This window comes from Zingiber officinale, chromosome 2B (assembly GCF_018446385.1).
Source record: "Zingiber officinale cultivar Zhangliang chromosome 2B, Zo_v1.1, whole genome shotgun sequence".
Classification (NCBI taxonomy): Eukaryota; Viridiplantae; Streptophyta; class Magnoliopsida; order Zingiberales; family Zingiberaceae; genus Zingiber; species Zingiber officinale.
This window is the reverse complement of record NC_055989.1, coordinates 135,745,169-135,817,257: the sequence shown is the minus strand read 5'-3', so window position 1 is coordinate 135,817,257 and position 72,089 is coordinate 135,745,169. Positions and strand designations below refer to the sequence as shown.

The 72,089-nt window shown below is 37.7% G+C and overlaps 1 protein-coding gene and 2 pseudogenes across 1 annotated transcript; 2 read left to right on the top strand and 1 right to left on the bottom strand.

The window, feature by feature from the left end:
- The first annotated feature begins 32,903 nt into the window (after positions 1 to 32,903).
- Positions 32,904 to 33,920, top strand: LOC122048751. Its single transcript, XM_042610278.1, has 3 exons — positions 32,904 to 33,442; positions 33,554 to 33,664; positions 33,887 to 33,920. Exons 1-3 carry the CDS (start codon positions 33,087 to 33,089, stop codon positions 33,918 to 33,920), a joined length of 501 nt encoding a protein of 166 aa, XP_042466212.1. The 5' UTR covers positions 32,904 to 33,086.
- Positions 33,921 to 36,446: 2,526 nt separating this feature from the next.
- Positions 36,447 to 65,252, bottom strand: LOC122047393 (annotated as a pseudogene).
- On the top strand, positions 52,973 to 53,118 carry LOC122049734 (annotated as a pseudogene).
- Positions 65,253 to 72,089: the final 6,837 nt, after the last annotated feature.

Sequence of the window (72,089 nt, the reverse complement as noted above, 5' to 3'; positions counted from 1 at the left end):
TTTGCTGAACCAGCTTGTTTCTTCTTCTTCTTTCCTCTCGGTTTAGAAGTAGAACCATTTTCAGCATAGTGAATTTGAGCATTGTGACGAAATAATCCTTCTGCTGCTTGAAGTTCTGTCAGTAGTTCTGCTATGAATAAATCCTCTTATTCATATTATAGTTCAGCCGGAACTGCTCAAAACTTCTAGGTAGCGTTTGGAGGATCATATCGATCTAGGTTTCCCCATCAATTTCTCCTCCAAGGATCTGTATCTCGTTCAGATAAGCCATCATCTTTAGGATATTATCCCTCACAGGAGTACCCTCTTGCATGGTGGCTGTCATTATCTTTCTCATGGCTTCTTACCTAGAAGCCCTATCCCGATGACCAAAGAGTTCCTTGAGATTGTTCATAATATCATAGGCTGTTGGTAAATCTTGATGCTGATGTTGCAATACATTTGACATTGAAGCCAAAATGTAACACCGCGCCATCTCATCTGCTTTTACCCATTTCCTATGATATTCAATCTCCTCTTGGGTAGATTCACCAGTAGGTGCTTCAGGGCACTGCTCAGTCAATACAAATTTATAGCTTTCAGCAGTAAGGACAATGTCCAGGTTCCTTTTCCAATCTATGTAATTAGGTCCAGTAAGTCTATTCTGTTGAAGTATGATGGATAGTGGGTTGAAAGTCATCCTAAGAATCACAAATAACTTTTGGTCAGAACTCTAAATTTAGAATAATATTGATTCCTTAAACAATACTATTTTAAATTAACCAACACCTCAAAACACCGTGAATTTTGTATGTCACGTTAGTGTGGACGTATACTAATTCAACATTTGTAAAAGGAGGGTTTTATCCCATTAATTTTATTATCTTGTCAACCTAACTTTTTGACAAATAAAATTAATAGTTGGTGTCTTTTGGTCACACAAATAATAGCAGTGACTCCGATGGGGAGGATACTATTAGATGTGTCTAAGTGTATACCATTACTTGACACTAAGTCTATTAATAAGATTATGCCCCTTCCGTTGGGGAAGATCACACGCTCTTAATTAACTTCCTATAGTCATCCAAAAATGGAAGTCTGTTCTAGTGATCCACAAACAAGCTCATCCGTTATGGAGGAAGGCACTCAGAGCCAACGCGCAACCTTGTTTGCATCACTTACAAACCAGTAATGGAGACCATGGGATTTATTTAAAAATCCCTCTCCCACTTAGTTATTTATAAATGAGGAATTTTAACTATGCTAGCCTACTAAACATGTAAACTAACATATACACACAGCACAATATAAAAGCAATAAATAGAAAATCTAATTTTCAACTATTATGGCTTTTACCTCTAGTTGTCCTCCGTGTGTTGTCATCCCAAGCTGCTGCCATATTTGGCCACCGCCACCGGGTCTAGCTGTCGCATCTATCTTGCTCCTAGTTCCGCTGCGCCTCTGGTCCTTAGAAGGTTCCACGCGTTGCAAGATTCGATCCGCGACATAAATAGAATTTTACATTTTGATCCTATATTCCATAAAAGGAATGTACATGTATCTAGATCAAAAATAAAATCCTAATAAAACTAAATACAGCTCCTGCTGTATTTTAATACAATCATGCACACACATATAAATGCCCTTGACATGTCCAAGGGTCCAATCACACACATAATAACTAAAAGCCATAATAGTTGGATCCTGCATCCACAAAGTTAGCACATCCTACTATTAACCTGCCTAAATTATGTATGACATGTGCATAATTAACCAAATACCAAATACACAGAGGCAAAATCCTAGCTCTGATACCAATTGTTGGTTGCTACTCGGAAAACCTAGAGGTTCCACTGTACAAAAATTTTGTACAAAGGTTTGAACCTTTTCCTAGCTACCATGTGTTCTTTTAAATTAAATTTTGGATCGCCTGCAGAACTTAACACTTTTGATCCAAAACTTAATCTATTTGTTCTTTTAGGTTTAGACTTGGATCTCCTGCGGAACTTAACACGTTCGACCCAAATCACCTTAAGTTATTAATTCCATTAAATATTAATTTCCATAATTAGTTCCCAGTACTGACGTGGCGAGGCACATGGCCTTCTTGGATATGGGAGCAACCACCACCGACTAGACAAAACCTTTTATGGAAAGCTAATATTTAATTTCCTAAAATAACTTTAGGTTAACCAAAAAGAACAATCAAATCACAAGGAAAAGAAAAACAAAAGAACACTATATCGAAAACAAATTTGAAACACTAGAATCATAAGTCTCTTGTATTTGGTATTATTTCCATAAATAACTAGTATGATGCGGAAAGAAAAATTACTAGTTATACCTTGTAGAAAAACCTCTTGATCTTCTACCGTATTCCTCTTCTAACCTCGGACGTTGTGTGGGCAACGATCTTCCGAGACGAGAAACCACCAATCACCTTCTTCTCCTCCTAGCTAGGTTCGGCCAACAAAGAGGAAGCTTCACCAAGGAAGAAAATCAAAACACTAACCAAGCTCCAAGAGATGCTAGCTTTCTCTCCTTCTTCTTCTTCTTCTCCGAGTAGTATCCGGCCACCACAAGAGCTCCAATGGAAGAGGGAGATTCGGCCACCACAAGAGGAAGAGAGGGAGAGGATGGCCGGCCACACCAAGGAACAAAAGAGGGAGAGAAATAATAGATGTTGTATCTCATGAAGGCACCCTCACCCCTTCTTTTATATTCCTTGGCCTAGGCAAATTAGGAAATTTAATTACAATAAAATTTCCTCAATTTCCTTGACATGATTTAATTGAGAAAAATAAAATAAAATTTCCAATTAAATCTACATTGGCCGGCCACATCATTGGAGAACAAATTGGACAAGTTTCAATCAACAATTAAAACTTCCTAATTTGTTTCCGGAAATTTTAAAATTAAAATTTCTCTTTAAAAATCTCTCCATGGTTAATAAAAGAAATTTCTATAATTTTAATTTTATCAACATGTGAATAATTTTTAAAGAGAAAATAAAATATCTCACCAATCTACAAATAAGGAAAGAGATCTAATCTCTTCCTTTAATCTTTTGTAAATTTTACAAGAGAGATAATTTAATTTTAATTCTCTTTAATAAATTATTTCTTCCACATAATAAAAATTAAAATTAAAATTCTTTTTAATTTATTTTGGCCGGCCCCACTAGCTTGGGTTCAAGCTAGGGCCGGCCACCCAATCTTATACCTAGGCCGGCCCTAGCTTGTTTCCCAAGCTAGCTTGGTCGGCCCCTATTGGGTGGGTATAGAAGGTGGGTATAGGTGGGTATAGAACTCTACAAATAAGAGGCTACGATAGGGACCGAGAGGAGGAATTGGTTTTGGTCTCCCGATAAAATTAAGCATCCCGTGTTCGCCCCGAACACACAACTTAATTTTATCAATGATAATTCATTCCACTAGAGAACTATCATTGAACTACCGCACCAATCCCAAATTACATTTTTGGGCTCCTTCTTATTATGAGCGTGTTAGTCTCCCTGTGTTTAAGATATCGAATGTCCACTAATTAAGTGAGTTACTGACAACTCATTTAATTAATATCTAAGTCCAAGAGTAGTACCACTCAACCTTATCGTCATGTCGGACTAAGTCCACCTGCAGGGTTTAACATGACAATCCTTATGAGCTCCTCTTGGGGACATTATCAACCTAGTATCTCTAGGACACAGTTTCCTTCTATAATCAACAACACACACTATAAGTGATATCATTTCCCAACTTATCAGGCTTATTGATTCATCGAACTAAATCTCACCCTTTGATAAATTAAATAAATAAATATCAAATATTTATGCTTGTTATTATATTAGGATTAAGAGCACACACTTCCATAATAACTGAGGTCTTTGTTCCTTTATAAAGTCAGTATAAAAGAAACGACCTCAAATGGTCATACTCAGTACACTCTAAGTGTACTAGTGTAATTATACAGTCAAGATAAACTGATACCTAATTACACTATGACCTTCTAATGATTTGTTCCTTTCCATTTTGGTCGTGAGCTACTGTTTATAATTTATAAGGTACTGATAACATTATCTTCTGCATGTGACACCATATGTTATGTTATCTTCAATATAAATTAATTGAACAACTACAAACAAATGTAGATAATTTGACCAAATGTGATTCTTTATTCAAAACAAATGTTTACAAAAGCTTAGGCTTTCAGTATACACTCCAACAAAAATAAAATACTGAACCATAGCTAATTAATTTATCTTGCTTTTACTAGATTATCTGAACCTAGAGGCGACTGTGGGTGCTCACCCATTGGACCGTAGCCCCATATAAGCTGTAGCAAGACTAACTAAACTATTTAAATGCTTCTATTGCATTTACTGAGCTATTAAAAATGTCTACTGTAGCATTTTACTGAGCTAGCATTTTATCGAACACTTAGTGTGCTCCAACTCTCCTCTCTATTAGGGAGACCACCCTTAGGCACCTGACGACGTCTAGAATCTCCAACTGAAAGGAGGAAACGTGTCTGACCCATCTAGAGGTGCTCAACTAGATCCCTAAATCTGCGAGGCGAGTTAAATACACCCTATGCGTCGAAAAATCTACATATGGCTAAGTTAAAAGCATTCTATCGTACGAAAAGCTACTTATACTGCAGGTGAGGGGTTTCTTACCTCGAGTTCGGATTTTCTTACGATTCTAATCACTAGATTTCCGGAGGAGAAGATCCTTTCGACGATCTTCTCGCGTCTATGCGTTCTTCTCGCGGAGGGGAACGTCCACGTGTCGAAGTCGTCGCCGGAAAGTGCCCTTGGAGTCCTAGGAGAGGAACCCTAGGCCCTCTTGTGGTTGGCGCCGAGAGAAGGAGAAAAGGGAGAGGTGCGGCGTGAGGTTAGGGTGAGGAAAGAGTTTTCTCGTTTAAGAAAATATAATAATTCCTCACATAAATCCCCATTTATATTAAGGAATTAATTCTCCCAACTCTAACTTAAATAAAATTGTTTCCCTTTCCTTTCAGCACGACCCTGCTGGGTTCACTTGGTTACCATGGTTCACCATAAGGCATAGGACCCAATAGGTCTCGGGTTCAATTCCCGCGTAGGCTATTTTCATTTTCTATTTATTTTTGCTACTTCCGCTACTCTAAAAATTCTGTAAAAATATCCTAAAATTCCAGAAAAATACTAGGATATTTCTAATAATTATTTTGAGAATTTTCGGGCGTTACAGAGAGACTGGACTAGCCGGGAAGCGGAAGTCCAGCAGAAAGTCCGGAAGCTTCGAACGCTGAGCAAAAGTCCATTCGATCTGGAGGATCGCACTGGCATCAGGTAAATCTCCTGAGTGGAGTAGGTGAGGACGCGTTCCCCATAGAGGGAACAGAAGGCGTCGGGTCGACCTAGGGTTTCCGGTTGGAAATCTGAAGTCAGCCCCGGATAGTCCGATGACTGTCAAGTATATCCATCATATTGTTTCTGTGCTAACTTTGTTTTGCAGGGTTTGTGTTTGGGACTAACACAATTTGCAGGAACAAAGGAGCAACTTAGACCTCGAATGAACAGTGTCCGAGGCACCTCCATGGGGCTTGGAGGCGCCTCGGTGCTAGCCGAAGCCAGCTGTCTAGAGAAGCTGGAGGTGCCTCGGAGGACACTGGAGGCGCCTTGGACCAAGCGTTGAAGGTGCCTTGGAGTAGCTTGGAGGCGCCTTCAGTGGGATAAGGTGCGACCAGATCAGAGTTGATCCACACGTGCGACTCAGCGGCCTGGAGGCGCCTCGGATAGGCTTGGAGGCGTCTCCAGCACTGTTTAAAAGGGGGTTTGAGGCAGAGGATCTAAACATCATCTTCCAAGAGATCAAGCTACAATGCGCTGCCTCAAAAACACCCTGAAGTGCTGCTACAAGTTTCTGACGACCCGGAGCTCCGCGATTTTAAGATTCTGTCGTCGGTATAAGTTTATTTTAATTATTGCACTTATTGTAATTCTCAGTTGTACAAACTTTTGCGCGATATAGTTGTTGCCCACAGTAAGCGATCAATGATCGCAGGCCTTGGAGTAGGAGTCGCCCTAGGCTCCGAACCAAGTAAATCTTGGAGTCTTCTGTGTGTTGGTTGTTTTATTTATTTCCGCTGCGTTACTCGTAAGATTTCCGAAACGAAAAGTGAAAGCCACGAGTGTTATTCACCCCCCCTCTAGCGCTTTCGATCCAACAATTGGTATTAGAGCAGGGTCGCGTTGATATGGTGCAACCACCAATCACGCATTTTTTTTCTTTCATGGTATTTTTAGTTTTTCAGAGTCAATTAGAATTAGCTTAATAACTATATTCTAATTATTTTTCTCGAATCAATTTTTGCTCAAGGCTGGTGCAACATCACTCGAGTTCGCTATTTCTTAACTTATTTTCCCGCACTGCTAATCCAAGACCTAGTCTTGGGACATTTCTATTTTATCGTTGTTTTTGCATATCGCTAATGGCCCAACAAGAAGGTTTCAGCACCGTTCGCCCCCCCCCCCCCCCCCACTTTTCTCCGGAGAAGACTTCGGATATTCGAATGGGTGATGGAAACCTTTCTCAAGACACAGTTCGACACGTGGATGATTATCAAGACTGGAATACAACTGCCAACCGACGAAGACGATAAGCCGACACCCTGCGAAAAATGGGAACCTACCCTAATCAAGAAGGTGGAAGCTGATGCCAGAGCGACCTGCACCCTCCAGTACGTACTGACCAAGGAGGAACTCAACAGAGTTGGACCATTCTCCAGCGCAAAAGAGCTTTGGGAGAAGCTAATCGAACTCCACGAGGGCACCTCCGACACCAAGGTAAGCAAGAGAGATCTCTTGTTCAATAAATTATATAATTTGAAAATGCAGGAAGAAGAGACAGCAAGTCAACTCCATGCACGGATTCAAGACATCCTCAACTCACTCCACGCTATCGGGCAAAAGGTCGAGAACAGGGACATTATAAGGTACGCACTTAATGCTTTTCCAAGGAGCACATTGTGGGCATCGATGGTAGATGCCTACAAAGTCTCCAAGGATTTAACTTCCATTAGAATAGATGAATTGTTCTCAGAATTCGAATTGCATGAACAAACTAATACACAGCCAATCGAGAAAGGTATTGCTATGGTTGCAGGTACCAGTCGAACACGCGAACCAAGATCACGACGAAGAACTGAACCTGAATCGAAAGTCGAACCCAACTCAGACGATGAAGATGACGAATTGACCTCCGAACTCGTGAATCTTGTGAAGAAGCTCTACAAGAAGAAGAAGGGATTCAATAAGAGAGACCTAAAGAAAGTCGTACAATCAAAGGAGGTTCAACCCAGCTCAAAGGTCAAGTTTGAGGTGATCAGTTATGGGTGCAACCAGAAGGGGCACATCAAGGCCAACTGCCCCAATCAGAAGGATGCAAAGAAGCAGAGGAAAAAGAAGGTACTAAAAGAAACCTTTGAAGAATCTTCAGAAGAGGATACCGACGACAAGCTCGAACAGACGAGCCTTCTTGCCCTGATGGCCCGAGACCAGATCGATGTGTCCGAGAGCGAGAGCAAGTCGGAAGCAGAATAGGAAAGAAGCCACGGATCCGTATCCGTTTCCGTAGGGCCCAATCCCTCTATAAGTATCCCTCGACTAAACAATCTAGTAAATTACTTGTTACAAAAATTAGCTAAGTCTAATCTTAGAATTAAGTCACTTCTAAAGGAAGTAGCTGTCCTTAAAGAAGTGACTAACTCCGAATCTTTGACTGAACTAGTTCAGAATGGAAACTCGACTCAAGTCCAAAAACTTCAGGAAGAGAATTCCAGCCTGAAAACTCAGGTCAAGGATCTGGAGAAAATATTAGAACGATTCTCTTTGGGTTCCAAGAACCTTGACCTAATTCTTGGAACACAAAGGGCAATCTACAATAGAACTGGACTAGGATTCAAATCAAAAAAGAAATATAAGTCTTATTTATCACTTATACAAAGAACAAATAGAAAAATGGTCCAAGCATGGGTCCCCAAGTCCAACCTGATCAATCAAGTTGGACTTGGACAATATTGGGTTCCCAAGGATCAAATACATTACCTCGATAAACCATATCGAGGCTATGATCCAGGGGGAGTAAACACAAAAACCATTAAAATTAAAAGATAAATTCAAATGTAAAATTAAAATCAAAATCAAATCAAAAGTAAACAAAAATTCAAAATAGAAGGAGGCTCTAGAATAGCTGGCACCTCCGAACTTAATCCACCCGATAAGGGTAACCAAGAGTAGACTACCCGGCAGGGTAATTAAGGTTAGATAAAAATGGGCTAGGTTTGACTTGACCCATGGTAATGGTGAAATATTGGATGATAGTACATTGGGGAAGCTTAGTCATCGCATGTCTAGGAAGATATGGCTTCGACCTGGTGCATTTGGCTAAGTGGAACTGACCGAAGCTACCCTTTATGGATCCTAACCAGTTAGACCAAGGTTTTGTACTAAGTTCAATGGGTAGGACTATTTGGAAAACCTCGAAGGCATGGTTACTTTAATGAGGTCCTTGTGACTCACCATAGCCCAGAAGTTTATCTAAAGAACGCCTACTTGTTGAACCCAAAGCTAAACCTGAATCTAACACAAAGTTAAACCAAACCCTAAAATTGAATCTAATTCATCTCACAAAACTTATAGAAATAACTATTGAAAACCTAGTACGGGTGAGATGAAAAAAAATAGAGAGCTTAATTCAATCAAACTATCTTTTAATCCATTAAAAGAATCCAAATCAACTACTTTGTGTGTAGGAATTGGATCAATAGATGATAGATAGTGGATACTCCAGACATATGACTAGAGATAGGTTGAAGTTTACTAAGCTCAAACTGAAGAACCTAGGGTCAGTTGTGTTCGGTAATGATGGTAAACTTAAGGTAATCGGAAGAGGTAATATCGAACTTAACTCTAATTTTGTCATTCAAAAAGTTCTATTAGTTGAAAATTTAAATTTTAATCTATTGAGTATTAGCCAATTATGTGTTAGTGGATACTTAGTTACCTTTGATAATTCTGGGTGCTTAATTGAAAACGTCGACAACCCCAAAATCAGACTTAAAGGACTTAGAAAAAATAACATCTATACAATTGACCTACCCTCAATAAAGTGTCTCTTGACATAACAAGAGGAAACCAACTTGTGGCACAGAAGACTGGGTCACACTCATATTAGACTCATTTCGAAAATGAGTCAAACGGCTTAGTTAGAGGATTTCCCAAATTAAGAAACCTAGAAAACACAATTTGTCATCCCTGTCAACAAGGAAAACAAACCAAGTCAACCAGTCTAGATAGAACTAACTCTTTACTTGAGCTCCTTCATCTAGACCTATTTGATTCACATGGAGCCAAGTCACTAAGCAAGAACCAGTATTGCTTAGTTATAATTGATGACTACTCCAGGTTTACCTGGGTAAAATTTCTAAAAACAAAAGATGAAACCTTTGAAGTCTTTAGTAATTTTTTTAAATTAACAGAAAATGAAAAGATACTAAAATTAAAAAGATTAGAAGTGATCATGGGGGGGGGGGGGGGGGGGTTTTGAAAGTCATATATTTATCCAATTTTGTAAAATCAACGGATACAAACATGAATTTTCATGCCCTAGAACCCCCCAACAAAACGGGCTAGTAGAACGGAAAAATAGAACCTTATAAGAAGCCGCTAGAACCATGCTAAATGAATATAATCTAAATCATCAATTTTGGGCTGAAGCAATAAATACGGCAAACTATATTCAAAATCAAATTCTAATTAACAAACTTTATAATAAAACCCCTTATAAAATATATTATAATAAAATTCTCAACTTAAACTACTTAAAAGTATTTGGATGTAAAGTTCATATTTTAAACACTAAAGACTACTTAGGAAAATTTACAGCCAAATCAAACCAAGGAATCTTTTTAAGATACTCTACAACCAGTAAGGCCTATAGAGTCTATAACCAAAATACACTAAAAGTTGAAGAAACAACTAATGTAATATTTGATGAAGAAAATAATCTACCAAATATAGATAAAAATGCAGACATTAACCCAAGAATTATAGAAGACGATGAAATTCAACTTAATACTAGTAAACCAGAGGAACTAATTCCTAACACAAATATAAGACCAACGAGAATAGGTATTTCTCACCCACCTGACCAGATTTTGGGTGACCCAAACCTAGGAGTTAGAACTAGATCCTCTTATAGAAACCTAAGTCAGATTGCCCTTATTTCTAAGATTGAGCCTAAGACGATAGAAGAAGCCCTACCTGACCCAGACTGGATCATTGCTATGCAGGAAGAGATAGCACAATTTGATAGAAACCAAGTCTGGGAACTTGTACCTAAACCCATAGATAAGTCCATAATTGACACAAAATGGGTATTCAGGAACAAATTGGATGATCAGGGTGAAATAGTTAGAAACAAGGCCAGACTAGTAGTCAAAGGTTTCAGTCAGGTTGAAGGTTTAGATTATGATGAAACCTATGCACCAGTAGCTAGACTCGAATCCATTAGGATGCTGCTGGCTTATGCAGCACATAAGGGATTTAGATTATACCAAATGGATGTCAAGTCAGCCTTTCTGAATGGATTTATTAAGGAAGAGGTATATGTAAGTCAACCCCCAGGTTTTGAGGACTTAGATCATCCAAACCATATATTTAGACTAAAAAAGGCCTTATATGGACTAAAATAAGCACCTAGGGCATGGTATGAATGGTTATCTAATTACCTAATATCCAAGGGCTTTAACCAAGGTCAAATAGACCAGACTCTATTTGTCAAAACCATAGAAAAAGACATTTTTGTTGCCCAAATATATGTTAACGACATAATTTTTGGCTCAACCAACACTAAACTTTTAAAAGAATTTATTAATTTAATGGAAAACGAATTTGAGATGAGTTTGGTGGGGGAACTCAATTTTTTCTTAGGTTTACAAATTAAACAAACCAAATATGGAATCTACATTTACCAAACCAAATATGCTAAAGAACTAATTAAAAAATTTGGCATGGAAAACTCAAAAATTATAAATACTCCAATGGCAACAAATAGCAACATTGATTCTGACCCAGATGGAAAATAGTAGACCCAAAGTACTATAGAAGTATAATAGGTAGCCTACTCTACCTAACTACAAGTCAACCCGATATTTTATTTGCAGTAGGTATATGCGTAAGATATCAATCCTATGCAAAAGAGTCACACCTAACATATGTTAAAAGGATACTTAGGTACATTAAGGGCACCCTAAATGTAGGACTTTGGTACCCTAGAACTTGCACCCTTGACCTTTTTGGCTATTCTGATTCAGGCTATGCCGAGTGCAAATTAGATAGAAAAAGCACAAGTGGTAGCTGCCAAATTCTAGATCAGTGCCTAGTAAGTTGGTTAAGCAGAAAGCAACACTGTGTTGCGCTATCCACTACTAAAGTTGAATACATAGCACTAGGAGAATGTGCTTCCCAACTTTTATGGATGATGCATACACTAAAAGATTATCAACTAGAATACAAAAATATAAAAATTTTAATTGACAATGTGAGTTCAATTAACTTAACCAAAAATCCAATTCACCACTCTAGGACCAAACATATAGAGGTAAAACACCATTTTGTAAGAGATCATGTCGCTAAGGGTAAAATTGTACTCAGCTATATTGAGTCCAAGTTAAACCTAGCTGACATTTTCACAAAACCTTACCTAAACTTGAGTTCAGTGCACTTAAAAGGCAAATAGAAATGTGTTGGGTAGAATAGTTTTTAATTTTCAAATCAGTTTCCTACAGTTTTTAAAATCATCTTATGTTTTAAAATTCTAGGGAAATATTGTTTTTAAATTCTAATTTTACTAGATTTTCAAAACATGGAATTAGCTTAGGCTCTACCCTAGAAATCATGCTCCCCTAGAATTCAGCCAGAGCATCTCACAAACACCTAGGTTTACCTTGCTTGTGTTTGAAAAACATAGAACGGCGTGAGATGCATAGGATATAGCCTGGACTCAAGAATGCTTATATATGTGCATCAATATGAGTCTAGGCGTTAAACACCTAGTTAACAGTAATCAAGTCAGGTCTTCCAGCACTAGTCAAATCTAACTGGATCTATTGACTTAATTTGACTAACCAAGTGAAAGTTATTGCCCTCTAGGTAATCAGCTAGTAGCTAAATGGTTAGACATGTGGCCGCGAACCTACGTGCTTGATTTTTAAACCTTTTGAGATTGCTCAAGCATGAACATTAAGGCTCTGATACCTTACTTAAAGAGAAATTAGCTAATTTACAATCAATCTAACTTAACTCATGCTTGGACATTAAGGATTGAAGCTCCTCCCTTGCCCTCAAAAGCTTTAAATTAATTATTTGTATAAAAGAAAAATTCTTTCAAATTTAGCTAAGTTTTCAAAACTTTAAACTTTCAAAAGTCATTTTTGCTGTAGTTTTTAGACTAAGCTTTCAAAATTCTGGCCATTTTAAAAGCTAAGTATTTTGAAAATTTAATTAAGTATTTTTCAAAGTCAACTTTTTTAGCTTTTTGAAAGAAAAATTGCTCTTTAGACCTTGGTTTCACTTAGCTAAGAATATTAATTATAAAAAGCTAAGTGTTACCAAAATATTTTTTCCTCTTTAAAAGCCTAAGGTTTCAAAATTTTGACTAAGTTGTTTAAAACTAAAGTTTCTTTTGCTATGCTACAAAAGGAAAATATTTCTCTAGCAAAATTAATTGATAAAGTTTTAGAAAACTAACTTCGAGCTCAAACTATTTTACTTAGCGATTTGATTTACAAGAAATATCACTTTTTTAAACAAAGTGTCTTAAAGATTCTTTACTTAGTCTTTTTCCTCTTACCTTTGTCCTAAAATCTTTATGAAAAGTTAAGATTTTTTCAAACGTGTTCATTCTTTTTGATAAATGGCAAAGGGGGAGAGTAGAGAAATTCAAAATTCAAAAGCAAAAATTCAAAATGCCTTTATTAAGGGGGAGCCTGACAAAGTTTAAGTTTTAGCTTAACCATGCGTGCATTCAAAATTTATTAAGCTTGTTTACTTAAACTTTATGCATCTGTTTTACTTAGCTTTGAATTTCAATTGTCATAATCAAAAAGGGGGAGATTGTTGGTGCGGGAAGCATCCAACGATCATCCGACGATCGACCGTTGTTTTGATAATGGCAAAGGAATTCAAAGTTAAGTTGTTTTGTGATCTAACGTACTTAATTGAGTGTTTCAGGAAAGTCTTAGCTGCGGTTAGGCAGGTAGAAAACCCTAGGGGGTGGTAACCCTAGGTCATAGAGGGTGGTAACCCTATGCGGAAAGTCTTGGCGGGTCGAGAGCTTCAGGCAAAAGTCCTAGGGGGGTAACCCTAGGTGGAAAGTCCTGGTGTCGCGAACCAGGTGAGAGACTGGACCAACCGGGAAGCGGAAGTCCAGTAGAAAGTCCGGAAGCTTCGAACGTTGAGCAAAAGTCCAGTCGATCTGGAGGATCGCACTGGCATCAGGTAAATCTCCTGAGTGGAGTAGGTGAGGACGCGTTCCCCGTAGAGGGAACAGTAGGCGTCGGGTCGACCTAGGGTTTTCGCTTGGAAATCCGAAGTTGGACCCGGACAGTCCGACGACTGTCAAGTATATCTATCATATTGTTTCTGTGCTAACTTTATTTTGCAGGGTTTGTGTTTGGGACTAACACAATTTGCAGGAACAAAGGAGCAACTTAGACCTCGGATGAACAGTGTCTAAGGCGCCTCCATGAGGCTTGGAGGTGCCTCCATGGAGCTTGGAGGCGCCTCGGGTGCTAGCCAAAGCCAGTTGTCCAAAGACGCTAGAGGCGCCTCAGAGGACACTGGAGGCGCCTTGGACCAGGCGTTGAAGGTGCCTTGGAGCATCTTGTAGGCGCCTTCAGTGGGATAAGGTGCGACCAGATCAGAGCTGATCCACGCGTGTGACTCGGTGGCCTGGAGGCGCCTCGGACAGGCTTGGAGGCACCTCCAGCACTATTTAAAAGGGGGTTCGAGGCATAGGCTCTAAACATCATCTCCCAAGTGATCAAGCTACAACGCGCTGCCTCAAAAATACCCTAAAGTGCTGCTACAAGTTTCTGACGACCCGGAGCTCCGCGATTTTAAGATTCTGTCGTCGGTATAAGTTTACTTTAATTATTGCACTTATTGTAATTCTCAGTTGTACAAACTTTTACGCGATATAGTTGTTGCCCACAGTAAGCGATCAACGATCGCGGGCCTTGGAGTAGGAGTCGCCCTAGGCTCCGAACCAAGTAAATCTTGGAGTCTTCTGTGTGTTGGTTGTTTTATTTATTTTCGTTGCGTTACTCGTAAGATTTCCGAAATGAAAAGTGAAAGCTACGAGCGCTATTCACCCCCCCCCCCTCTAGCGCTTTCGATCCAACAGATAGGTCTACGGGACCTGAGTCTTTTTATTTTCATATTTTTTCTGCTGCGTACTTATTTCAAAACTGAAAAAGTAAATTTTTTTAAACCATGTGATTCACACCCCCCCCCCCTCACGTGCGTCTCGATCCAATAGTATATGTTTGATGAAATATATGAATGGTATAAACATGTAGATGTGTGTAGGATTGATGCATGATAGAAGGAAATGGGGTGAATAGTACTCATGGCTTTCATGTTCATTTTTTACAAATCATAGAGTAAGATGAAGTGGAAAGTAAAGAACACAAAATAAGGACACCAAGGATTTTACTTGGTTCGGAACCTATGACGACTCCTACTCCAAGGCCCATGATCGTTAATCACTTTCGTTGGGCAATCACTATAAGCTCAAGAAATCTTTACAGAGATAATAATTACAAAAATTAAAATTAACAACAAAGTTTACCAATAACAAAGGAATAGCAGTTGTTCGTCGATTGCAGAGCAGCGTTTGGAGGTTGTTGAATCATCTCGGAGCAACGTACAAGAGAGTAGAAGTTGTTCAGTTTCAGTGTCTGAATGTCTGTTCTCAAAGCTGTTGGTTGAACCCCATTTTATAGCCGAGCTAGAGCTGATCCAGATCCACTGATCTCAGGATCGGTCTTTGACTCGACCCTAATTGGTCGACCGATCTGGGTGTTTGATCGACCGAACTTTTTAAACTTTCCCAGCTTCCCATCCAGATTCTGCCGCTTTGGATAGAGCCTTCGTTCGATCGACCGATCCCGCTTTCCTCGTTGGCTTATCTTGTTTGATCAACCTGGTCTGATTGAGTTATCGCCTATCCACTGTTCGGTCGACTGAACCTAAGGTTTAATCGATCGATCCCTTGGTCGAACCTTAGCACCAAGCTGATCTGATCTCCGGGGTTCGGTCGACTAATCAAGGATGCAAACTTCAACCTGTAAAATGTTACTTTCCTATAAAACAGAGGTAGAGAAATAGGAAAATAGTATAAAATATAACTTTGACAATCTCTGGACTATCCGATTCTGACTTTCAGATTTCACAAAAACCCTAGGTTGAACTGACGCATACTGTTCTCTCATTGAGGAACGCATCCTCACCAACTCCTCTTAGGAGAAATTACCTTTGACATACTGGTCCTCTAAACCGTCTGGACTTTTCTCAACATCCAAGACTTCAGGATTTAATGTTGAACATCCACTCCATGACCCGTTCATACTTTCACTTGGTTTGCAACCCCCGGGATTTTCACCTAGAGTCCTTGACTCTAGGATTTCGTCTAAAGTCTTCGACCTACCAAGACTTCGCCCAACCCCCCAGACCAGGAATTCATTGCCTAACGGCAGTTAGGACTATCCATAACCTAGGGTTACCACCCCCTAGGACCTAGGGTTACCTCACCTACCTAGAATCCACTAGGATTTTTGCCTAAGAATACTTAGGACTTTCCTGCAAGCTCATTCACACTTATTAAACAATAAGTAACCTTAACTTTGAACTCTTTGCCATTATCAAAACACAGGTTCGATCATTTGGTGCTCCCTGCACGAATAATCTCTCCCTTTTTTATTATGGCAACATAGTTCAAAGTTAAGTAAAAACAAAAAAAACATTCAAAAAGATAAAATAGAATAAATACTAAGTAAATTTCAAGTAGTATTTTTCAAGGCAAAAAATAAAATGGTGCTCACTCCCTATTAAGTATTACTTTTTCTCAAAACAAGGCTTTTTGCTTTACTTTTAACATATTTTCCCCCTTTGACATATATCAAAAACTAGTAAGTAGAGAGACAAGTTGAAAAAAATTTAAATTTGAAAAGTTAACTTTTTAATCTTTTCCTTTAAGCTCCCCTTAAAAGTGGCACTTTACTTTTCTTTTAAAAAAAATATATTTAGCTTTCAAAGAGATTCTTTGAAAAACTTACTAGATATTTAGCTTTGAAAAAAAATGTCTTTAAAAAATACCTAGCTAAATACTTAGCTTTGAAAAGTTTTTTTTAAAAAAAAATATCTAAATACTTAGCTTTGAAAAGATTTTCTTAGAAAAAACTTACTAAATACTTAGTTTTGAAAAGGATTTTCATATAAACTGTAAAGGCCGAAAAATTTCCCGAATTTATTTTAGAATTATTCTATGATTTTTCTGGAATTTTTAGATATTTTTCCGGAATTTTCCGAGTATCGGAAGTAGCAAAAATAATTAGAACCGTAAAATAGCTTAGGCGGGAATCGAACCCGAGACCTATGGTTTACGGATAAGATTAGTAACCGGTGAACCCAGCAGGGCTGTGCTGAAAGAAAGGAGAACCAAATATATTTATATTAGAGTTGGGTTCATTAAACCACTTAATATAAATAATAAACTTAAGTTGGAGTTGGGTTATTTTTATTTTGGTTCGGCAAATCCCTCTTCACCGAGACCATTCACGCCGCCCCCTCCTTTTCTTCCTCCTTCTCTCGGCGCCACATCAAGGAAAGGCTAGGGCTTTCTCCCTAGGGTCCCAAGGTTACCGTCCGGCAACGATTTCAACACAAGGAAGTTCCCTCCGCGAGTAGAGCACGTGGACGCGAACGAATCGTCGAGAAATCATCTTCACCGGAATTTCTAGCGAAAGGAATTGTAAGAAATTGCATATACGAGGTAAGAAACCCCTCACCTGCAGTATAATTGCTCTCGCTTGTTAGTTTTGGCGTTAGTTTAGTAGTTTTACAGTTTTCAGTTATAGGGTGTGCTCTCAGTGCACACCAAGCATTCGGTAGAATGCCTAGTTCAGAAGGATGCACCAGTAGGCGTCCTAATAGCATGTAAAACGTATTAGAAACATTTTACTCAGTTTATTATCAATTATTACAGCTATATGGATCAGATATCCATTGGGTGGGCTCCCACAGTAGCCTCTAGGTTCAGATAACCTAGCTCTAGGTGCAGATAACCTAGAACAGCAAAGTAAAATAAAACAGTATTCAGTATTTTAATTTTATTCAGTTGGCACTGTATTTGGATCAGATATCCATGGGCTGGACTCCCACAGTCGTCCCTAGGTTCAGATAACCTAGTAACCCTGCTGGATTCGGAACTTGCAATCCCGGGTCTCGTAGGGATGCGCGCACAGTAAGTACAGTTGCCAGGGCCCCAGCAGCATGTTTAGTATTTTCATCTATTATTATATATAGTTTTCCAAATATGTAATCAGTGATGGAAACACTAACTTAGTTTCAGTTTCAGTTAATTATCTCATTTAAGTTTCATGATTTGAGTTCATGACCAGTTAGATGTATATGCATTACCAGTTCAGTATTCATGCTTAGTTTCAGATACAGTATGCTATGCTCAGCTTGTTTGTATGCCATGAACAGTTCAGTACATGTTTGTATGCCATGCCATGTTGCCATGCTCAGTTCAGTTTTCAAACAGCATGTTTTAAAAACATAATCGCATCGTTGCATGTTTTTGTGAGGTAGATGGTTTCTTACTAAGCTTATTAGCTTACAGGTACTACTTTTCTTATATTGCAGATACAGGTAAAAGAAAAGTGGACTAATGGAGGCTGGAGGACAATGCTATGGAGGTGTGTGTGTGTAAGGGGTTTGGAATAAAGATCCTAGGGGTCGAAACAGCTTAATTCCAGTATTTACGTTGTTAGTTTGTTTGTGGTTTAAATCCTTAGCTGGTTAAATGTTTTAATCCAGTAAAACTATGCACTATTCAGTTTGTTCAGTTTAGGACGCATGTAGGTTAATGTTAGATTGTTTTTCATGTATCTAGAAACTATGTCTGTGAGTTGTGGTACGTTCCAGTGCCTGAAAGTTCTGAAATCAGAAACTCTGATTTCGTATCAGAGTTGGATCAGTCTGCCGACCGATCCGTTGCAGTATCAGGATCCTGGATCGGTCAGTCGACCAATCCAGCACCGAACAGAGAGCATCCAGCGTTTCCAGGTGCCTGGATCGGTCTGCAGACCGATCCAGACACACTTGGATCGGTCTGCCGACCGATCCAGCAGGGCACAGAATCGTAGCAAGTTTGATCGATCCGTGGATCGATCAGCAGCTAGCTGGGAAGTTAATTCTGAGTTCCTAGCTCAGATGGGAGGTCAAGTATCCTCCTTAACACATGTACACCAACCGGAAAGGGTCTTGAATCCTTCCTTATAACAGCATGGGTGTATCAGTTGTCAGATTAACCGAGTCAGTTAGTGAAATTTTATTTTACCCAGTTTTCCGCACAGTAGCTTCAGTAGTTAATGTAGCGATCCGGCTCACAGATTAGTACCCAGGAGTTGGGTCGTTACATAAACTTTTGAAGAAGTATTTGATTTTAACTTATAAACTTTCTTTTGAAATAGCACCCCACAAAAAAACTTTAAAAAAAATATAACTCCCTATTTCTCTCTCTTAAAAAGTTTAAGTAATCTGTAGGGGATAGTGACCTTAAATAATTTAACTAATATCTTGATTAATAACTATGGCCCCAGAGTCTAAACATGAAAATCATAACTTTAATAATATAAAAATAATTATTTATTTTCCTAATTTTTCATCTCATCCATTCTATATTATCAAACATATTCAGGTTATGAGTTTGTGTAAAATGGAGTTAAGTTAATTTTAAAGTTGATTTTATCTCTAACTTTGAAAAATATTTATAATATTAAAGAATATTTAAGTTTGAACTTCAAAAATAATTTAAGTTAGAATTTAAATTTGGATTTCAAAAATATTAAATTTTAAAATATTCAAGTTTGAATTTAAATTTGGATTTCAAAAATATTGAATTTTAAATTTTAAAATATTTAAGTTTAAATTTCAATTTCAATTTCAATTTCAAAATATTTTTTAATTTTAAAATATTTAAGTTTGAATTTAAATTTAGATTTTAAAATATTGAATTTTAAATTTTAAAATATTTAAGTTTGAATTTAAATTTGGATTATATTTGCTTTGATTTAAAGATTAAGTTAGGTTTAAGCTTGATTAACTAATTTTAAACCTAAATCCATCTCACCATTTTTCTAGATTGTCAATCAGGGAACTTTATCTATTTTGTTAGATGGTTAATTTTATCTTCAATTTTAATTAATATCTAAGGATTGATTTGCATTAGAGTTAGACTAAGATTTGACAATTAGTCAATTAAATATTCATTTCAATAATTAGCTTCCAGGCTGTGGCGAGGCACTAGGCTTTCTTGGGTATTGGATCACCAACCACTTCTAGACAAAGCTTTTTAAAGAAATTGACTATGTAATTTTCTTCCTGAAAATCCTAGGTCTAACTAGTCAAGTGTAGATCAAGTCTAAGTTCTTATCTATCCTAATCTAAGCATGTATAAAGAAAAAGCAGTAAATCAAGCATTAATCATGTTTATCTAATGAAAATAGTCTTTCTCCCCCTAGATTATAGACTCGATAAGGTCTATTAAGGTAGTGGATTTTATCCTTGGGGATCCAATATTAATCAAGTCCAACTTGATTAATCAGATTAGACTTGGGGACCCATGCTTGGACTAACTTTCTATTGATCGATTTACAAGAAACAAGTAAGATCTAAATTTATGTTTAGCCTTATACCTAAGTCCAGATCAACTGTACACGACTCTTTATTTTCCAAGAACCAGATCAAGATTATTAGAACCCAAGGTGAACCATTCCAATGTATCCTTCAGTTCTTTGACTTAACTTTTCAGGCTAAAATTTTCTTCCTCAAGTTGTTAGACTTCAGTTGAAGTTCCAGTCTAAACAGATTCAATCAAGGAGCTTGAGTTAGTCACTTCCTTAAGGGTTGTTACCTCCTTTTGAAGTGACTTGACGCAAATATTAGATTTAGCCAACTTCCTTAATAGATATGAAATTAAATTTTATAAATCATCAACTTGAGTATCAGTAATCAGAGAACTTACAATATTATTTGGCCCTTCAAAAATGGATATGGATTCATGGCTTCTTTCAGACTTTGTTTCTAATTCGACTCCGGTTTCATATTCGGACTCTGTTTTGGCAACGTATGCTTATACTGGTAGAGCAAGAAAGCTTGTTTGCTCATGTTCTTCATTAAAATCTTCCGAGGATTCAGACCACGTTACTTTCAAGGCCTTCCTTCTTCTTTGCTTCTAGTTTAGACACTCTGGCTTGTAGTGTCCCTTCTGGTTGTAGCCGTAGCAGATAACTCCAGACTTGACCTTCATGATCGATTGAGTCACCTTCTTCTTCTTAAGTGCTTTCTGAACTAGTTTGACTAGTTCGGTAGTGATTTTGTCTTCTTCTTAGTCTGATTCAACTTCGGACTCGGGTTCGGTCCGACGCTTGGCTTTTGGTTTCCTCATTCTGTTTATACCTGAGACCAAAGAAATACCTTTCTCGACTAGTAGTGCATTAGTCTGTTCATAAAGTTCAAATTCATAAAATAATTTATCTAATATAATTAAGTAAAGATCCTTAGATACCTTGTAAGCATCTACCATTGATACCCATAAGGTGTTCTAGGAAAGGCATTTAGCGCATACCTGATGGCGTCGTGATTTTTCACCTTTTGATCAATTGTGTAGAGACCATTGAGAAGGTCTTGGATGCGTACGTATAGTTGGCTCACCTCTCACCCTCCTACATTTTTATATTATACAATTTATTTAGAATCAAATCTCTTTTACTTACGTTAGTATCGGAGGCCCCTTCATGCAGTTTAATTACTTCTAACATAAGTCTTTAGTGCTTGTAAATGGCCCAACTCGGTTCATCTCTTCTTTGGTTGGTCTACATTGTAAAGCTCGAGTCAGCTTGGCATCCGCCTCGATCTTTTTCATCAAGTGTGTGTCCCAGTTTTGGCATGACACAAGTGTTTCAATGGTGTTGACTGGTAGGAAGTGGCCCATTTGGATGGTGATCCTCATTTCTACCTCAGTCTTCAGAGACTAAACCATTCGTCCCTTCTAGTAGCCAAAATTTTCCCTGGAGAATATTGGTGGGTGAACAGTGTTATAACCTTCTTGATGGTCCATTAAAGAATCTTGCACAATAAAAATGAGAAAACTTATTCCAAGACTTAGTCTTGGATTAATAGTACTGTATAAAAGAGAATAAAGCGAAAAATTAGCTCGAATAGTGTTGCACCAATTTCAAGAAAAAAATTGATGAATCGATAAATTTTTCGGGAGAAGTTATTAGACCAATCCTGACTTATGGTAAAAATTTAAAAATGAAAAAACAGATGAAAAAGTGACAAAAAAATGCTCGAACGGTGGTTTCACCAATTCAGAGTGATCCCACTCTGATACCAATTATATGAGCAATGCGTGCTAAAGGAGGATGGATGAATAGTATTCGTGGCTTTCACGTTCATTTTTCGTAAATCATAGAGTAAGATGCAGCGGAAAGTAAAGAACACGAAATAAGGACACCAAGGATTTTACTTAGTTCGGAGCCTGTGATGACTCCTACTCCAAGGCCCGCGATCGTTGATCATTTTCGTTGGGCAATCACTATAAGCTCGAGAAATCTTTACAAATATAGCAATTACAAGTATTGAATTAACAACAAAGTTTACCAACAACAAAGGATTAGCAATTGTTCGATGATTATCGAAGCAGTGCTTGGACATCGTCAAATCATCTTGGAGCAGCGTACAAGAGAGTAGAAGTTGTTCAGTTTCAATGTCTGAATGTCTGTTCTCAAAGCCATCGGTCGAACCCTATTTTATAGCCGAACTAGACTTGATCCAGATTCACTTATCTCAGGATCAGTCTTTGACTCAACCCTGATCGGTCAATCGATCTAGGTGTTCGATGGACCGAACCTTTTGAACTTGCCCAACTTCCCATCCAGATTCTGTCGCTTCAAATAGAGCCTTCGTTCGATCGATCGATCCTGCTTTCCTCACTGGCTTATCTGATCTGATCAACCCAGTCTGCTTGAGTTAGCGCCTATCCACTGTTCGGTCGATTGAACCTAAGGTTCAATCGATCGATCCCTTGGTCGAACTTTAGCCGCAAGCTGATCTGATCTCCGGGGTTCGGTCGACCAATCCGGCCATTCAGTCGACCGATCAAGGCAGCAAACTTTAACCTGTAAAATATTAGTTTCCTGTAAAACAGAGTTAGAGAAATAGGCAAATAGTATAAAATATAACTTTAAAAGTCTCCGGGATATCCGGTTCTGACTTTCAGATTTCACGGGAACCCTAGGTCGAACCGACTTCTACTATTCCTCTTCGAGGAGCGCGTCCTCACCTACTCCTCTCAAAAGAAATTACCTTTTGTCATACCAGTCCTCCAGACCATTTGGAGTTTTGCTCAGCATCCGAGACTTCAGGACTTCATGCTGAACGTCTACTCTATGATCCATTCAGACTTTCACCTGGTTCGCGACCCCCAGGATTATCACCTAGAATCATCGACTCTAGGATTTCGCCCAAAATCCTTGACCCGCCAAGACTTCGCCCAGTCCCCTGGACCAGGACTTTTTTGCCTAACTGCAACTAGGACTTTTCATAACCTAGAGTTACCACCCCCTAGAACCTAGGGTTACCTCACCCTAGGGTTTTCCACCTGCCTAGAATCCACTAGCACTTTTGCCTAAGAACGCTTATGACTTTTCTGTGAACTCATTCACACTTGTTAAACAACAAGTAACTTTAACTTTGAACCCTTTGTCATTATCAAAACACAGGTTCGATCATTTAGTGCTCTATGCACCAACAATGTGTATTAATTGTTTATCCCATAGAGGGGATACTCTAGATCATATGACTGGAGGGCCTAGTGACAAGGGTATCCCTTTAACCGGACATCTAGAGCATCGTTGTAACACCCGTAAATTTCCTCTATTCTAAAAGGGAAAAAAGTAATAGAAGAAGAGAAAAGAAATAAAAATATATTCATAAATGGCTCGAGCAAGGATTTGAACCCGAAACCTCTTAGTTGAGATTAGTTTAAGTTGCTATTAGGGTGGTGGTAAAGCATCACATTAGCAATAGGAAACAATTCTTTATAAGCAGATTTTGTGTGAAGAGATATTTCAACTTCCACTTAGTATAAAAAGGAAATGAAGAGACTAAAAACCTAACTCTTGATTCCCTTTCTTCCTCCCTAGCCGAATTCCCTTTCTTCCTCCCTAGCCGAATTCCCTCTCCCCTCTTGTCATTTTTTCGGCCAAGAACCCTAGGGTTCCAAATTTCCAAAGCTTTTCAAGAAAAGAACCTAAGAGGAGGCTTCCCCACGAGGATTAGTACAATGGGGAGGAGAAATCCGGAGACCAAGGCATATAAGGGAGGCTTATTCTCCCAAAACCCTAGTGGTATAATTGTAAGGAATAGCGAAAGGATGTAAGTATCTCTCACCTGCAGTATAAGTTACTTTAAAGATGCGTTTTGTAATGTCTTTTATGCATGATTTAGTAGATGCATGTTGAGATATGTTTTAGACGTGTTAAGGAAGAAGCATGTCATATTATGTATGATGCCCTCTAAAGTTTTGGGATTAAGAGAATGTTTAGATCATCTTGATTTGATTTCCATTAAATTTTGGGACTAAGAAGTATAATCAAGTGCCTAGAGTGCTTCCCTATAAGTACGGGAGAATTAAGCGCACATAAGGTGTTTGGTTAAATGACAAGCAAGTGCAAGTACAATAAATTAATAGTTAAAAGAAAGTATTTTACTTTAGAAAGGCATGTACCAGACACAAGGTCCATGGGTGGGCTCCTAGATCGCCCCTAGGCCCCTAGATCGCCTAGTAGTACCTTGATAGGTTCGGGATTAGCTACCTCGAATCTTATTAAGGATGCACGCAGAGTGGTACAATGTCGGACCCAAAGCAAGATGATTATTATTTTCACTAATTATGTACTATAATGTTTTTAAACTTCATGATTTGTTTTAGGGTAAGCTTCCCAAGTTGAGAATTTGAGTTATATTGTGTAGCATTGATGAACTCTATAATAAGCCAAGAATCCTGTGTTCCTTACATTCCTAGCATGGTTTTTAAGTTGATGGTTTGCATGATAAATTGGTTTAAAAATGTATGTCATGTACATATTTCCGAAGTATGATTTTAGTGTGAGTTACTGTCAAGTGCATGCTTGTGTTTTCCTCCAGCAGTTTTAAAAAGCATGTCTTCTTTTAATGTATCATTTTATGAGTAGATGGTACTTACTAAGCATCCGCTTATAGATTTACATTTCCTTGTATTGCAGAAAAAGGTAAAGGAAAGCTCGAGTAAGAGGGGACAGCAGGAGCAGTGCTTGGTGGGTGTGTGTGTCGGAACCGTGGAAAAAGATCCTGGAACTTGCTAGTGCAAGGAACATGTTAAACTTTGGTGTAGTGTATTTTCCTATCTTTTGGCTATGCATGAAGCACACACTGTTAAGAATTGCTTAGGATGATTTACAGTTTGGTAGTAATTAGTGTGTCACAGACTCTTTCTCAAGAAAAGGGATAGAATGGTAGTCCAAGGAGGAGTACAAAGGGGAGAACAACTTCCTTTGTAGGGTTAGGCGTAACCCCCACACAACCCGTGACACAGCCGTGTGGAGTCACATGGCCCCGAACTTCCTTCTCTCGGCCAAGTTGACACGGCCGTGTGAATGTACACGGTCGTGCCATGCTCTCTCTCTGGAGGACCTACACGACCGTGTGGTATACACGGTCATGCCCAACCTAGCCTCTGGAAGGGGTTACACGGTCGTGTGCTACACACGGCCATGCAAGGCTTAGCCTCTAGAAATGTCACACGGTCGTGTGACACACACGGCCATGTGATGGGTCTTGCTTCAAAGGTGACACAACCGCGTGTCCTTTACATGGTCGTGCTCTGCACTAGCAGGGAAGGCCTTACACGGCAGTGTGGCACACACGGTCGTACCCAATTTTGGGCCTGGTAGGCTACACGGTCGGTCATCTTCACACGACCATGTCTCGGTTCCTCATGGGTAAGTCTGCATGGTCGGCCAAGGCCACACGGCTCAGGCCTCTAGCAGATCTAGACTTCATCTCAGCTTTGCTTCTCTCCAAAACATGACTTAGCAGTCGTAACAAGTTCGGAGGAGATCTCTGGGTAAGTCTGCACGGTCGGCCAGGGCCACACGGCTTAGGCCTCTAGCAGATCTAGACTTCATCTCAGCTTTGCTTCTCTCCAAAACATGACTTAGCAGTCGTAACAAGTTCGAAGGAGATCTCTGGGCAGAGTAGTGTGCACATAACGAAGTCTTTAGAAGGTATGAAAAGTGTAACGGCCATGCCTTAGGTTAGGGCAATAAGTAGGGCGGGCGTTACAATCGCCTTGAAAGGGAGGGCAATTCTCCATAAGGAAGCATCTAATTATGTTTAATGGGTTATCTCTAATCGTATGTTAATAAGTGTCATGTGTAATCTAGCGATTGTATGATCGGAGGATCCTAATGACATGGGTTTCCCTTTAACCGGATTTATTAGATTACCTCTTCTACTTAGTAGCATCGGATACTAGAGGTAGCACTTCGATATAACCATGGCAGGGTAGTGTCAGTATTTAGTTAGACTTTCTACATGTGTATAAGGATAGAGGTAAGGAAATGAACAATGTATAGAGACATTAATTACCGTCATAGTGAAACTAATCTCCTAGAATCATTCCCTCAATTAACTCTCTCTCTTTGTTAACTTGCATTCACTCTTTCCCTCTCGCTTCTCTCTCTTTCCTTTTCTCTCTCTTCTCTTAATCTCTCTCTCTCGAGCATGCATGAACCACCTTTCGATTGTCTAAATAATTCATCTTGCAAAATTGACTAGTACTTAATCAATAATTCTATAGGATCAATATTTTATTACTTGACGATAACCATATATTTACGGGTTATACAACACATGCCACATCAAAAACCTTAGAAGTGCTAAATAAGGAGCCTCGAAGAAGATTTTTCAAAACATATCTCTCAATCTTACTGCTAATCTGCTCGTGCTCTTTGTGCTCACCGTGATTCTTGTGCTTTGCTACGATGATGCGTTGCAATCTTGAGCTCTAACTTTGATAGATAAGTCCATAGCTTGTAACTTTTCATTCTTTCTATTGACGTACAAATTCTTATGTTTTATACTTAATTTTTTAGATTCTTTTGTAAAAGTTTCTCTAGTGGGCAATCTATCAGTTTACTATAATGGGCACTCGTAATGGACGATCCATAAATTTAATATTTTTAAATCAACTATCTATTAAAAAAAATTATCTATTAATTTATTAAAAATAAATTTTAATTTTTAAATACTTGAGAAATTAAAAATACACCATGTCGTCTTATTGGCCCAGGCTAAAATGATCTTATTTTTATTCGTAGGTCACTGTATATTAGAAAATGATTGTCGTATGTGGGATAATCTCGTTTTTAAAGAAAGCAAAGGTTTTGTTGTCCTCACTTTGACTTTAAATTCTCTTATCTTATATCGCAAGTCAACGGAAAGGGAGATTTCAATTGTCACACAGGCGATTTGACAACTAACATTTTAAAATCAATGATGAGCAAATAATAGAGTCATCATACTCTAAATGAGACTTTTGTAGCCCATAAGATGTATCGATATTCTACAGGGAATATGATTATGATGCAAGATAGATGAATATGACCTTCTCCGTGTTGATCTTTGGATGAGTTGACAAGGATGTTAGGATGAACGTATTCGTCTTTTACCATCAAGATAGATGAATATGATCTTTTGAAATTCAAATAGTTATAACAATTGACTCAAGATTTGAAATCAAATTGTATCAATTGTCATATAATTTAAAAATCTATGTTTGTTATGGAATATCTTTAATAGTCAATTTTCAAACGTAAATTCTATCATTTAGATGTTCATCCAAGCCTCTAAAAATTTATTATTATTTTTACTAAGTTTTGTTTTTATAATTTTTAGAGTATTTTTATTATTCCCGATAATTACACATCATAATTAGTCAAAAACAATGTTCTGTTTTATTAATTATTATTTCTACCAAGAGATTTCTTTTTCTGACATTTTTTTTTAATTATAAATTTGGAATTGAGGTTAATATATTAGAATTTTTTTTCCTTTCTTTATTTTAGGATTTAGAGTACATATAAACTCATGTCTAGTTGTAAGAGAATTCATCCTTCAATTAATAATAATTTTTTTTAATAAACTATAGATTTTTCTTCATAATTTTTTTCATGTTCTTTTCTTACTTTTTTCTCTATTCCCATAGAATAATCGTTATCTTATCCGATGTAAAATTCACACTTTTATATCAATGTCCAATAAGTCTACTATTGACTTATCAATGAAATAACTAACGAGGTATCAATCTTATTAATGGAGAGCAGTGTTCAAAAACACGGCCTAGGCGGCTGCCTAAGCGGCGCCGAGGTGCTATGCGGCAGCAGGCCGCGCCGGAAACCCCCCAGGCGGGTGACCTAGGCGGCTCTCGGCAGCTCTTAGCGTCCCTTGGCGGGCCTTAGGGACCTCGGCCAGATATTTAAGTTTTAATATTTTGTACCTAATTTGCTGTTTGCATGTTTACGTCTTCATCGTCTCTCATCGCCGCTTCGTCTTCTCTCATCGTCGCTGCATCGCTGTAAGACTTCGTTGCTCCGTGGCTCCGGTAAGTTTTTACGTTTTTTTTCTTACTTTCTGTTATTTTTTTTTTGTTTCTCTCCTGTTGAGTCATCGTGCGTCGTTTTTTTTCTTACTTTCTATTAATTTTTTTTTGTTTCTCTCCTGTTGAGTCGTCGTCGCCACACGTCTCCGGCTGCGCCGGACTGGAAAACCTATCCCGAGGCCTGAAGTCGCCTCCAAGAGGGTTGAGGACGCTTCCAAGGGGTTTGACCGGATAAAACTTTATCTGTGCTAAAACGGTCAAGTAGACTGGGTCTGAGGCACCTCCAATGTTCTTGAAGGTGCCTCGGACAGCTTGAATGCGCCTCGAACAAGTCTGAGGCGTCTCCAACACTACATGGTATAAATAGCTTCCAACTTCTCTTTTCCTCTTGTTCCGAAGTTCCGATCGCTTGGGTGATTTCGGCCAATCGAAATAGGGCTCACCTGAACCCAATTTCTGACCTTCTCCTTGAGAAGGCTTCCGACCCGGCTTCTCGTCACTCGACCGCCGCGCACGTTCTTCTCATCCACCGGTGTACTCTTCCGTAACTCTCTCGCCCTTCAGACAGACCGAGCTCGTCAGCTCCTTTCCCGTGTCGTCCTTCTCGCTAGATGCGTCTTCCGCTCAACTTCCTGCGCTCCTAAGCTCATGCACACTTAGACACATGGATCAAATAACAAGCAGAACCTAACATAACTTAGTTGATCATATCAAAACAACTGCGGGGTCCAACAATCTCTCTCTTTTTGATGTGTATCAACTCAAGTTCAAGTTAGGGAAAAATAGATAAACAGTAATTTATAGAAATTACTAAACTAACAGTTTAAGTATAAAGATTGCAATAAAAGAATTTACAACACTAAGAATTTTTTTTTAAAATTTTTAACTCTCCCTAACTTGTTCCTATCTCTCCCCCTTTGATCACAGCAAAAAAAATGGGGTCATAATTATCAAGTAGAAGTTTTCTAAAGAAAAGTTTAAGTTTTAAAAGAAATCATTTTCAAAAATAATTTCTAAGTAGAAGAAATTTTTTTTTAACTTAGTCAATTTTTAAACAATTTTGATAACTTCTTTTTGAAAATTTTCTAAGTAAAACTTTAGGTAAGATAATTTTTCTGAAAAAAAAAATTAAACAAAAAATTATTTGAAAATTTTGTCTAAGTAAAAAAAAATTATTCATGAACCATTTTTCTAAGTATAAAAATATTTTTGAAAAAATTGTTTAAAAAATGTTTGAAAAACTTTTTAAAGCATTATTTAATTCTAATTTTAATACTTTATCAGAAAGTTAATTAAATATTTTATTTCGATATTTTGGCTTCCAGGTCGTGGCGAGGCACTAGGCCTTCTTGGTTATTGGATCAACAATCACTTCCTTAGACAAAGCCTCATAAAGAAATTTTAACGTTTAATTTTCATGCTAAAAGCTTTAACCAAAAAAATTTAGTCTAGAAAAGATTTTGGAACCAGTAAAGGTTCCTTCCTACTGGATTAATCAGGAACTTAGGGGGTACATAACTTTTGGTAATTTTCCTAAGTTGTCCCTGATATTTTCTAATGTACCAATTTAATTTTCCATTTAACTTGAGTTTTGATTTTGGAAATTTATTCAAGCATGCATAATCATTTTTGAATTTTTGAATTTCATTTTTCAATTTCTCATTTTTCTAATTTTAAATTATCGTACATTTCTAGTGGGCATGCTTTTGCTAAATTTAATTTTAACTCACTATTTTCTTTTTTTTAAATTTAACTAAATCTTTAGTGAGTACTTTAATGAATTGAAAGGATTGCTTGGGAGTTAGGTTACGTACCTGACTTACCTCTATTTCTGATGCTCCCCCTTCATCGCAGTTTTCTTCTTCTGATGATCCTCCCACTTCATCTATGTTCATCTCCGAGCTGGTTTCTTCAAATAGATGGTTGGTCATCAGTGCTAATCCCGAGAAGGCTTCGACTTCTGATTCCGAGGATGATGATTCTTCCCATGTAGCCTTCAGATTTTTGCGCTTCGAGGACGTCAGCTTTTGAAACTTCTCTTTATCCCTTTTCTTCAGTCTTGGGTAGTCATCCTTGATGTGCCCTTTCTCGTTGCAGTTGTAGTAACGAACCGTCCTTTTGCTGCGTTGATGCCTTTTTGGCTGCAATCTAAAAATATTAGTTTTAATAAATTTATTTAGCTTCCTTACCAATAGAGTCGCTTCAGATTCGTCAATCGACGCTTCGGAGTCGGGATCGTCCTTTTCGGCTTGTAGGGCAATGTTGAGATTTGGCTTTTCTACTTGTTTAGGCTCTGCAATTCGAGATTCGTGAAGTTCAAATGTAGAAAATAAACTTTCTAAAGTACTTACCTCAAGGTCCTTAGAGATATAGTATGCATCTATTAAGGACGTCCATTCTTGAGACCTTGGAAGGCTTTGAGCGCGTACCGGATTGAGTCTCGGTTTGTTACCGATTCTCCGAGGTTGTTTAGCTGAGTTATCAGCTCTTTGATTCTCGCTTGGAGTTGCGCTACCTTCTTGCCGTTGTTCATCCGGAGATTCGTCAGCTGAGTTTGGAGGATGTCCCACTTTGCTAACTTCGCTTCTGAGGTGCCTTCGTGGAGCTCCAGGAATTTTTCCCAGAGGTCTTTGGCGGAGTCGTAGCTTCCGATCTGACTTACCTCTTGGGGCGGCAGAACGTTGAGCAGGTGAAATTCTGTCTTTCCGTTGGCCACGAAATCGACTTGCTCCTTCTTCGTCCACTGATACTCTTCTTTATCTTTTGGAGCTGTAAAACCAAATTTCATAGTTAGAAGAATGTCAAAATCCATTTTAAAAGATACCTCCATTCTTCTTCTCCATGTAGCGAAGTCTCTATCGAATTTCGAGGGTTGAATGCTTGTTCCGACCATCGTCTTAATCTTTATGCTTCAATCGACGGTCAGTCCTTCTGAGGCGGTTTGGCTCTGATACCACTTGTTGGTGCAGCGGGGTCGGCAAGAGGGGAGGGGTGAATTGTTTGCAAAATAAGAATACCCTTCTCAAACTTTCAACTCTAAAATTATAGAAACAATAATAAGAAAATAAAATAAAGCAGATTAACAGAAAAGAAAGAAGACTCAGCGATTTTGACTTGGTTACAATCAAGAAGGTTGTTAATCCAAGGCGATTGGAAAGCGCACTAGAAAAATCTCCTTTTCTGAAGGCGGAGAAGCCTTTTACACACTAAAAGCTCTTACAAGTTGCTAGGAAGTTGTTACAGAGTTGATTCATTAATTTCCTAGCTCTAGGGTTCTTTATATAGTTCATGAAAAACCTATCCCGAGTTATGAAGGTGCCTCCAAGAGGGTTGAGAGCACCTCTAAGGGGTTTGACCGGATAAAACTTTATCCGCGCTCAAACGGTCAAGTAGACTGGGTCTGAGGCGCCTCCAATGTTCTTGAAGGCGCCTCGGACAAGTCTAAGGTGCCTCCAACACTGCATGGTATAAATAGATTCCAGCTTCTCTTTTTCCTCTTCTTCTGAAGCTCCGATCGCTTGGGTCATTTCGGCCAACCGAAATAGGCTCACCCGAGCCCAATTTCTGATCTTCTCCTCGAGCAGGTTTCCGACCCGACTTCTCGTCCCTTGAACGCCGCGCACGTTCTTCTCGTCCACTGGTGTACTATTCCGCAGCTCTCTCATCCTTCGGACGCACCGAGCCCGTCGGCTCCTTTCCCATGTCGTCATTCTCGCTAGCTGCGTCTTCCGCTCGACTTCCTGCGCTCCTAAGCTCCTGCACACTTAGACACAGGGATCGAATAACAAGCAGGACCTAACCTAACTTGGTTGATCACATCAAAATAACCGCGGGGTCCAACACTTACTGTATGTTCTACTGTTCAACTATTTATTTTACTCGTATTTACTGAGTCTAGTATATTTCCTTTGCACAAAACTATTAATTTTCTTTTATAGTTTTCCATTTTTTGGTATTAGAAAGTATGCATTTATTTCAGCATACATAGTTAGATCTCCATTGTTATGAAATTGTTAAAGACAACATTTAGATTTACATATGACATTGTCCACAGTTCATATAAAATAAGGGATACCGAGGAATCCGCCTAGAGACGCCTAATCCTTTCCTAGGCGCTAGGCGCTGGCTAGTTTACTGCCCGACTAGCGTCTAACGAATTATAAAATCTTGATAGAGAGAAATTCTCATAAATTCTTGTAACAAAGAGACGAATTTCCAAAAGCTCCATGAGCAAAACTTTCCTGTTATGTAGTGTTTTTTTTAAAAAAAAAATGGGCACATTAGCAAGTATGATTCATAGAAGGAAATGCCCTTGATAAAGAACGACACAATCTTGATAGAGGCCAAAAAAAAAAAAAAACGTGTTGAAATTTAGGAATTTCCAAGGCATACGACGTCCGTTGAGATATTGCGAATTGTATGAAATAGTTGCCTCCTTTTTATTTATTTACCGTCGTTGTCTTTATTTGATCGGTGAAAAAGAAATGCAAGTGTTCCGGACACCACATCAGAGAATCCTTGCCGTCCTTTTATTAGCCCGTTTGTAAGACATTATTACCCCGATTTCTTCTATCTGAACCAGGGGAGAGAGAGGTATACCGGAAGCGTCGCTCCCTCTCGCCTCCTCTTGCTATACCTAATTCTTAGACCTTCTCTCTTCCATTTCGCCCGTCGCCCGTCGCCAGTCGCCCGTCGCCTGATGCCCTAAGCCAAGATCCAGGAACCGTAGACAAATTGAAATTGTACGAACATCGATCTTTCATTCTGAGTGTTAATTTAAAGGTGGTAGCTTTTTCTTTCTTTTTTTTTCTTTCTGGTCGCAGATTATTGATTAGAATTTCGCATTTCAATAGGATCGTCAAATGGTCATGAGTCTCTTTAATCGATCCAGCATTGTTCCAGGGTGCCAGATTATAGCTATAAAATTGGTTCCGAAATAGAATTTGTTTCTAACTTTAAGAATTTTTGAACACGAAGCAGCAAAGAAATCCATGATCAATTAAAGCTCAGATATCTAATCAGTACCCCCATCAAATTAATGAATTGATCCTCTGCCCGAGTGTCGAGGGGATGGAGAGGCCGGCCGAGAACGTGCCGCCGGACCCGAACCGGATCCCTACGTCGGTGTTCGCGAGGACGAAGTCGTCGACGCCCATGGAGTGGAGCGCCGCGTCGAACGAATCGCTGTTCAGCATCCACGTGGTCAGCTTCAAGGGCCACGCGGCGGATGCGCCGGCGTTCTCGATGGACGGCAGCTTTCCGCGACAGTCGGGCGAGTCGTTCGCGTTCCCGATGACGACGACGGAGGCGGCCAACGCGGCGGCGATGAAGGAGGTCATGTGCATCAATGCAGAAGAGAAGGCGCGTAAAGAAGGCGCCGACCGCAGCTTGTCCCACCGCTCCGACGAGTCTTTCGCTTTCCCCGTGTACGCATTTAATTTATATATCCTTCTCCAGTCTCCTCTTCTATCTCGTTTTACGTGGTGGAACTTGAGAATTTGAAGCAAACTTACGCAAAATGATGGAATTGAGAACAGATTGACTGGCGAAAAAACTGGCGTTGGCTCGAAGAAGGTGGAAGCTGCAGGAGATGCAGAGAGTGGCGAGCCGCAACCGGAGACCCAAAAGGCCACAGAGCAAAAGGCAAGGTTCTCCTGCTTCTCCTGCTTTCCATCCTGCTGCTAACACAACACAAAATCCCAACAAATGTAGGTTTGCTTTATCTCATTGCGTAGATTTGCTTTCTAATCTCTCTCTCTCTATATATATATATATTCATGGACGGATTTGAATTGTGCATTTGTTTCTTTGTTCGCGTTCTAAGAGAGAAGGTTTTCATGTCAGATGTGATTTTCTAGTGCATATGTCAGGAATGAGAAGACGCTGACTGCGATCACAGAATGAATTTGAGAATAATTGTTGCAATGAGGCTACGACATTTTGGGTTTTTGTGGCATCCCAAGCCAATGCACTCATGATTATATTTTTCGGCGAGTTGTTACCTTACCTCTTCTTTTTGGGAATATAATGTATATATATCTATATACACACACGCATACAGATCTTCTCTAAGTTTGTTCAGGGTTTGTGGTGGTGGAACTTTGGCAAAGGCTGCTGAGTTTGTTTTATCATCTGCCACGATAACGGATGATAATGACGTGACATTTGCCACTTTCGTATTAAATTTTCAGATTGTAATGCACATGGTCGAATTTCTTTTCTTTTTTCCCTTTGCAGCATTCAAAATAAAACATATGATAGAAATTTCCAACATCGAACTAATACATATATATCCACGTAATAGCGAATACAAAATCTATAACACCCTAGACACACTCCTTTTAAATTCATGTGGTCACCTAACAAATCTATATAAACAAAAAAACATTGGGCTGGCTAGCAAACAATGAGATCAGATTCTGTCCATTTTTTTATAAATCAGGAGATGATCCACAATATAATTACGGTCAGATCGTGAACACGATTCAACTTCAATTGATTGTGATCTTTTCTTGGGTTCACCTCCCTATCCAAATTATAATTTGAGTTGGGATGGATACTTGGATACTGTCGGAGGCCACCGACTGTCTAGGCCTAATGTCCACGCCAAATCAAATAAAAAACAAAGCACATCTAAGCCACCAAACCACCTTTATGCGCATTCTAAAAGATTATTTCCTTTACAAGCAACGGTTTCTAAATTTTGTTGCCCTAAACTGTAGTTGAAATTTCTCTTCATTTCCATTCATCGGTCTTAAATTTCCAAATCAAATTCTACAATCAGTCTAGGATGTCTATATATATATATAGACAACTCCTATCATCTTAGCTCGGGTAGATTATAACTTCAGGCTTCAACACTGCTTCCTTTCATCCTTTAGCATCAGTGGTAACCTAGAGCTTATATCCTTTAGCATCAATTGTTGTGTAATGTAGAAGGTAGTCTTCCTGGTAGAAAGTTCATGTATGTCCCCTTTGTCTTCTACATATTTATACTAGGTTTTGGCTTCTCTATTTAAAAAAAAAAAAAAAAAAAATAGATCCGCTAACTTAATAACCCTCTAGTAAATCCATATTTTTGCAGTGAGCCTATCATATATAAACTCTCATCTTCTCTACCAATATTTTATATTTCTATTCAGCTCTCATCTTCTCTACCAATATTTTATATTTCTATTCAGCGAGTCTTTTGTAAATTTTTCACAATATCACTTATGAACTTAGACATATCCTATTCGCTCAAACATAGTATTCATGATTTCTTGACACTATTTTCACCATAGTGAAATTTTTTGAATCTGTAACTTATATGACTATTAGTGAGTTTTGGACAAAATTCTGACCTTCGATTCCTTACAATTAGCCCAAATTGAGACCTTTAATTTGTATTTCTAGGACCCTTATAAGTCAAACCATGCCCTCAAACTTTGGTTACAAACCCTAGATATGTCCTTGGGAGTTTTTGAAAAGTTTTTAAACTTCTACATTTTTTGGCACGAAGTCATGGTTGAATTTAGATTTATTGTATTCACTAACTAATACCACTAACGAATTCTTGGTACCCAAAGCATTCTAACCATGTGGAAAGTCTCATATTCTAGGACCTATACGACTATGAGTGAGTTTTAGCCAAATCTATTGATAGCCTTTAGCTCTTTAGAATCAACTCAAGCTAGGTCCAATGTGTTTCTAAAAGTCAGCTGATTCTTACCATGTCATCTAACCATGGTTACACAACATAGATAGGGTTATGTGAGTCTCTAAAAAATTAATCAACATTTTGTATTTTTGTCACATAGTCATTATTGGACATAAGCCTATTCTATTCACTAAATAGCAACATCAAGCGTGTTCTTGGAGCTCTTCTGAAGCAGATCCTGCTGAAACATTCTATATTAGAGTCTTGTATATCTATCAGTATGTTTTGACCAATTCTGTATTAGAGTCTTATATATCTATCAGTATATTTTGATCAAAACTCATCGAAAATATTAAGCCATCAAAATTACAACAAACAAAGACTAGTGTGTTCTCATAACCTTAATGATCTTAACCATGTCCTCAAATCCTGGTTACACACCCTAAATAGCTAGCTATAAGTTTTTAAAAATTATTTGGCACAAAATTACTATTGGACTTAAGCCTATCATATTCACCATCCAACACTACTAATGTGTTCTTTGGCAAAGAACGCTGGCCATATTGAAAGTTTTAGACTTTGGATATTGTACATACATCAATAAATTTTAACCAAACTCATTGATGGTCATAAGTTCTTCAAAACCAAAGCCAATGCATTCCTAGGACTTTTTAAAGTATCACACCCTGAGGATATACTTATCCATCAAACCAGATAGTACCCCAACTAATAATATAGAAAATAATCAATATCAAGCAAATTCAAGCCAACACAAACTCCAATGCACTATAAAATCAATAAACACAGGAGATCATACTACAACTACCCAAGATAACAGTTATATCATTTTAACAAAACTTCATCTATTCGACAAGGAAAAGAAAACATAAATAACGGTAGCGGGACAAAAGAATAAAACAACTCGAACAGAAATCTGAACTCGAGTGGGACTGGAGGCCAGGACATCTGAGTGACACAACCATCCTCTATCTACTAACCTAAAAAGCAAAGGAAAAGCAAGAGCTAGTAAGTAAAACAACTCGGTGGGTATAAAAAGATAGTGCATAATATTATATAAAAAAGAATCAAAGACTGCAATCTCAGATAATAATATTTACTACAAAAGTAAAAGTACTGATATAAAATCATCTATTAAACAAATCATAACTCACATAGTAATCCTTCACTGACTTACTCACCAGATATAACCTATCAATCGGGAGTACATATAGTACATCCAAAAACTACCTGCATAAATAATCATATAACAAGTGCTTAACAAACATATATCAAGTACTAACTGTAGGAGAAACTAAGATTTTGAATCATGACAAACTTGAACCATGACAGGAAGCATTTCTATTGATTGGTGGGCAAGCGGTGCACCTTAGTGAACAACCTTCTTTAATCTAAGATTCTGTGCCAGTCAAACTACATCATCCTACAAGAATTCTGCTTCTTTAGATGAGATGGTTGTGCTGTTGAGTTTTAATACAAACTATTCCTTTTGTTTCTTTTTGGTAATGCATATGTGTATGTATTTAGTCTCACATTGCTAAGCTAAGAAGGTTGGAAGGCTTTATATATGGAGCCCTTCCATCCTTGCTTAGCAAAATTAAGGGGGCCTACATGCATGCACGGGCCGAGCCCAAATCAGGTGACTTCGAGGGCTTCGAGCCGGAAATCCATAAACCGGGCGAGACGCACGCGATCATCGCGCGCATGGGGGTGCAAATCCCCAGCTCGTGGGCCTCGCGCTTGCAAGCGGCCTGGTTTGTTTTTGCCAGTCTCTGGTTTGATCTGGTTCTTGGTTCTGTCCCGAGCGTGAGGAAGCGCACTTGGGTTTGGTCCTCGTGTGAGGAAGCGACGCACCTGCCCGGTTCGCTGGCAAAGCAATGCTTCAGCGTGAATAAATGTTGCGCCTCTGTTCATCGTTCCACACACCAAAAACCAAAGCAGTCTGCTTTCTCCTCCTCACTGAGAGGAGAGTTTAGTTTTTTCCTGTTCTGAGGCTTGATGTTCCGCGATCTGAGGTTGAATCCGAGTGCGACATTCGTCTTGGAGTGCACCTACGGACGACGCGAGTGGTTGTCAGATCTTGGGAGAATTTTGTCGGAGAGCCTCTTCATCGTAAGCGGTAATAAATTCTCTAAAGACAGTCGGCACGTCGACGCTTCAACCAGAGATACCAATTTCTTAACCTTACTCATCTATTTACATGTTTATTGCATGCTTACTATTTTGATGTAATTACTGTGTTAGTGCTCTCCTTAAACAACATGTGCTATAGTGATTTTTATTAGGTATCTTGCCTACTCGGCTAGGGCGTGCATGCCATTGAAACTTGGAGGTCTTGCTTTCTCAATTTAAGACTTAATTTATAACCAGATTTGCCTTCATCAAGCATGTTGGACACAGGTGGAATCAAATTGATGCTTGTCCTACACATGAAAAATCATTTTCCAGGTCGAAGTATTTGTTCTTCAAACCTTAAGTAATCAACAAGTGAGGTTCCATTCTAGCATGGATGATGGGATCGATAGTGACTCCACACTAACAATTTCCTGACTGACTGTTGCGCAAAGAAGATGATTGCTATACATTCTCCCAGCAATGGCACCTTCTCAGCTGGCTCAACTTACTCTAGGCTCTCACAAAGTTCAGATGAATGCTTCCCATTCCTTTATTTGGTCTGTTTATACATTGATTGAAGTTTGGATTATCACCACTTTGACGGCGCGCTCAACACAGACATGGCTACTATGTGGCAAAAGACAATTCGCTCGTCCCAACGCCCCCGCTAACCCATCCCTAGACCAACACAGAGGAAATAAATCAACACAGACATTGCTACTAGGGATTGTTGGAGGTGGATCCTCATTGTGTATTATGTAACTCCAAGCTTAGATATGTGTACTCTGCTAGGACTGATTAGACCCTCCTCTCGTATTTCGATTGTTCCTAGAGCGGAAGGGTAAATGTTGATGCATGGTTTGCAAAGGCAGAATCATTGTTTGTTCACGCCTGGCTGCCTTCCAGACTAAAGACTGAGAATGGAGAGTATTTCAGAACCTACATATGAGGGGCATGGATGTTCTTCTATGACACTCCTTACTATCTACCTTCGCACCATAGGGGATCCCCTTTCGTGCTCTTTAGACTAAACAAGTCATAACTACACTAAACTTAGCTTTTTTTGTTTCAATTTCTATTGGCTTTTCCATCATATACTTGTTAGACTTTGGGTTTACTACTGTTTTTTTGGTTTACCAGGATTTGTTGGATGCATTTTGAGTTAATCTTTATTCACCCTTACTCTTTTCAACACAAATCATAAAAAAAATATCTTCAAAATGTAATCCAAAGACCTAGATTGATCAAAAAAAAATTCTAAAACGGCTTTGATTTATTTTAATCAACTGTCTCACACCTCCTATTTGGCTAAAGAGAAAATGCCCATATATTTTGGTTTGAACCACTCAGAGTGGGGAAGAAGAAACCACATCATATGTGAACTGATCTTGGAAAAAAAAATTCATCTTCCAAAACTGGTCAGCCTGCCCATCCAAACCCACTTTTGTTCTTGTTCATTTCACTAAAATTTCAAAACACCTTGCATATTTTCGTCCATTACTTCTAACTATTTAATGCGGATTTCGTTAATCTTTACACAACTATCCAATGGTGAAGAGCCTTCTCTCAAGCTCACAAGGAGTACGTATGAAACCTATAATAACCACAATATTGTAGCATACCAAAACTAGAACTGTCAATTTGGATTGGACCCATCAGGTTGACCTAGCCCGTCAAACAATTTAAACAGATTAGATTGAAATTTTATCAATCTATTTAGATGTGAGCCTAAATAGGTTAGCCCGCGCAGATTGTGGGTCCAGGTGGGTTGTGTCACGCCTCGAGACCTAGGATTGCCGACACCGACGTTGCTTGCGAATATAAATATTCGAAAACAACAAGTCTCATAAAGTGAATATCAAATCAGTAATGATATAACAAAAATATTGTCTTTACAATGCGAAAATCCAAAAGCAAAAAGTAGAAGCGTACAAGTAAAGATAACATGAACTAAAAGGAAGAATCGCTTGAACAGGGCTTCATTACCAGCCCCAAAATGTCTCTTCCTCCTCTTCCTTGACTTGTTACTCGTCTTTATCTGGGGATGGGAGTAAGGGGGTGAGTGCTTAGGAAAACACTCAGTAAGTGGGGCCCAATCGAACATAAAACAACAGGATACAAAACATAACAAGACATTCGAAATTCATGACAGGAACATAATTCAGGAAATATGACAGAAACATAACTTCATCGAAAATATATACTTATAGCACTTTTAATCATTTTATTTTTTTATGATGTTACTAATTAGTCTCCTATATGTAACTCCTCTAAGGGGTAAGGTCATATATTGATTATTATTACTCATCGCGTCAGGGTCATAACTTATCATATCTTATCATATTTTCAGAAATTCTTTTTACTATATCTAACTTAAGTCATAATAGTGCATCTTGGAATAAAAAAATGAATGACCAATATAAAATGATCAATAATTAAATGAAAACATAGAACGCAAAGACCAAAAGAACAGATCGAATGGTACAAAATGTGGATTGAATGGAACAAAAATGCAATGTGTCAAACTCACGATATCAGAAGGAAAGAAAAATGAAAAGCCTACTTGGTCAGAAACTTTTTCAATTTTGAACATAAACTTTACAGGACTTGAATTTGCACTTGTTGATCGAAACTTGGGCAAAAACTTGAACGAAATATAGCTGAGGTTTGGACGAATTTCTGCAGTCCTTGGACAAAAAGTTTTTAGCAGTTTGGCATTGATTTTCAAAGGGTTTGAGTGTGTTGGAAATCTTGAGTGGCCAGCTAAAAGGAGGGTTGGATAGAAAGCGCCCCCAAATCAATCGCTTCCTAGGTATTCGTTAGTTGCACAGCAGAATAATACAAAAAACAAATACGAATACAAAAACTAAAGACAATAAGGAAAGAATATGCAAACTAATACACGTCGATTTACGTGGTTTGGAGAAAAGCTCTTACTTTACAACTGTCCGTAAGGTGGATGATCCCTATCTATCGGTGGATTACTCCTCGGAAGACCTCCGGCTAGCTCACATAGCTCATTGTGAGTGGAGAAATCTCACCATAAGTCTCACAAGAACTCTTGAGAAGCTAGCGCATTAGTAGACTACTAATAGGAGTTAACCATCTCTATTTCATCAGCCTTAACCAAGTTCCAAAGCCTTGGTTATATAGGCCACGGATTGAAAAATCTCACCTACCAGTCGACTGCCAAAACCATCAGTCGACTGTCCTCTGTGGATATTCGACTGTTACAACCCAACGGCTCGATACCAATCGACTGGTGAAAGTACGAGTCGACTGATCCACACTGGCCGAGCGAACAAAAGTATTTTATTCGCTCCCAGTCGACTAATGACACCACTAGTCGACTGGTACCCGAGTACAATCTCTCAACACTCGGACCCTCACCCTTATGACTCACTTGACTTTTCGTTATAGCCTTAACCTTTTTGCCTTCAAGCCTACTTCCTTTGGCTCTCATCCCTCAGATGCATTCAAGCATGCGGCTCGTCCCCAATGTCATCCTTCGTATATGCCTCGAAGTCGCTTCCCTCGGCTCTTGTCCTTGTTGCCTTGTCCACGATCCCTCGGATGCTCCATCCTTCACCGGACTCGAAGCCATCAAGCTGAGATATATGTGTATCCTGCAAACTTGCACACTCACATACACATATCAAATACAAGGGTGAACCTAACCTAAACTCTTTGCCCAAACATCAAAACACATGGTCGGATGGACCATTGGGATTGCCCCAACAATCTCCCCCTTTTGAGGTTTAGCAATACGTTTAAGTTAGGGAAAACATAATAGCAAATAAACATGCTAAAAATAATGGACTTACGTTACCAAGGATACACACTTGGACTTACACTACCAAATGGACTTACGTTGCCAAGGCTAGACACTTTGACTTACACCGTCGAATGGACTTACATTGTCAAAGCTACACACTTGGACTTACACCGCCGAATCAAAAATGCAAACATGCATTGGAACCTATCTCAAGGCTCCCCCTACACCTATGCCCCCCCCCCCCCATTGAGCTAGGAATTTTACTACAAGGCTATTTAAGAACCTATCACAACGCTCCCCCTACACCTATACTCCCCATTGAGCTAGGAAGTTTACCAAATGCAAATGCATTTAAGGTTTTCCCACTTAAACCTTACTTCTCCCCCTTTGCCTAATATTAAAAAGCTCCAACAATATCTCAATTGTTGAAACTTATCATCCAAATTGATCATAAACTCGTGTATTTATCCTCCTAGGATCTCATACACCAATACGAGTTGAACCGATCAAAATCTAGTGCTGAAAATATTTTCAGACTGATATCAGTCGACTACTAAAATCATCAGTCGACTACTCTTCTTGATTTCAACACACAGAACCATTCTGTGTTTGAAATACATTGTTACCAGTCAACTGATAACTCTGTATTCGAAATACACTGTTACCAGTCGACTGGTAACTACACCAGTCGACTGGTACTCTTTTCCAGCCCATTTCAACATTTCTAACCCAATTTTAGAAATGCGCCAGAAATTTCACAGATATCCAAAAATCTCCAAAGTTTATGGAAAGGTCTGTTTTACCCATGTCTACTTGGGAAAAATACATTCAAAAATGTATCACCAATCCCAAGATTGATACAAAATCCAAAACTAGCTAAATGGTTCAATTGAACTTTGACCTAAAGTCCTAGTTTTGGCTTCCTCTTGATGTATTTGCTCATACTAACCCACAATGCATCCCTAGTATTGGTTTATATGACATCTATACATCCAAAACCAATTATCATGTAATATGACCACAATGTCATATTTCCTTGCATGAAACACAATCCATTTGTGCTAATTCCCTAAGGTTAAGACTCAAATCCGTCTCCAAACTTTTTGGCGCATTCATGACCCAATCTAGACTCCCAAGTAAAACCCACTTACGATATATTTGTCATGGGTACCAAATTGACTCTTTGAGCTCCCATAGAGCTCTTAACCTTGGTCACCTCCCTAGGTGACTCATTCACAATTGATAGGCCACATCGGTGCACCTCCGGTGACACTTAGCCTACAAACCTAACCTTCTTAACCTTGGACATCTTGTCCTTGGTTAGCTTCTCCTTACCTTTAAATGACTTTCCTTTGTCATTAATTGATTTCTCCTTGCTATAGTCATATGCAATCCTAGCATAAGACTTTCCCTTAGCCTTGGAGACACTAGATCGGTATCCCAAACCTGATCTATTATTGTTGGGTCTTTGGCTACCCAACACCATACTTAACCCTCTAGATCCAACATTGAATCTATCTAGGGTTTTCTCCAATTGATCAAGCTTTTCCTTCAAAGCTTGATTTTTCCTTTTTAGGTTCCTAACCCTAGAATCAACATGTCCATCTTGGACATTCCTAGACATACCAATTCTAGGCATGTGTCTCCCCTTATTGGGATTAATGCCTTGATTTTCCTTAGGTCTACCGTTTCTAGGTTTATCATGCATAGATCTCCTAGAGTTATGATCTACATTTACCCTATTTCTATCATGATATTTAAATCCAAAATTTTACATGGATAAATAATGAAAATTATTTCTAGCATGCATAGAGGAGTTTAAATTTGAATTAACCTTCAAGTTAGGATATACCTCTCTTACCCTTGAAGCTCCCCCTCGACTTGAGCTCTTCTTCTTCTCCCATTTCTTTAGATGCTCCAATGTCTTGAACTCTCCCTTCCTTGGGCATCTTGTGTGGTAGTGTCCCATTTCACCACACGTGAAGCATCTAATGTGCTTCTTCTCCTTTTTCTTCCTACAACTCAAATTAGATTTTAAAGGAATTAAATTGAGTTTAGGAGTTACCTCTTTCTTACCCAATGAACACCTACTCTTATAGTATCCCTTCTCATTGCACTCGAAGCAAATGATGTGGTCCTTTGACTTCACTTCGGTGGAGGTACTCACTAGGTTAACTTCTAAGACTTCTTCTTCACTTGTCTTAGATTCTTCTTCAACCCTTGAGGATGTTTCCTCATCCACACTTGTGGATGATATTTCTTCATCCTTCTCCTCTTCGGATCTTGAGCATGGCTCAACTTCCGTTTTCTCCTCCTCAACTTGAGCAATTAAACCCATCTCCTTGGGTTCTTCTTCTTCTTATGTATGTTTAGGTTCTTCCCCTAGAACCATCTTCACTTTACTCCACAAATCGTGAGCGTTCTCATATTCACCTACACCACTTATCACATTAGATGGTAATATATCTATTAAAATTGATATCACTTTTGAGTTTGCCTCTGATTGTGAGGTTTGCTCTTCCGTCCAATGTCGTGATCGGAGTTTCTTCCCTTTCTTATCTTTTGAGACTTCGAACGGCTCCTTGATTACCATCATGGTGTCCCACTCCATTTCAAAGAAGACCTCCATCTTCATCATCCAAAATGTGATGTCCCCCAGGCTTACTCCTTCATACTTTGGCGGTTCTATCAAGCCGGTCATCTTTTTAAGCGTTGCTCTTCTCGGCAGTTAGTCCAATGAAGTGTGACTTGGCTTTAATACCACTTCTTGGAAATCTTGAGTAGCCGGCTAGAAGGGGAGTTGGATAGACGACGTCCCTAAATCAATTGCTTCCTAGGTATTCGTTAGTTGTGCAGCGGAATAATACAAAATAATACAAAAAGCTAAAGACAATAAGGAAAGAATACGCAAACTAATACACGTCAATTTACGTGGTTCGGAGATAAAGCTCCTACTCCACGGCTGTCTGTAAGGTGGACGATCCCTATCCATCGATGGATTACTCCCCGGAAGACCTCCGGCTAGATCATGTAGCTCTTTGCGGGTCGAGAAACTTCACCACAACTCTCACAAGAACTCTTGAGAAGCTAGGGCACTAATAGACTACTAATGGGGGTTAACCACCTCTATTTCGTCTGTCTTAACCAAACTCCAAAGCCTTAGTTATATAGGTCACAGGTTAGAAAACTCTGCCTACTAGTCGACTGTCAAAACCATCAGTCAACTGCCCTATGTGGATATTCGACCATTGCGACCCAACGACTCGATATCAGTCAACTGGTGAAAGTACAAGTCCACTGATCTACACTGGCCGAGCGAACAGAAGCATTCTGTTCGCTCCCAGTCGATTGCCCAATCGACTAAACCAGTTGACTGATGACACCACCAGTCGACTGGTACCCAAGTACAATCTCTCAGCACTCAGACCCTCACCCTTACGACTCACTTGACTCTTCGTTGCAGCCTTGACCTCTTACCTTCAAGTCTACTTCCTTTGGCTCTCGTCCCTCGGATGCATTCAAGCCCACGGTTCGTCCCCAATGTCATCCTTTGCGTATGCCTCGAGGTCGCTTCCCTCGGCCCTTGTCCTTGCTGTCCATAGTCCCTCGGATGCTCCATCATTCACCTGACCCGAAGTCATCAAGCTGAGTCATATGTGTATCCTGCAAACCTGTACACTTACATACACATATCAAATACAAGGGTGAACCTAACTTAAACTCTTTGCTCAAACACCAAAACACATGGTTGCATGGACCATTGGGATTGCTCCAACAGAATGTCCATTTGGAAGATAATGCCTTGGCTATTTATAGGCATGAAGGGGTGGCCAAGCATATGAAGAGATTGCTAGATGGAGGGTCATCCATTAAAAGAGCTAGGTGAACGGTCATGGCTACATGGAGGGTCATCCATTAAAAAGGCTAGGTGTAGAGTCATGACTAGATGAATAGTTATGGCTAGATAAATAGTCACCATCATGGCTAGATGCATAGTCACCATACCATTACAACTTAGTATAGTGTCCACTAGTGTAAATCTCCATGTCCATAATTGGGTCCACAGGCTAGCCCACAGGTTGAGAAGAAATAAAAATCCAAAACTTAAAACTAAAGTGAAAAACTCAAAGGGCTCGTAGGCTAGTGGGCTAGTGAAAAACTCTTACCTAATCTGCAACCAAAATTTAAAAATTCTAACCTTTTCTATATTTTCTTTTATGGGTTAGTAGGCTGGCCAGCCTAATCTGCAATGCAGCTTGAGTTGGGTTGGATTGGGGATTTTCCATCCCACTAGGCTAGCAGGTTGGCTAGCTTTAGCCCACCCCAATTCATCAGGTGATGAATTTTTTGGCCGGTCAACCCGTACCACCATAAGTCGGCCTGTTTGATAGCTCAAATGAAAACTATGTTGATTTTCCATTTTTTTGCATTCCTTTCATTGTGATAGTACTTGACAATTAAATGACCTAAAAGACTTGTTTTACTTACTCTATACCCTAATTAACATACACAGATAAACCTTCACTGATGGAGACCAATGTTTTTTGCTCGTTGTAGTATCCCTACGCTCCAAGGAATACTACATAGATTTATTATGATATTCTTTTTGCCATTTGAGTTTTAGAAGACCATCTAAGTCATTTTAGCTAAACCTTCCAATACATCTCAACGAGTCATATTCTTTATACAAGTAATGTGTTACGTTCCTGGTGCTGGTGCAATAATAGACATTGTGTTTTGATGTCTGTACAATTTGTTTAGACAATATGTTGGTATGATCATAATATGGGAAATATAATTGAAGCAAGTTTAAGTTAGACTGATATGTCAAAATAAGTTAAGATTGACTAGATATTTAGCATTGGATGAAGTCTAATGGGTCGAGGTCAACGAGATATTTAGCATTGTGGAAAGTTCAACAAGTAGTAAGAAAGTTTTAGAATGTGGGACAACTCAAAATAATCCCAAAGCAGCACACACTTATTTGTTTGGCAAATGAATAATAATATCCATGGTGTGCGTCTAGTTACTCTATACTAATTGCTACAATAATTCCATTATTTCAATCAAATACAATGCTCAACTTCCTAGATCAATGACAAAAAAATTTTGCAAGTGAAGTAGAAACCACTTTCATGTGTCTCTACACTCTACTTTGATTATTGTAATTAATGATAAAGGGAGTAATATATGATTAATATTGAGGGTGATAGCCATAACCATCAAAAAGCACACTTGGGTACTTGCTGCTTAGGTGTGTGCCATCTATACCTATTACCTTCCTGAAATGTGTGATCGAAACCCTCATGCACAAGTACAAAAGTAAAAAAAAATTAAAAAATATTAGCAATGTTAATTTTAAGGGTTACATATGTATTCACATCGACCTACCTTAAATCCCTCCAGTGCCCAAGGAGTTTATTATAATATGAATCATCAATGTGTCTTAGCTCCCTCAGATACTCAGAGAATTTGTAGAGTCATAATCACGTCTAACCTTTTTATTGGTGCAATATCTCTGAGTCAATGTTGACCAAGTTGACTAAACTTGAGTTGACTCAAGGTTGAGTCTTGATATTTGGATTTCGATGTTTGACAATATATGGAGATTGCATAGGAAGATTGTTAATGTAATTCCCCTCTGGTCAAAATTTGATGAGTTTAATGTGAAGAAGAGTCAAGTAGGTCAAGGTTGACCGGATACTTGACTAGGAAAGTCCTAACTGGAGATTAGGCAAAGGCAAGTCCTGGTGAGTGATGCCAGGAAGTTGAAAAGTCCCGGTGAGTGAAGTCGGGCAGTGGGAAAATCCTAATGAGTGAAGCTAGGTGAAAGTCCTGGTGAGTGAAGTCGGGTGGAAAGTCCTAGTGAGTAAAGCTAGACAGAAGAAAAATCCTAGTGAGTGAAGCCAGGTGAAAGCCCTAGTGAGTGAAGGTAGGTAATAGGAAAATCCTAGTGAGTGAAATCAGGTGAAAGTCTTGGTAAGTGAAGTCAGACATATGGAGGTCTAAGTGGGTCAAGGTTGACCAGACACTTGGCATGAGACAAGAAGTCCAAGTGGGTCCTGGAGGACCGGACGCTTGGCACGAGGAAGAAAGTCCAAGTGGGTTAAAGGATTGACCGGACACTTGGCAAAGAAGTTCTAGCAGGTCAAGGTTGACCAGATGTCAGGCAAGGAGTAGTCCCAACAGGTCACGGTTGGCCGAAAATTGTGTAAAGGAACCCTAGACTTCGATTGGCAAGTTAGGGTTTGATGATTGACTACGGTAGTCGATTACCATAGCTTAAGCGACTAAGGAAATCGCTTAAGCTTGGAATCGTGAGAAAAGTTGTCTAATCGATTAGTGTAATCGATTAAGACATGGTAAGCGATTAGGGTAATCGCTACTTTTTGCTTCGAACATAATGGTTCTGTTCGAAGCTTAAGCGATCAGGATGATCGCTTAAGCCTGTCTTCGCAAAAGGCAAAGAAGATTCGGTAGGCGATTAAACAGGAAAGCTTAATCGCTTACAGCTTGTTCTCGCGCGAACAGAAAGCTTCCTAATAGATTAGGCTAATCGTTTAGGAAGGTTTAGTCGATTAGGCTAGTCGATTAAGCTTGAAAATATAGCCGTTGTGAGCCCGATAAAAAGGCTTCGCGTGCACTGTTCTAGATATTGCATCGCTCATCTTCTCCGCCAGTTCTTGCAAGCTCAGGGTTGAGGTGCTGCTGCATTTTCGAAGCTCACAAGAGGCAATCACAAGCAACAAGGTCAAGCAAGAAGATGTTTTTGTTATACTTGTGTACATTTACTTCTTGTTTTGAGTTGTATGTTTGTGTGAGAGTTCTAAGAGGCTTCTCCGCCTTTGGTAGTTATCGAGAAGGAGTGTTTTCATAATGAATGAGTGAGTGAGGATCGGATCCTTGGATTAGTCACCTCTTCTTGAGGTGAATATATACCAAGTAAATCCTCCTTAAACTTTACAATTACAAAATTTGTAGAAAAACACTAATGAATATGCAACATGATTTTAAATGATCATTCTAGATGTACAACTTCTTTCATTGCATTTGAAGAGGGGATCATATTTGGACTCCAGTCAACTTTTCCATCAAGATAGCATTTGAGATCAGTGACGGATCCAGGAATTCAAGTATGGAGGGGTGATCGCGATTTAAGCTGAGCTTGACTAATTTTTACACGGAACAAGGGGCAGATGCTTCAATATCGAGAATAACTCCTTGGATAATGGTTCATCCTTATTTTAAATTTCACAAAAATAATGGACATTTTATAGCTTGTTCAGAGTAATTTGACTCCATGGGCTTTAAAGGACGCAATACATGGTTCATTTTTAGAATTTGAAGAGTTAAGGTTAATCTAATAGTGTTGGCTAAATTTCAAGTTTTAGACAGCAGCAACGAAAAAAAATACTATTTCAAAGGAATAAAGGACCACACGTACGGTAGATTGCTTGGTAGTAGAGTTGGAATTATTTTAGATCTATCTAACTGTTTTGCACCAAAATAGTATGTTCGAAAACACACAAAAAAAAAAAAGAGTAAAAAATAAAAGAATAGTAAGACTTCAGAGGTTCCAACGAACACAACATAGTTTAGAGATTTAAACGAGTTTAGGCACACATGTAGCAGTTTTAATTGAGAGGGTAGATTTTTGGAGGGTGAAGTCATGTGTGATTGTGGTTTGTAAATAATATTTGCATTTATATTTCTTCAAATGACTGCAGATGTAAGTACATTTTTAACAGTTTATTTTTTATCATTTATTTGATATCTTATTCATGGTTTAAAATTTCATGTCATATAAAAATTTCGGTGACCGAATGATACAATTTCAATATCAGATACCAATATGATTTTGATATTTCTTTTAAATATAAAATATATTAATTAATAATAAAAAATATATAACATAAATATTTAAACTATAAAAAATATATAAAAAAAAATTTAAAAAAGAACAAAAAATGGGATGAAAACTATATATATAGACTTAATTAATTCCCAATATATATAATTAATATGATAATTTTATTAGGATTTAATTAAGTCTATTTAGATTATCTCTATTATAATTATAAGTTGATTAAAATTATTAATATAAGTTTTATTAATCTTGCTATTTTATTAGGAATTTGATCCTTTACTAACTAATTTTGGTAAAGCCTAAAATGACATTACGTTAATATCCTTTTTTTATTCATATCGAAAATAATTCTAAGGTTTATTAGTAATGTAAAATACAGAAAAATTACGAATAATAATAAGGAAATTTTCCAGAATTTTTAGAAATTTTTCTGAAATTTTTCGGAACTCGTATGACTCAGGTTACGGGAATAAAAACTGAGCCCCGGGAAAGCCTGTTTAGGCTACCTCATTTAAAAGAGGAAAAGTTTGATTTTTTTTTTCTTTTTTCTTTTTATTTTCTTATTCTTTTATTGCCGCCGTATCCTTCTCCCCTCACGCGTGCCCTAACCTCCTCGCGCTGAGCGGTTTCTTCTTCCACTCATACAAAACCTTCGGCCGAAGTCCATCTGCTCTCCATCGTCGCACACCGCATCCGCCCGACTCCCTCTGCCTCTGCGCGCCCCTGTCGGTCCACCGCCGTCAGCCCGAGGGCCACTTGGGAGTCGCCGTTCAGAACGCCGGCATGGCCCTGTCTTCCCTATGCCCTAGCGCCGGCGCAGATCCAGCGTACTTTTCTTGGGCTATGCCCTAGGTTCCCGACGCCGCTTCACCTCAGCCCTAGCGTCGGCCTCTCCTTCTCCTCCTTGCCGAGCCGCACCAGACGCTGCCATCACGTGAGGCTGCACGGAGCAGTGCCGACGCCTCGTCGAAGTGTCTCTTCCGCTGTGCCCTAGATTGGGTTCACCATCACTCGATCGCTCGCCGACGCCGATTTCACTGTGCGTTGCCATTTCCGTTGCCTAGTGCTGCTCTGGTTCATCTCTTTCTCTCGGGTTCCTTAGCCCTCTGCCCTAGTTCACCCCCACAGCCATATTTGGGGTTTCCGGCAAGGAAATCAGAGATACAAGGGTAAGTTGTATGGTTTAGAAGGGGTGGATTAAGATTTTGAGTCTTATGCTCAAAGGTTAATTTGTTGTTTGCGTTTTTGGGATAATTGTGTTGTTGATCAGCAATTCCACTTTGCTGCAGCCACTAGATCCGACAGCAACCTCCTCTAGCAGTGGGTAAGTACAAAAATTTATTTAAGTTTAAGTTGATTATGTGTAAATGGATTAGGTTTGGAATTGATCTAATGGTATGATTAGGGTTAAGGTAAATTAACTCTAGTTAATCGTTGGATTTATGTTAGCTTCTTGAGGATGTGATTTAACTAATTTATTTATATGTAATTAGCTAAATCTGGATATCATGTATTACAGGACTTTGACGCGAGACGAGTATCTCGACGTCGGATTTGGACCGATTGGACCTTTCTATTGGAGGCGGATACTTTGACTTTATGTCATTTGATATGCATAGTAATGTTTTTAACAAATAGCAATGATTGTGTTTCTTATTTGTTTCGGTTGATCACTACCCGATCTGTTATATGCTTGTTTGTTTATTTGTTATGCACATCATGTTAGTATTTACCTAATTATACATGCTTATAGAGGTAGTGACACAACCATGTTATTTATTATGTTCAAGACCTAGGGTTTTTAATACCTTATCTGATCTGTGTACCTTTGATTTGGTTTATTATCCTATGGTACACATTTTATATTTATATATGAATATTGCTATGCTGTTCAGGATATTGCCATGTTTAGTGTCATGCATCATCTCGCATGATTGCATGCTGTGCGATAGTCTGCTCCATTATTGTCAAGCACATCGCCAGTTACATGTATCTGCACACACCACCACTCATAGGTTAGTAGTATATCAGACAGGTGTGTGACAGTTCTGCTTCGTTGGTCTGGTGACTCAGCGTGGTAGTCGACAGACAGTTCTGCTCTGTTTGGCTCCGCTGGTTTAGTGTAGCAGCGTGGTAGCCGGCAGGCGGTTGGACTTTGTTTGGCTCCGCTAGGACGCTCATGGGTAGTGTACTGCAGCGTGGCAGCACGCCGGGATCCCTCCCCGTCATCGTGTACCGGGAGATGAGAGCATTGAGCTCCGCCACTTATGATTTGGGGTAGGAGGATAGGTGTACTCCGACAGCATCCCATCCACTCGGTCACTTATAAGGAGCAGTGATGGCAGAGTGCACGGTTGTCACAACCCTACCCACTCGGTCTCACCATTGTGTGTGAGATGGTTGACTGACGTCAGGGGTGACCATGACATTTGCATCATATGCATGATGCATTTATTGCTTGTGTTTGCTGTATTTGCTTCCTGCATTTATATGGATGCATATGATTGACATGCATACAGGATTTATGACACTCTCGGTCTGACGACCCTGTTATACTTATACCCTGGTCTTGGTTAGTACAGTTTTCTCCTGCTTATTTCAGTTGCATTTATCCTTCTTCTATCAGGATACTGTACGCATGATTAGTGTTGGTTGTTATTTTCTTCATTATGCATATCAGTTATTACCCGCTGAGTGTTGGACTCACACCCTCCTCCGTTGCTGTTTTCAGGTTGATGCTGTCCGGAGAGTTCCAGTCGCTAGTCCCCTGCAGTCCACAAGGACGTGTGTCGATCTTGTGGTTTTCTTTATTAGACTATGTTTAGACTTATTCTGTTTTGATACTTTGCATCTTGTATGGATTTTTACTTGTCGATGGATTTTTATTCGATATGATGCTCTACATGTCTGCCTAGACGGCAGAAGAGGTGAGTTGATTTTATCGTCGGATTTGAGCTTTATGGGTGTAGTGGAGTAGGACATCAGTTTTGTGCTTTATGAGTGTAGTTGAGTAGGGTTGTTTTTGAGTCTTCTTATCACTGCTCTAGATTGTTCACTATTAAACTGCGTGGATGTCTGTGTGATGTATTTTTATTATTGTTATTGTTCTGGCCGTGTTGGCCGATGTATATGTGGCCCGGGGGCAATGTATAAAGTTTCAGATTGTCATCCGTACAGGAGAGATGCTGCCGAAATTTCTTCTGGCAGGGACTCTCCCGGGGCGTGACAAGTAATTTCTATAGACGCGTCAATCAAAGATCTAGAGTTCAAGACTCAGTTGCGGTGTATTATTAGAAATTTTTCTCATTAATCAATCAGATATCTAGAGTTTGAGACTCAGCTGCGGTGTATTATTAGAAATCTTTTTCATTAATCAGTCAAGGATCTAGAGTTCTAGATTTAACTGCGGTGTATTATTAAGAATTTTTTTCATTAATAATCAATTAGGAATTTAGAGTCTCTTTAGTTCTACATCTTAGAAAGGACAATGCTGTGAGTAGAGAAGCTTTTATAAATACCTTAGGACGGTAATGTTAAAAAGTATACATTTCTCGGCTTTTTGGCTAAGATCAAGTAGGATATATTAAATTAATTTTTTATAAGGGTGAGTCCGTTACAGTAGCTTGCTGCTGAAATTCTCGAGCGTCTCCCTTGCATTGCACTATTGTATGGGTTTGGCGTACCTTTACCCAATTTATAAGCGGCCTTTTGGCTAGGATTAAGCTTAGTATTTGTTCTTATAAAATTTATGTGTATTCATGTATTATATTACACACGCTATGCGTGTGCACGATCGCTAGCGTTACCTTTGCATTATACAATTGCATGGGTCTGATGCACCCTTATCCAATTTATGAGCAGTCTTTTGGCTAAGATTAAGTGTAGTATTTGTTCTTATACAATTTACGTGTATTCATGTATTATTACACACGCAACACGTGTGCACGATCGCTAGTGTTATTAAAATTTCAAAAACTCTCCCATGCCCCCTCCCTCTAGAACTGCGGCCATGATCTTTGGGCTTGAGCGTAGCCTTCGCGGATGTGATGGTCCTGTGCATAGCCTCTGTGGACGCGGTGGCCCTGCTCACCGCCTTCTTGAAGATCACGACCTCGTGCACAACCTCCGTGAAGGTCACGGGGCTCGCGTGCCGCCTTCACGAAGGCCACGGACTTATGCGATGTCTCCACTGAGGTCGTGGGGGTTCACAGACCACCTCTGTGGAGGTCACAAGCCTCGCGCACCACCTCCGCGGAGACCTAGGGCTTCGTGCAATGCTTCCACTGCCTTGTGCTAGGCATGTTGGTATCGGTCTGCAGAGGGAACGAAATTCGCCAATTTCAATTGGCTCGACATGAGATTTTAATCCATGATCTTAATAGGAACAAGTAAAAGGTTTCATATGATAAACTATTTAACCATTTTTGTTCTTATTTGTTATTAAAGATGATACATCATGTTTATATCACATCTTTAAAGCTATATATTTCACCTTTTCTTTTTAACAAATTATCTTTTATGCTACAAGCGTAAGGCATATGAAATCATGCTAAAGTTTTTATGTATTTCATAATAAACATAAAACAAAATTACAAAATTATTAAATATTAACTAAAATATTTGGATTTTTCTATATTCATTTTTTCTTAATGTCTTAATTCTATTACTATTTATATTTCAATGTGTTCTCTCGTATTACAAATGCCATCTGCAGCCAGCAAGTAGCATTTGCAGCTTTTAACATTGACTGTGATTTTCAGCTAGCAGGTTGTTTGTATCACATAGCCTATTTAGCGGTCAAAAAAGGTTATTCTGATGTGATAATGAAGATTAAATATATCCTTTCATTCTTTTGAGTACAAAAGTAACGAAAGTAAACAGCAAGCCACACTATCTAGTTAAGCTTGCCTATGTTTAAAAATTATGTATCACTACCTCAAGCTAGGTCAAGAGTAAACAATGAATTAACAGCATATAGTGGAAACTCATTTCTTTTATTTTGACAGGTGGAAACCTTGGCATATGATTGAAAATGCATATGGCATTAATCATTTTGTTACCTGAGTTTGTTGATAGTTTTCTAGCATTCGGCGGTACTGATGTCGTGCTTCAGGGCTTTCTATCACAGATATGACTTTTGAGAGAGCTTCATCTAGAGCTTTATTGACCTTTTGTTTGCGGAACACCTTGTTTATGTCATCGTCTTCCTCTTCATCAATAGATTTTGGTTCAGCATGATACCCTCACAATCCAACTCCTCTCTTATACCAACGTAACATGACCTTCTCTAGGATACCAACACTCCATATAAAGTCTTTGTATTTCTTCCTTGCTAGGTGAGCTCTTACATGGGCCTGACAGGAATAAGACGAAAGATTGAAATGTAAAACAAGTATATTTTTTTTTAAGAACCCAATTGCCGAGTACTACCTTTCTAAAAAAAAAAAAAATTTGTTTACACGAATATGTTTTCACAAAGACTTAAGTAGCTATCAGATGTCCTCTCTGGTCTAATCTTCCAAGCTGAAGAATTTTGCATTTCAGTCTAATTTTTCATGCAAATCAGGTGTACTTTTTCTTGTGACTTGGCATCTTACTCTTGGGACTTGGAACTTGGCATCAGTAGACAAATTAGGTATGTTAATGAACAAGAATTCAGCACAGGTGTATATTATATCACTATTCTTACGTATTTGTGAAAATTGAACAGTATGAATATTGTGTTAGTATATGGAATTTGCCTAGAGAAGGGCTAGAAGAAGATCCCAAGTATAAGATTATGGAGTATAATGCACGAGTTACATTATGTCATGCCTCATGTTGCACTATACAATCTCAATTTACAAATATCTATTTTCATAATTAACATCCTCCACTGTAGTCTAATCTATATGAAATCTTTTTTGAAGATTGAACCTAGCTGAAATATTTTCTCTTAAAATAATCCTAAATGATTGACTCTTTCAAAACAAAATTAATTCCTTCAAATGCTTGGCATTTGCATTATGTTGTCAGTTATCTATATTTACATATTTTTCAATAAACAAAATACCAAGTGATGTCATGGTTTAACACACCTGTTCACTGTCTATCTGAATTTAGCCTTTAATCAATAGGATGGATGGATGAATAGACGGCCACATATTGTTTAATTCATCTTTAAGTTTGCTTTGCATCCAACTTTTCGTTTAATCTTCAATTATTCACAAGAACATACCTAACATGTATTATTGTAAGAAAGTGTGGACTTGTAAACTAGCCTTGTATTGATTCAAGTGTGGGGAATTGGTGTTCTCAGGGCATGCCATTTATTGATATTTTTTTTAAGGGAAAAGGAAGGTTAATAGACTACTCTGTATATTAAAACAAGATATGTACACCATTAGTATTTACAAATGAGGCTATGTAAAACAAAATGAGCTAACCCTTCTAAAGGTTAGAAATCATTATGAGCAAGATGAAAAGCCTATCAACAGTCAGATGGAAAGCTCGTCAATGAAAATCAAGGAATGTTCTATGAATTGAGTACATCAACATTCAATTCTAAGTCCTTATCTCTTTTTGGAACAAAAGGTGATATAGCTCATCCCAAGCCACGGAGGACATTTTTCCCTAGCGTAGCGACCCTTTGCATGGGGGAGGTCAAGTTCTTATCTCTTTTTGTTTGTTACTAGAAGTGTTAAATTTTTTTTTCAAACGATATTATGCTAATTGGTAAGTTTTTTACTTAAAGTAAACTCAACCTTTAATCGTGAAGATAAGCTTTAGAAACTAACAATACTAAACTAAAGTAAAATAAGGGAATGGCTACCCACAACTAAGAGTCCTTAATATGATAAAGATTGAGTTGGAAAAAGAGAAAAGCACTACCCTTAGGTTACAACAAAAAAAAATTGTATTGTCATGATACAATCAACCAACTTTGAGTATCAGATGGAATATAACACACAAAAAAATAATAAAATAAAAGGTACCAAAGATGAGAGGTGCTGAGATAAATCTGTAGAGACAAAAACTATACACGAGCATTTAGGTATAACCCTGATACCTAATGAAATTTGGTTCCACAACTAGATAATTACCATGATTACTAATAATCAGTCACAACTGAAGAAACAATATAAAGGGAAAATTGTACCTTAGAAATTGTAAGTGAAAGTTAACATTAGATAATTAAAAGCCATCTAGATGATGAAAGAATTTATAGCAATATATACTTTTATAAGGGAAATAATTGACCTAGCAAAACCCAAGTTGTTACGGTTGGAAAAATTGACAGAGTTTTCATCCCTAGATAGTCCTTCTACCTTAATGGATTTACTATTTGCATTTTATATTCACATCCATAAGATTTGTGTATTTACAATTAAATCCTAAAAAGAAAAAAATTTATATCGTGTATCTATTGCTATTTAGACTACCAATAAATGCTCGAGTTAGGCGTTATGAAACTATGACAAATATACATATCAAACGAGGAAGAACAAAAAGAACTTGGTTAGTAATATAAAATAAGATAAAATTTATTTAAATATGCATCTGGGGGAGATCGAGCTTCAAGAAATAGTAAATGGTCTTATCAATACACAAATGTATAACTCCCTATAAATTTTAATTGCGCTTATATCCATCACGGTAGGAATTGGGTTCAAGATTTCCCCAACCCCTTTTCATCAATGGACTCCTGACATATACGAAAGAGTGCAGTTCGTTCGACAAATTCCTACCTCTATATCTATTTCTGAGATGTTTGGATTGATGATATAATAAGTGATAAAGTCCAATGACGTAGAAGGATCCATATAGTCTATCCCACATAGTGGAATAAGACTTAGTTGTTGTTGTATCCATTGTCAAATCAAAAATAAAAATAATGTTTGTAATTGGATTCTCATCACTCCCATTAAGATAATTAAAAATATCCCAATTTATTACTAATAACTCATTACTCAATCATAACTTTCAAAGACTAAACAAATCTACTTACTAAGCATAGGAACTAACAAAAGATTGATCTCCTTGAATTACACTATTCCTCGTACAAAGTTATGATCAATCTTAATATATTTTGTCTACTCACGAAAGATAAAATGAGTCTGACATCTTGATTACATTAATATTTCTAGGTGCATTATCCAACTCAGTCATTAACTATTTAATCCAAATAAGTTCACATGTAAAAAGAGTATACCTTTGTACCAAGCCACTTTACTTGATCTAGCTATAATGATTTGGTTCTTGTTCTTACAGGATATGAGGCTTCTTTAAAGAACACAATATCTTGATATGGATTCTATCCTCTCTTTTTTTTTTTCTTCTTTTTCTTTCTTTTTTTTTTTACATTTGAGGCAAATGAAACTCTACCTACAAATATAAGAACATAAAAAAAAATAGCTGAGATGAGTAGAGAGACTAATCAAGGACAGGATATTATTGTTGATGGAGAAATTAAACTTAGTTAATAAGTATAAATGGATTTGAATTTTGTCAGACTAACTAAATCAAGAAAAAAAAACTCAATGTGGACACTTACTATTGGACATAATTATGGATCTAGCAACTTTGTGAATTATTGTTTTTTGATTGATCACCCTTCTATGCCTTCACTCTTAAAAATTCAAGTTACTGGAAAGATATAAAAATCGTCTGGTCCACAGAGCAGACCAAATATTGCAGATTATAAAAGCCAAGGGCAACCAAGAGCACATTAATGTATGTCTTTGAACAAGGTAAGATTTTGTTTATTCATAACTCTCTTAACCTTTTTGCCAATTGCTGCTTTTGAAGGTTAAAAATTGAAGTTCTTGTCTTTTCTAGAATTCTTTTGTTGTACTTCTCTAGGAAACTTTATCATTGACAGATTAAGTACATTTTTGCTTTGATACCATGCTTATCCTATCTCTAGAGGCATTTTCAGATGCAAGCAATCTTTTGTACAGCTTGAAAATGATATACGGTCAGATGCTAATAATAAATTTGGAATTCCATTTGGGGATGGTGAAAGATAAGGGAATTTGCCTGCCAATATCTGAATGGATAGATGAAAAGTGGCACTAAACTATATATCTTGACCTAAATTTCTTATTGATAAGCTTTGAGAGGATTTGTTTGATTTTCCAGATAAATTAGATTGGAACAAGAACCTAATTAATTTGCAGCAACTCTGACTTCAACACTTTACAATCAAGAAAAGAGAATAACAAGAATATAATGATACTCATTTGACATGAATTTAAATTTTTTAATATTATTAAAGAAATTATCTAAGAACAGGTTCGAGCATCACATAGAAACCATGTGGATAAGAAATAACCTAGTGCTGATCTCACTGCCACCACCTAATATCATGAAACTTTATTTCTACAAAAGTTAAATGAATCTGCTTCTACTTCCTTCACATCTAATACATTCAAAAACACTCAGTTTTCTTCATAGACTGAAAAGTGAAAAAAAAATAAATAGATTAAGCAAGTCAAACCTCAAACATATATTAACAAGTGAGAGTGAAAAGCCTCAAGTACCTGAATCTTCACAACATTAGTTCTCAAATGTATGAACTCTTTTCGGATTTTCCAACATCGGTAGTTCTTCTGAATTGATACAGCTGCCATACGATATTTTTTTCATAAGCACCAAGAAAGGTTTTATGAAACCTTGATGCAACAGAAAATCCATGTGTATCTGTTGAATGTATATCAAATTTGTCTTGTAAGAGGGAAATACATTGTTGTTTCATTCTGAAAGAGTAGGCACGAAAAGAAACTTGTATGCGTGCTGCAGCTTGAGTAGCATTTCTTATAGCTGCTAAGGAATCTTTAATTGAAATTGATCCTCTGTCCCACCTTGAACATCGGCCTTTCCTCTCAGATATATTATCAACACCTCTATCAGCTTCCACAGAAGAGGACCCTTCCAAAGTCTTGGCTCTCTCAGTCGTAAGGGAAAAGAGATGACTAGTTAGTGCAGCTTCTGAAAGATACCCAGCAAGACCTTTGTGATCATTAGAATCAGCTAAAGATGCTGGTGTTTTTCCTTCTGAATCTTGTGCAGTGGGATTTGTTTGGGCTCCAGCAAAAGCAGCTGCAGCGAGAAGCATTGCAACCATATCTTCCCTGCAAAGTTTAATATTTCAAATGCTTGTAATAGTTTGGTAATTTGTAATTTAGGTTGGCATGCCCTTGTTTAGAATTTTTAATAATTAATGTAATACATAACTATTGCTAGGTGAGAACAAGTGTAATTATATTATCACCATCAGTTACCTGCCAAAGTGTGCAGCCCAATGGAGTGCAGTCCATCCATTTGAATCACGGTAATTTATGGATGTACCAGAGTTGAGATTAGGGTGCAAGGCCCACTGATACCCCAAGCCAGAGATCAAGTGTATGATGAATTTCTCTGTCTTGGACAACTGGAGACCACCATCAGCCTTCTGATGAGATAATAACCACTGCTGAAACTTGTCTTTCATAAGTTCCTGCAAAATTGCATCTGATATCAGCCCCGAAGGCTTTGACCCAGCTAGGATTGATTCAATGATTATTTGCAACTGATTTTTTGATCCTGTCAATGTCAACAAAGGATTCAGTTCTGGTTTGTTTTCAACATCTTCAGCATTTGATGTACTATTTTTGGATAACAGCATCTGCACTAAATTGGCAAGTAATGTGGGTTCCTCTTTGCTTTTAGCTGCAGCTACTTGTGATACTAAACTGGACTTTGTGTTTTCTAATTTTCCACGAAATTCAAATTCATATGCCTCACTGCAGGGTTTTGTGTTGCCAGATGTAATAAATAATTTGACTTTTCCTGGATCATGTTGTGGAGTCATGCAACAAAAAACACCATGCTGTACAATATCCAAAGAAACCTCTATGTATATCCAATGAAAGAAATTTCAGAAAAGTTATGCATATTAGCTTTGGCATATTTCCGGAAAAAGTTTCAAATGTTTTACCTCAAAATTGTTTTAACATTCCATAATAAGAATGGAACAGAAGAACAATCTGAAAGTATGATCCATAGCTCTAGTTGCCTAACATCCTAGTAGAAAACTATCTCAAAGTATAAATAATAAAAAAATGAGGCCCTAAGGTACATCTGTTATCCTCATTAAGTAATCACCCTATGTTTAAATCAAAGGGAATATATATTGTTGATCATTTATAGTGTTTTTTTGTTAATTCATTTCTTTAACTTGTTTATTCATTGTGTCATTTGGAGGAGTTACCAAGTTCTTAAACATTTTATACAACTAAAAGGATATTCTAGAATACAAAATGATGACAAAAAACCTTGTCATTTTAATTACACTTGTAAGTGTACTGTGGCCCAATGCACCTCGGTAAATTCTACTGGTGGATGATAAAACTAAAATTTCTCTTATCCCTTGATTGCATTAATTCTACTTTGCTGTAAGGGATGCACAATGTCTATTCGAAGAGGAGAGAAAGCAATGCCATTGCAATTGTGTTTCTTCTTCAATTTGCTCTAGATACATCTAAATTTCAACCAACCAAAAGTGATACCATTACTTCCATAACAAAAGAACAACCAATAGAGTAATAAAGTTTGTTTTTAAAGTAAATATTACAAATTAATGCAAATATTAATACGTTTCACGTCACAAATATCATTACATTGTTTGTTAAGAAAAAGACAAAGTGAAGTCTAAACCAATGTTTAAAATCTAAAATTATGTTGGTGTTTGAGTCTTTGACCAAAATGATAAAGTTTTCATATTATGTCATATAGTGTCAATATGTTTTTGATACTTATTTACTTTTAAATATAAATCTATACTAATTCTAAAAAAGTATTTCTATTAATAAAAAAAAGGGCAGCTCGATGCACGAAGCTCCCGCCATGCAGGGTCCCGAGGAAGGATCCATTGTACGCAGTCTTACCCTACTTTTTGCAAGAGGTTGTTTCCAGGATTCGAACCCGTGACATTTTAGTCACAAAGCAACAACTTTACCGTTGCACTAAGGCTCCCCTTCAAAAAAGTATTTCTATTAATATTTGAGAATAATAAGTTATAAATTATTGTAAGAATCTCAATCATCTTATTAATACCAAAAGAAATGTTGTGCATCTCAAGAGACTCATAGTACTAATGTTGATTTCTGTGCATGTCCATCAACAATGTCTTGATTCACCACTAAGAGTTGGACTTACATTGACATCATTGGAATTGGAATTGATACAAGCACAAGATAAAGATACACATATGTGCTTAATATCTAATATAATGGACCACCATATAATGTATCAAAGCTACAAAAAAGGCTAAGAGTGTGATAAACCTTAATCTAATCAAAATCCTAGCTAAACTCTTTTGTATATTTCAATAATCATGAGATTTATTTGTTTTGTCACCCTTAAATTAAGTTCATTGATACTAATTGTTGAAAGGTCTAGTGTCATGATCCTCATCCTATGTTGTATGTATGTAATCTTGCTTGCATGTCCAAGGCTCAAGTATCGGATTCAAGATAACATAAGTTTCACTACTAGTTGGTGCATCTCCACTATAGTCGCCTCTATCAATAGTTGCATTACAATCAATATTGTTATCATCATGTCAAACTTCTTGATGGATTGTAACATCATAAACTCATGTTTTACATTACTCATCAATTGCATAGAGTAGATTGTGATGAATCATCAATTTTCCCTTTCCTTTTAGCTAATTTCTATATAATAAATTTGGAAGATGTCTCTTTCTTCCTACTAGAGATTGTAGGAAATTTTGCATTCTCTTTATCTCTATGTTTGGTTGTGTTTAAGGTTAAGATGTTCAAAAATGTCTTAGTCAATCTCTAGTAGGAATGCAAATATAGAGATAAAGAGAATGCAAAAGTTCCTCAATCTCTAGTAGGAAGAAAGAGAAATCTTTCAAATTTATTATATAGAAACTTTCTAAAAAGGAAAGGGAAAATTGATAATTCGTCACAATCTGCTCTATGCAATTGATGAGTTAGAACATAATGTAAAACATGAAGTTATGATGCTACAATCCATTAAGAAGTTTGACATGATGATAACAATATTGATTGTAGTGCAACTATTGATGATACAATCTGTTCCAACTTTTGCATTCTCTTCCTTCAGGGGAGACAACCCACTTAGATTCCCCTCTAATCAAGCAACTGCTGCAAATATGGGATCTTATATTATCTGTCATTGGCTCCCCGGAGGCTGCTAGACAGTTGGTTTATTCAGGTTGGGGTTGGGAGGCATCCTAGTCCTAAGAAGCAATGGCCCCAAATAGTATGGAAGATATGCTTGCAGCCTAGTCATGTGGTTATCTTTTGGATTCTGACACAGAGGCATCTTCCCACTAGGGACAGACAGGATTACCTTGAGAATCGATAGTGACACAAGAGCATTTATTCTTTGGGTGCCCCCTATTGTTGAATTATGGAGGTCATGAGTTCGAATCTTGGAAACAACCTCTTGCAAAGAAGCATAAGGTTGCGTACAATATACCCTTTGTCGGGACTCCGCATAGGTCGTAGCTTTATACACCGGGTTGGCCTTTTTTTATGGATGGATAGAGAGAAAAAAATTAATAGAGGAAGGAAAAATAAATTAACAGACAAAAAAAGAATTACCTAAAAAAAATAAAAAATGGAAACAAGGGAAAAAAAGAAAAAGAAAAAAATAAATTTAAAAAATAACGATGGTTGCAAACCGCCACAATCCGCCGCAAGGTCGTGAATGCCTCCATGATCCACTGCGAGGTTCTAAGCTCAGTACCATGCTAGTCGATAGGAAAAACGATAAATTCCGTTCATGCCAACCAACTGCTCAAGATCTTATACCTTTATTTAATTTAGTAATGTCACTATCACCCCCTTTGTAACCTATGGATGTTAAATTGAAAATACAATGACCCTTCCAACCTTGTCAATCCACTCAGGAAGGCTATTGAATATTCCATTGCTATGAATACTAGAACATGTTATCAAATTGTTGCTACCAAACCACCACCATCCCTTTGTAACTCATAAAAACCAAATTGAAAGGTGAAAACCCTGAGAGCAGATCCTCTGGTCTGCTTTGTCCTGGTCCACTCTACAATTGCTGCCGGATTCTGGCTAGAATCAGATCGTAATTGATTGTGATCCCTCTCTGGGTTCACATTCCCATCCAGGTTGTAGTTTGGATCGGGGCAAGTGGTCGGAGGTGGCCCTCGGCTCAGCACTCGGTAGCCTGATCGCCCGTCCATAGATGACGGCTTGCGGGTGGCCTCCGGCCGCCTGCCCCGACTCAAAATACAACTTGAATAGGAATGTGAGCCCAGGAAGGAATCGCAGTCAATTACAGTCAGATTCCAGCTGAAATTCGGCCGCAATTGCTGAGCGGACCAGGAGAGGGCCAGGAAAAAGTGAACTAGAGGATCCGAACTCGAAACCCTCCAACATTGCAGATCCACATAGGTAACTTACTTGAATCCTTAGTGACCATTCTAATCCACATAGGTAGCTTACTTGAGTCCTTTGTGATCATTGATATCATTGGAACTGTTGCTAAACCAATATTATCGAACCACCTCCATAGCAGACGTCACTAGAATAGTTTCAATAATTCTTCTCCAATAGATGAGTATATCTTCTCCTCAATTCACATGCATTTATAGCCTTTCTAATCTCCACTTCCTCCCGCCCCCTTAACTTACAAAATCATTACAAACTTGATGGTTAAATTCAAAGAAGATTTATTTGGGTTCCATCTATATTGACTGCCATTAATAATTGCATTGTCTTATCCTTAGTACACTTACACTATTCTACCATGGATGGGGAGTATAGTGAATAAACCCTTTTCAACCCTATTCCATGCATCGAACTATTTAGTAGAGTAAGAATGTTTGCCTGTGCCACCCAACACGGCTTGAATTCCAATCTATTGTTCAAACTCATGCTTGTTTCATTCTAATGTGTCAATGTTTAATGCCATTTTGATTTTGCAGATGAATTTTAGGGATTTGTTTCAATTGCAGCCTATTATCAATCTTCATAAGTGTACAAGCCACATTAAATTGTTTTCTACTATCAATCACCAACTATTCCACTAAAATCTTGACATATATAAGTCATATAAAATTGTTTTAATGGGAAATTTAAGATATTAGCTGATAAAATTAAAAGGAAACCTAAAAACAACAATAGATTTTTTCTAATCAACCAATTTCTCTAGCCTTTCATCTGCCTAGTTTGATGTTGTGCTCCTCTTGCCTAGCCTTTTGCTTGTTGATTCCTCTTTTGAGTATAATAACCAACACACACTCCAACACTATAAATACTGCTTCTCTTGGAGCATAGAAAGACCATGAAGAATAAAAGTGGAGTGATATAGAGAAAGTAAATACATTAGCCTTTCCTTCATCTTACTCCTGATAAAATGACTAAAGGAAAAAAAAAACATATCTTCCTCATTTTCTAGCAAAAGAGTGGAGTTCCCAGCCATTGGTCGGCTTGAGCAGCCCATGGGGAAGCCATGAGTGCCAATGCACAAGCCATACCACCTAGCTTTGTCCAACTTATCCACGTCGCCATGGCTTTTCCACAAAAAGCAACATACTTCCGGATAGCATGTTTCTTTATCCTCTAAACTCTAAAGTATGGTGACATTGCAAGAAGTGTGCCAGTGTTGGACGTTAGGAAGCGTGAAGAGTGCTTGGACTGGGCTTAGAGAAATAAGGGAATAGAAGAGTGTAGGTGTTGAAGGGAGAGAAATCTAGTGCTGTTTATGCTTCCACAAGGAATGCACTTTGAAGTGGCTAGGGATGCACAAGTCCTAACCCTTGCGCTGCTTTTGGATGTAAGTAGGGATTGAAGAAGGTTAATGATAAGGGCAGAGAAGAGGATGACGGCAAAATTTACGTCACTATCATCACACATAAAGCAGTCACAGCGAACTGCCCTTGTCTTTGTTGAAATATGAACGGGCATCGAAGAGATGTGGATGGCGAGGTGAGCTAGAATTGAAAAAAATTCCTACAATTTGTGCCAAAAATCAGAACAGAATATATTGATGATATCTAAACCAACCCTCAAAGTTCAAACTACTCTAATATCTATTTACACATTGAAATTTTTATAAAATATTAAGGTAGGCAAAGTTTTACTTACAAAAAAAAAAAAAAAAAATCCGCTATTTTAACAACCCTCCTAGTGTCGGTTTTATGGATATGGAGGGAGGTACATGTATGTAGACAGGCCATATACGTATGGTGATGTAAACCCGGTCGTCAGTTCCTGAGAATCGACCCTTGATCATTATGCCAAAAATATCATGCGCTCACTGTCTAGGCTACGCCCTAGGGGCACCAAAGTTTAACTAAAAACTTAATGTCAGGAAACTATTTTCAGCTCCTAGCATACATGTACAGCAATATGGAGTTTCAGGAACTCAAAGGTGAAAAGAAGTGGCATGAGCAAGATTGTTTACGTTTGTAGTTTCAGAAGAAAAAGACCATTGTGGAGAAACTTCATGTATAGTAAACAGGCATACTAGTGGAACTGTCAAACTAGAATATGTTTGGAGAGGTCCTTCAAACTGACTCGGATAAGACCATATATCAGAAAGGCAAACACTATCTCTGACTGTAAGCGAAGATATATCTGTCCCTAGTATTGGACCACAATTTGCTAGTCCAAACTATCATTTGCTTCCGAGGTAAAGCATTTGCTGATAAGGTGATTCATCTGGACAACCCCAAGCATCTGGAGCTCAATGGAATGCAAATAAATACATCATGATCATAACTACAGCTTGTTCAAGGAAAAAAAAATGCCAAAAAGTAGTTTAGAAATGTCACATTTCAGCCTACTTTTAATCAAAGTTACAATGACTGGAAACTTTTAAGTCATAATTCTAAAGGTTGGTTGAGAGACAATTTATCCATCTTCTACCAATTCTCTCTTGTTACAAGTTACTCTGCATTCACCTTGTTTTCACAAATGATCAAAGGAGTTCTCTGTCAAGGATGAGAACATGCAACAACAGAAGAAACTACTGTTTTCTCTTGCTGTTAATGTTGTTGAGATTGGGAGAATCCATTAAGGCAACAATTACTCCTGGTAGCCTATGTTTATGGTTCGTCAATGAAAATTACATTCTAAACCTTGTAATAGATCGTATGAACAAATAGGTTCCGTGCAGTCCTCAAGCCCAACTAAAGAGATTAGGAAACTCAAATTATTATAGATATACTCAATTTGGCCATTTAAAAATTAGCAATTAGCTAAAAGTCATTGACAATTTACTAAGATTCTACCTTTTCCCAGATGAAGTTACAGTTGATCTTTATGTTTTGTCCAAAGCCTATGTGCATGAGAACTTAGTTGTAACGATACAACTTTATCAACTGTTGAGGAGCATGCCGGGGGCTAAGACAGTATGTACACTTATTCTTCCAATCAAAATACCTCGCTAAAAAATACAGCAAACTAATGCGGAGCTATGTTTGTGGCTTACCCAAATAGCCTCAATGTGATTCATAATCTCAGTGACCTGATATAGAAAATTATTTTTTGGAGCATTCTTCAATAAAACTAAATTTTTGAATCTCAAAAAATTGACTGACAATGCATAGTGTGAAAAATATATTTGGTTTTGTATCAATGAGATAATTCTATTTTTTAGCCAATCCTCTATACCTTCCTTGGTCATTTAATGATTCCCTTGTCCTACTATATATTATATACAAATTCATGGGATATTAACTAGCTTAGCTCCCAACATAATAGTCTCCTTCACAAATCATGACCAAAGACATCCAACGAGAAGTGGCTATCTTAACAATGGCCATAATGGCCAAGCCACAACCAAAGTAGGAGGCTCATTGTGCATGTGCCACAGGGAGTATTTGAAGATGACATCAAATGATGAGGAAAGTAAAGACTAGGAGCATTTTGAAAAAACAAAAGACCTTTGGTGAGGGGATGAATATATCATAAAGGACAATTAGATGCTTCAATTCTCAAGTAAATTTGATAAAAATAATGATATTTTCTTGGCCTTGAAAATTTTATTTTCATGTAAACTAATTTCCTTAGGATCATCAAGCTAAGGTGGTATGAAAAAGAAAGAAATCAATTACTATCCTATTCATCTAGATTAGATGGGATGTATACCTGAATTGTTCAACCAGCTATCCTTTTGGAATCTTCTTTCAGATGATCATTAGACCCTTGTTTAACTTCAGTGAATAGAGTTTGAAGTGATTCTACATTGTGCCTACTCCTAGTTTCTTGAACCAGAAGTTCCTGCCATTCCACATTAAAACTGCAACAAGGAAGAAGATTCTTTTCAGAAGAAACAAAAGAATCCACCTCATCATCATCTAGATTTAATAGCTCTTCAAGCTTTCTCAATTCTTGAAAGTAATCTGGCAGCAATAACTGATTACAAGATTCAGACTTCTCCATTCCATTTATGAGGGGCATCTCAGCACACTTTCCATTGAATTTAGAACTAACTTCCCCTGATCCTTGGCTGGAAGAGCTTTGATGTGCTGTATTAAAACCACTAGCATTGGAATTGAAGCATTGGGTTTCATCCTTAGCGACACTGGCAATGTGTGACAATGTTGGACAAATGTCGTTTGAGATGCTTAAGATTGAATCGGGCATATGCCTTCCCTGGATTGCACATCAATGAATATATTCAAACCACCAGGTATACAACTCAATTAGTTTTTAGAAGCATGATAACAACACAAAGTCAAAAACAAGCATAAGATGTTAATGATAAATTGAGGGGAAAATTGGCACACTAAACTTAAAGAACCAGCAACCTTTATCTATATCTAACTTCATTGTCCTTAAAATTATTTGAAGATACGCATTTAGAAAGTTTCCACGTTACACGTTGTATTTTGTACTTCACGTTTAATGTTATTTACCATGTCAAAAAAATTATGGATTCATAATATTAGCACATTGTATTAAAGAACTTCCATGAAAATCAACAAATGCTAGGACTCTTCAACTACCCCTCGCCCCCGTGTCTTTATATTGACACTTCGACACTAACAATGTGAGTAGACTCTCAATACTTGCATTGGTCATGTGTATAAATTTTTAGAAATAGCCGAATCAAGCACTGGAATCCACACCCTATTTAGGTGGTACATTTTTGGCCGATCCTTATTGTTCTATCTTCTCCAACCCCTACATAACTATATTTAGATAATATTAGTTCCTCTATTGTAGGTTAGGTTGATTGCATGGTTTTAATGTTTGATAACAATTTTAAGTGAGTTGATTGCCTTATCTTGGATTTACATTTCCGATATCTACTGTAAGCTATTGGATGATGTTAAGCTTAACTAAATTTAAACTGATTATCTTACCTTGGATTTGCATTTCCAATATGTATTATAGGCAATTGAATGATGCAAACTTAATTGGACTAATCGTATAAAGTGAGTTATACTCACAACTTGTGACTATATCATACTTGAAGACTACCTGAGAGTTTGTATTTTGGGTTCAACAGTAGATCATGTATCAATAGAAAAAGTATCTAAGATGAGTCTAGTTACCTAGAGAGCTTGTAGGATTCTTTTTATCATACATGTACCAATTAATCTTTTTTACTTGATCTTAAGCAACTAGTGTTGACTAGTCAACTAGTTCCTCTTAGAAATTATCTTATTTCCCTACTAAATGGCTCACATTGTTTAAGTTTATTATGATCTATTTTCTTTTTAAAGGATGACTTTATTATGATTTATTTTATTAAATGACCATATTATTTAACTTTATTATGATTAATTTCTTCATTCATATTGGTAAATGAGAAGGTAATGCTCACATTCATGGAATTTGGTATGTGAGAATGAAAATTTAATTGAAAATAAAGAGACAATTAATTACATATATTGATAAAATGTGAAATGAAATAATAGAAAGTTGGTCCTCCCTCTTCCCATTAAATAGGTCTTTTTCTCTATAAAAAGATTATTTAATTTTTTTTTTTTGGATAAGTAAAATTTTATAGCATGAATCAAAGCATAAAAATCAATCTTTAGAAGGTCCTCATGTCTGACGATGCATCAGATCAAAGAAAACACTCAATGATCGGTTTACATGAAACTTTCACGGTTTACATGTGGTAAATATGTCATCACTTACCATCTCAGATGACCCGTGAGATCACTTCTGATAACACTCAAGCACCGACGATAAAGCTGCTGGAATCAAACGATTATTTAGGAATGAAATTCACACAAATGACATTACTTAAGCAGGAAAAAGTAGCCTGCCTAGATGAAAAATGATGCAAAGTTAAGATTAGACCCCAATGGCAAATATAAAATTCAGACAAAGCCTCATGGTCATGACGATGAGCATGCACTGCTTTATTCTAGTGGACTTCTCAATGAATGGAAACAATTAAGAAGGTATAAAGTGGGACCTGTTCTTCCAAGAGACTAATGGGCTACTCATTAAGGCAATTCCAGCTTCCTTGGGAGTTAGTGTGACAAAGGGTTATCGTGTCAATTCTCTTGCTGTCCTTGGGAAGGCGAAGGAAGCTATCGGAGGAATAACAAAGCTTAAGACATCTTCAATGGTTAGAACTCTAAATAATTTTTTTTTTCATAATCTCAATATGCCACGTCAAGAATATGAAAGTTCATTGAAATATGTTCAATGGTTAAAGCTCTAAATGAGTTTTTTTATGATCCAATTCATAGTATGAGTTTCATGACTTCATGCATATGCATATTGCATCAAATTCAAGACAAAAGAGTAGATTTGTGTTTTCACTACTACTCTTAAACTACAAACCTCAAACCTCACCTCTACAATGATTCAAGACTTTTTATTAAGCTTTTTAAATTTTAAAAATCTCTCATAAACTTTGTATTGGAAATGCCCTTACTCACACTCATGGGTGGTCAATGGTCATAAATGTGGAATATAATCAGCTGGATCCATTGCTTCGAGCAACTGGGCATGCTGATGGAGATGTGAATTGTGAGACAGATTTTTCTCCATTTACAGGAAACATAAATCAGCTTATTATGGGACTTGAGCCATACATAGTTCCAAATGGAGTGCATGATGCAAGATTATCCAAAGTCTCTGTCTCCATCAGCAAGAGTTGGTTTCACTATGATGGATACATGGCTCGCTAATGCACTAGTAGAGAATAACACTAGTAGAGAATAACCCTGAGGATGCTGCTTTAAAAAATTAAGAAGAAAGGCTATGGAGTTCTTTTTCATGGTTGAGCGGTCGATCAATATGTTGTTGGTCAAGAAATTCGATCTTGTGTTTGCAACACAGGATGGATTAAAGTGAGGTGAAAGCATCAGATGATCTTTCTTTTGCACTATCACTTGAAACTACTCTAAATTTGAGGATTAGTTCTTTCAACTCGGGGCAACTGATGTGTGAGGATCCATAGGTTTTTTTTATTATTTTTTGATAATTTTTTACTTTTTTGATATTTAAGGTATTTTTAGCGTGTCAAGTATTTTTGATAATTTATATCTTTTTTATATTTTTAAATTTTGAGTTCGTTTAGATATTTTAGGATTATAAGTCTTTTTCCTTTCTTTTAGAAGTTCTTTCCTTTCTTTACAAGATAGGAATTGTAGTCTATATATAAAGATTTTTTTATTTTATTTGAACCCTGGGTCTAGAGTCTATATAAATGCCTATATATTTATTTGAAGGATAATCCTCTATTCTTAATAAAAGTCCACTTTTGATTTTTTCTCCTCAATTCTCCCTTCTCATCAGCACACAAGATAATCACTATCATATTCAACATTATTTATTCTATGCATACATATATTTTTATCACTTTCATCTTGACATACACATTCCTAATGGTTGAAATCGAGTTTTTCTATTGTGAGAAAAATTCATTGCTATCTTTTTGCCCTCTTTAGCTAGTGTTGTTTGATCCTATAGCTATGATTGGACATCAACACTCTACACTAACATTGCAAGTAGGCGTTCAATAATTGTGTATAATCTTTTTAGAAATAATTGTGCTGAACACTTGCATCTACAGACTAAAAACTATTTAGGAGATTCATTTTTATCTATCTTTATTTTGTTATCTTCACCTACCCCCATATCTTCCCCTACATTAACACCATGAGTGGACTACTTTATATTCCTACTGGTCAAAGTATAACAGTTTCAGCTGAGTAGGCACTTGATTCTCACACTACTTCCTATTTAGGTGATACATTTTTGGCATATCCTTATTTTACTATCTTCATTTCTATGTTTTTTAACCAAAATTATATTTTCTTAAAAGGAAATCTGTAGAATATATATACAAACCTCAACAGCTTCTCTGTAATGTACGAGAGCAATATGTTCATAGGCTCTGCATATAAGAAAGCACACAAATTCTGTGATAGAAGCAACATGTTGCAGAGTTGAAATTCAAAGTACAATTTATTTTGAACATACAAAATAACTTCAAAACTCAGTGAGGATCATCAGTTACTAATTGATAAAAATATAAAATACCAGTAGCACTAGAAGTTTTTACTCTTCATTTTGGATACTTTTGGATGGAGGAAAAATAACGAAGTTATCTGAAGATATGCCTATTCAAATAGAACTTGATTGATTTAGGACTTACAAGAGATCTATGTGGTGCCTATGAGTTTAA

Bases quoted from the DNA above. Each gene is read 5' to 3' on its own strand.
- LOC122048751 (XM_042610278.1), top strand. From the start codon at position 33,087: ATGGAGAGGCCGGCCGAGAACGTGCCGCCGGACCCGAACCGGATCCCT. The intron at 33,443-33,553 runs GTACGCATTTAA...AATTGAGAACAG, and splicing joins GAGTCTTTCGCTTTCCCCGT to ATTGACTGGCGAAAAAACTG. The intron at 33,665-33,886 runs GTTCTCCTGCTT...TGCATATGTCAG, and splicing joins GCCACAGAGCAAAAGGCAAG to GAATGAGAAGACGCTGACTG.